At 40.5% G+C, this 63,057-nt stretch overlaps 3 protein-coding genes across 3 annotated transcripts; 2 read left to right on the forward strand and 1 right to left on the reverse strand.

Annotated features, from left to right (window-relative positions):
• Window positions 1-5,582: 5,582 nt before the first annotated feature.
• Window positions 5,583-6,156, reverse strand: LOC122756224 (mitochondrial import inner membrane translocase subunit TIM14). The gene has a single exon (XM_044005405.1). The coding sequence runs from the start codon at window positions 6,028-6,030 to the stop codon at window positions 5,680-5,682; it is 351 nt and encodes a 116-aa protein (XP_043861340.1). The 5' UTR covers window positions 6,031-6,156; the 3' UTR covers window positions 5,583-5,679.
• Window positions 6,157-26,404: 20,248 nt separating this feature from the next.
• On the forward strand, window positions 26,405-38,537 carry LOC122725487 (intelectin-1-like). Its single transcript, XM_043962608.1, is given in 9 exon segments — window positions 26,405-26,462; window positions 26,894-26,970; window positions 28,206-28,481; window positions 30,227-30,329; window positions 30,430-30,439; window positions 34,036-34,081; window positions 34,188-34,308; window positions 34,872-34,975; window positions 38,385-38,537. Coding segments are annotated over 9 exon segments (948 nt in total).
• A 10,531-nt stretch (window positions 38,538-49,068) lies between these two features.
• Window positions 49,069-59,200, forward strand: LOC122725492 (intelectin-1-like). The gene is given in 8 exon segments (XM_043962618.1): window positions 49,069-49,122; window positions 49,124-49,187; window positions 49,611-49,706; window positions 51,194-51,441; window positions 52,648-52,806; window positions 52,914-53,034; window positions 53,400-53,503; window positions 59,048-59,200. Coding segments are annotated over 8 exon segments (999 nt in total).
• The last annotated feature ends 3,857 nt before the right edge of the window (window positions 59,201-63,057 follow it).

The following is a 63,057-nucleotide window of genomic DNA, read 5'->3' on the forward strand; positions in this document are numbered from 1 at the left end:
TTAAAATACAGTGTAAATGTGAAATGTTTATTATGATTAGACTCATTCTTTTTGTCTTTTTTCCCTTTTATTTAGTAGTTTATTTTTCTCCAATTACATGTATCTTCCCAACAAGCCTTGCCTAAAACTACAATTGTGACTCCTATAGGTCATTACTTACATTTCTTTCTTTAAAAAACAAACATACAAACTCCTTGAGACCCATATCTACAAAAATATTTATGTCATTTCATTTCATGGTAGAAAAACTAAAGAAAGGAGAGCAGCTAAACAAATTATGGTATGTGAATACAATGGTACTATCATTGGGCAGTAAGAAAAAGTGAAATGGAAATTTTTTTTTTTTGGTGAGGCAATTGGGGTTAAGTGACTTGCCCAAGGTCACACAGCTAGTAAATGTTAAGTGTCTGAGGCTGGATTTGAACTCAGGTTCTTCTGAATCCAGGGCTGGTACTCTATCCACTGTGCCACCTAGCTGCCCCTGAAATGGAAAGTTTTAAAGTTAACTGGGAAGATCTCTATGAACTGATGTAGAGTGAAGTGAGAAGAAACAAGAGAACATAAGAATAATTACAACATTATAAGAGAAAATGACTCAGAGAGACTCTAATTAATGTAACAACCAACCACAAGTCCAGAGGGTAGAACATAAAGCATACTACCCACCTCATGACAGAAAGGTCATGGATTCATTGTACAGAATGAGATTTTTTAGACATGGCTAATGACAGAAATTGATTTGCTTGACCATACATATTTATTATAGGGGTTTTCTGTTTTTCATTTTTCTTTTCTTTTTGGTTTGGTGGAAGAGAAATATTTTAAATTGAAAAATTTTCTTGAACATGAACATTTCTTTAATTGTTAAATGGGCTTTTTTATGTCTTTTTCCTTTCTCCTCCTGAGAAACATTTCTTTTTCCAAAGAAATAAAGAAAGAGAAAAAATAAGGAAGCTTAGCAAAACTCATAAAAAATATCAATTGAGTCTGACAGTCATCTTTTTAAAAAATTTACAGTATCATAGCATCATATAGAATATATATGTATACATAAATACATATAGAAAAGAAAGAAAAAGTAATTTTCAAAAGGTTATTAAAACTCCCCAATTAACAAATGGTCAAAGGATATGAACAGATAGTTTTTAGGGAAAGAAATAAGAGCCATCTATAGTCATATGAAAAAAATACTCTAAATCACTACTGATTAGAGAAATGCAAATTAAAACAACTCTGAGTTACCACCTCAAACTTATCAGAGTGGCATATATAACAAAAAAGGAAAATGTTGGTTGTTGGAGGAGATGTGGGGAAATTGGGAGTGGATTTACTCTTGGTGGAGTTGTGTTGATTCAACCATTCTGAAGAGCAATTTGGAACTATTTCCAAAGGGCTATAAGACTGTGCATATCCTCTAATCCAGCAATACCACTGCTAGATTTATATCCCAAAGATATCCCCCAAAAGAGGAAAAGACCTATTTGTACAAATTTATTTGTAGCAGTTCTTTTTGTGGTGGCTAAGAATTGGGGAAAAAGGAATGCCCATCAATTGGGGAATAGCTAAACAAATTATGGTATGTGATTGTGATGGAATATTATTGTGCTATAAGAAATGACAAGCAGGATGATTTCAGAAACACCTGGAGATCCTCACGCATACACAGTGTCTGCCTACATTTAAGGGGTCTTCCCCCTCTCCTCACAACCTGCTGCTTTGATAGAATAGTGAGACCTGAATGAGAGAGTAAGACAGAGGTCGCCCCTGTGTCTATTAAGGAATTCATAGACTTATCTCTTACATCCAGTGTGACCCTGGGCTTGGCCATAAAGATGTCAGTAACAGGGGGCTGGCCAGTCCCCGCCCCCCTGAATTCTAAGTCCACAGGGGACCAGACTGCAGGGAGCTGGGTTTTTGCTTGGCCAACCTCCTGGGGGCTCTACTAAGGACAAGGAGTTAGGAGAGGTGGCCTTACCTTTGAGGAGCATCTCCCACTCCAGTGTCCCAGTTTACTGCAGCTGCCAGGATATTGGCCGCCCAGAGATCTACTGATGGTAGATTTTATGGCTGATGCTATGAGGGGGGCTTGTTCTTTTTTTTTTTAATTAATTAATTAATTTTTAATTTTTATTTCTTTTTTAAAAAGTTTTATTGTTTTCCAGTTACATATAAGGATAGTTTTCAACATTTGTTTTCACAGGATTTTTAGTTCCAAATTTTTTTCTCCCACCCTCCCTTCCTTCCCTCCTCCCCAAGATGGAAAGCAGTTTGATATAGGTTGTATATGTACAATCACATTAAACATATTTCTACATTAGTCATCTTGTGAAAGATGAATCAGAGCACAAGGGAAAAACCTCAAAAAAGAAGGAAAAAAAACAGTCTAAAAGTAGAAACAGCATGGTTCAATCTGCATTCATAATTCACAGTTCTTTTTTTCTGGATGTTGAGAACATGTTCTATCATGAGTTCTTTGAAACTGTTTTGGATCATTGCACTGCTGAGAAGAGCCAAGTCTATCCCCATTGTTCTTCACACAATGTTGCTGTTACTGTGTACACTGTTCTCCTGGTTCTGCTTTTCTCAGTCAGCAACAGTTCATGTAAGTCCTTCCAGGTTTCTCTGAACTCCTCCTGTTCATCATTTCTTATAGCACAATAGTATTCCATTACATTCATATACCACAACTTGTTTAGCCATTCCCCTATTGATGGACATTCCCTTGATTTCCAATTCTTTGCCACCACAAAGAGAGCTGCTATAAAGAGGGAGGTTTGTTCTATGGAGTGTCACAATCCTTCTTTTCTCTCTCTTTGGCTACTGCAAGGTCCTGTGTTAGAAAGATAGCCAACCATTGGATTACTTCTATATCCTTGAGAATATAATCAGCGGGTCCTCTATGAGCTGTACAGGTAGGAGGAGTGAGCCCAGAGGAAGAGCTGCACCTTGGTATGTAGGAAAAACCAGGTGGATGGACAAGGCCAAATGTCCATACTAAGGCATAGGAAAAACTTCAGCATATAAGATACTGCAAAGGGACCTTTTTTTTTGGGGGGGGGGGGATGAGGGTTAAGTGACTTGCCCAGAGTCACACAGCTAGTAAGTGTCAAGCCTCTGAGGTCAGATTTGGACTCAGATCCTTCTGAATCCAGGGCTGGTGCTTTATCCACTGCGCCACCTAGCTGCCCCAATATAAATTGTGATTTCAAGAAATCAGGGGCCCTTCCTAGTTAAGGACCAGAGCATGTAACTCCTAAAAACTTTACCACTTTTAGGACAGATAGAAGGACTCCATAGAGACAGAGGGCATGGGAGTGAGTTGATTATGTTGGGATAATCTAAAAAAAATGATGGGCAAGAAAGAAGGCTACACTCACAGAAGGAGGAAGGGACAGGAAGAATAAAGAAAATAATCTCACATAAAAGAGGTACACAAGGAAGAGCTTTTACAGTGGAGGGGAAAGGGTTGGGGGGTGCAGGCAATGTTTGAACCTTGTTCTCATCTAAATTGATTCAAAGAAGGAAACATACATATAGATACACACTCAATTTGGTAAAGAAATCTATTTAACCTAACAGGGAAGTATGAGGAAGAAAGGATAAGAGAAAGGGGGAATCATAAAAGGGAAGACAGATAAAGGAAGGCAGTGATCAGAAACAAGACAAACTTTAGAGGAGGAATAGAATTAAAAGATAGAGAGGAGGATAAACAAAAGGTAGTAGGATGGAAGGAAGTACCCAGTTAGTAATCATAACTGTGAATGTGAACAGGAGGAATTCAACCATAAAACAGAAGTGGAGAGCAGAATGGACTAGAAAAATAAAGACATCCAACAACATATTGTTTACAAGAAACACACTAGAAACTTAAAGACACACACAGAATTAAAATAAGAGGCTGGAGCAGAATATTTTATGCTTCAGCTAAAGTAAAAAAGCAGAGGTAGCAATCATGATTTCAAATAAAGCAAAAGCAAAAATGGAACTAATTAAAAGACACAATTAGAAAAACTACATCTTTTCAAAAGGCACCATAGACAATGAAGTAGTATCATTACCAAACATATATGCACTAAATAGTATAACATCTGAATTGTTAAAGAAAAATGTAAATTAATTACAGAATGAAATTGATACAAACTATACTAGTGGGAGAACCTCAACTTTCACCTCTCAGAACTACATAAATCTAACCATAAAATAAATAAGAAAAAAGTTAAGGAGATAAATAAAATTTTATAATGGATATATATGATAGATCTGTGGAGAAAATTTAATGGGAATAAAAATAAATATACAATTTCTCAGCTATACATGGCACCTTTACAAAAACTGATCATGTATTATGTATAAAACCTCACAAAGCAATGCGGAAAATCAGGAATATTAATTGTACCTTTTCCAGGCCATGGTGCAATAAAATTGCATTCAATGAAGGACTTTGGAAGCATAGATTAACAATTAATTAGAAACTAAATAATTTAATTTTTTTCTTTTTTTTTTCCAGGGCAATGGGGGTTAAGTGACTTGCCCAGGGTCATGCAGCTAGTGTCAAGTATCTGAGGCCATATTTGAACTCAGGTCCTCCTGAATCAAGGGCTGGTGCTTTATCCACTGTGCCACCTAGCTGCCCCTTAAATAATTTAATTTTAAAGAACAAGTTGATCAGAGAACAAATCATTGAAACAATCAATAAAATTATTAAAGAGAATACAGTGAGACAACATACCAAAATTTGTGGGATGTAGACAAAGCAGTACTTAGATAGAAATGTGTTTTTTTTTGTTGTTTGTTTTTTTTGTTTTTGTGGGGGTTTTTTTAGTGAGGCAATTGGGGTAAAGTGACTTGCCCAGGGTCACACAGCTAGTAAGCGTCAAGTGTCTGAGGTCGGATTTGAACTCAGATACTTCTGAATCAAGGGCCGGTGCTTTATCCACTGCACCACCTAGCTGTCCCCCCATGACTGTTCTCTTTAAAGTTAGCATTTCTTCAGGCTTTTTGTTGTCTGTACATCTGCTTCAAAGCAATGTGCTTCCTGGTGTGAAGTGATTCACATCTTCCTAATGATTAAAAAAGGCAAAATCCACATTTCTCTCAGGCATGGAACAAATAATTATTATTCAGTCATTCCAAACAGTCCTTTGTTCTTGTTTTCCAGAAATAAAAACCAAAGTCCTGAAAGAAGTCATATTCAAATTAACTGCTGAGGAACAATGCATTGTAGCCATTTTGGTACTAGTTTGTGCTCTTGCCCTTTAATTGCCTTCAAATAGGTCCTCTCACTATATTTATATAAGGAACTTTTTACCCCCTCCTGGTTCCTGCTTTTCTCAGATGAATGTTCATTTTCTGGACTTTTAGACCAATAAAATGTCCATTTCAGAAAGGGACAGTGGGCTGCCTCATTTAGGAGGGAGCACTCATCACTCAAGGTACATCAGCAGGTCTACCACTTAGCAGGAGGATTATGAATGTGTTTTCTGCATTAAGTGGGAATTGGATTAAGGGTCTTTTAAGCTCCCTTCCAACTCCAGTATTTTATGTTTCCTCATGTCTTCCCCCTAACTTTTTTTTTTAAAGAAATATTACAGCTTTTATGAAGTTATTATAAAACATCAGGACTCCTATACATAAAGTAATCAATGTATATATAAATTTAACATTATCTGAGTATTAATTTTACTTCTTAGCTTGACTTTCTAATAAATCTTTAGCTTCATTGATTTTGGCTGCTACATAAGGAGATCCTCCCTTGTCTGGGTGGTTTAAAAGCATGATTCGTCGGTGAGCATCTCTAATTTTCCCTTTATTGGCTGTAGGGCTTACTCCCAATATGAGTGCCGCTTCTCGCTTTGTCATTTTGGGTTCAAATCCGCCTCTATAATAGCCACCACTGAAGGCACATTTGGGCAGACTTCGAATAACTTGCTTCACTTGGGGCTCCATATGCTTCATTGTTTGCAAAACATATCGGCCTGCAAATCCTGCAGCAGCAATCGTCAGTCCAACTGCTACCATTGTGCTGGCCATGGCTCGACCGGCGCTGCCCTGAGTCTGCGAAGCCGCAGCTCATCCCAACCCAGAGGCCGCGCGTCCGGCCCTGCTCGGCCCCAGGCACCGGCCCCGGCCCCGCAGCCGCCTCCGGTCGGGCCAAGCGAAGAGGAAGCACGCGAGCGCCTATCAACAGCGGCTGCCGCTCCCCCTAACTTTTTTATTCTGAGGATGTAGACCCTCTATCCTCGCAGATCTATTCATCCATCCAGTGCCTTACCTTTTAGTTTCCCCTTCACACAGAATTTCCTTGTCTCAATCAGGGATAATAAGATGTCAAAATCTCAAGATTCATTCTTTTAGCATGCAGTTGAGGCACTCTATTGTCACCTATACCAGTTTGGAAGGAGAGAAGAGCTTCTTTGAGATGTCAGGTCACCTTCTATATCGCAGAAGGGCTCTGCTACAGGGGCACAGACTTTGGTCATAATCATATGCAAGAACCATAACTTCTGACTTGGCAATGTTGTTTTCTGTACATCTGCAAACTTTCCATGGTTCTGGTTTTTGGGGCAACCCAGAAACAGAATATACCTATGTGTGATCTCGAGGTGGCCAGGGACAGGGTAAGAACTATTAAAAAAAAAAACTAGTGCTTTTAGGAACAATTTCCCCTTAAAATGTATCAGATATGAAGATTGCATATTTCTATGCTCACATTTTCTTTAAAACTTGGCAGATGGGGACAGCTAGGTGGCGCAGTGGATAAAGTACCGACCCTGGATTCAGGAGGACTTGAGTTCAAATCTGGCCTCAGACACTTGACACTTACTAGCTGTGTGACCCTGGGCAAAGTTACTTAACCCTCATTGCCCCCCCCAAAAAACCAAAACCAAAACAAAACAAAAAAACTTGGCAGATGATGGAAATGAAGCTTCATGGGAAATTTTTTCTAAACACCATCTCAAAATCATTAATCTCTGATATTCACTTAGTATCAGTTTTGTGAAAAGTCTTTTAAATTTATTGTCCAAACCTATGATTTCATCTGTTTGAAATTCCTGTTATAAAAATACACTCCACTGATTCATATACTTGTCTGTAATCTATAATCTGAAAGTATCACTTGGGGATAGTAACAGGATAAACCATCTGACTATGGTATTCCATCTAGTATGTGTCAGGGGCAAGACCCAAACCTGTAACCCCAAGGTTGGCTTTTTGTCCACTCTGCTACTGTTGCCTGTGTGCAAGGTAATAGTCTATAAGAAGAGAAAAGGTTGTTCTTGTTACTGAAGAGCTTATCATCTACTTGGGGAGATAGTAACAATGCAAGGGTGCACATGATAATTTTTAGTTGACAGATTTATAATTTACAATGACCTTTGAAGTTTCCTAGTCCAATGTACTCATTCTTTTTTTTTTTTTTAGTGAGGCAATTGGGGTTAAGTGACTTGCCCAGGGTCACACAGCTAGTAAGTGTTAAGTGTCTGAGGCCGGATTTGAACTCAGGTACTCCTGAATCCAGGGCTGGTGCTCTATCCACTGCGCCACCTAGCTGCCCCTACTCATTCTTTTTTAAAAATAATTTTTATTTTTCTTCTGAACTTAGAGGCCAAATAGGATGTCTAGTGCAAATCATTCTACAGAGGAAGAAAATGAGGGTCAGAGAGGGGATACTTGACTTAACTGAATTAACATAGACAGTAAGGAGGAGAGCCAGGATTTAAACCAAGATTTTCTGGTTCCAGAATTCAGTGGCTTTCTCCTGTGTTAGCTGAAAGGATCACCAAGACCTGGGATGTTGGGAAAAACTTTCCATAAGTGGTAGCATTTGAACTATTTCTTGAGGGTAATTATTATATATGATTAAAGAGGAGAGGAGTGGGAGGGCAGCTAGATGGCACAGTAGATAGAGCACCGGCCCTGGAGTCAGGATGACCTGAGTTCAAATCCGGCCTCAGACACTTAACACTTACTAGCTGTGTGATCCTGGGCAAGTCACTTAACCCCAATTGCCTCACTAAAAAATTAAAAAAAAAAAAAAAAGAGGAGAGGAGTGGGCACTATAGCCAGCATTCTGGGGAGTCTGATTATCATTCTATAAGTTCCAGACATACAGAGGAGACCAAGGAATCCCATGAATTTCCTTCTCTTGACAAATTCTCTCACCCAATATGGTGATCCCACAGTTGTTTCATTGCCCTCTTTCTCCTTTGCAGCACTGCATTGATGGAGGAGGATTCTTCCCACAACACCCTCCCAGTCAGTGTGGAGATTTCTCTTCATTAGACTGGAGTGGCTATGGAACTCATACTGCTTATAGCAATAGTCGAGAGATAACAGAGGCTGTTGTACTCCTGTTCTACAGATGACCATTTGGAAATTAGATCTTTGTAGATTCAGGAATGTGTAACTTCTCTTTCTGCCAAGAATCAACATGAGATGATTCCTCTGAGCATGGAATCTGTAGAGAATAACGAATCCCATTAAATCATGATCTTTGTTTCCTGTGTGACCTTGTACAAGGCTCTTAACTTTTCTTAGACTTCTTTTCCTTATCTGTTTAGTGAGGGAATTGGAATTAGATATCCTCTGAAGTCCCCTCTAACTCTAGACCTATGAGTCTATGGTTGGATAATTAAAATATCTCTTAAGGGGCAGCTAGGTGGTGCAGTGGATAAAGCACCAGCCCTGGATTCAGGAGGGCCTGAGTTCAAATCCAGTCTCAGACACTTGACATTTACTAGCTGTGTAACCCTGGGCAAGTCACTTTTTTCCTCTTGTGCCATCCCCCAACAACGTTTACACATCAGATTTACACAATTTCATTATACAAACCTGAACTCACTGTTAGTCTTCAGATTATCTTCCCAACTTCAATGTCTATAGCACTTAGATTAACATCATTCTCCACACTCATGATTGGGCAGCTAGGTGGTTCAATGAATAGAGGGTTGGGACTAGATTCAGGAAAACCTAAGTTCAAATCTATCCTCAGACATTTACTAGCTGTGTGACCATGGGCAAATCATTGAACTATGTCTGCCTAGTTTCCTCATATGTAAAATAAGCTGGAGAAGGAAATGGCAAACCATTCCAGTACCTTTGCCAAGAAAACCCTAAATTGGCCCACGAAAAGTCAGGCAGCATCAAAATGACTGACCAACCACAACACTCATGACTAACATGCTCTTTAGAGGTTTTAGGATTTATGTCCCAGAACTCTCTCATAAGATGGTTTTATGATTCCTTAAACTCTTCAAATCTAAACAACTTCCTTCTGCACCCAACTGTAGCTACTTGCCACCATGACCATAGCTTAGACCTTACTATGACTAGCAAAGACATTCCCTCCAAGGTCCTGAAAATTTTTAATTTCTTTCTTTAACATATTCTCCTCTTTTTTGACAATACTAATTAAATTAAACCTACATTTTACCTTCACCTTGAACTTCTGGTTTCCTGACTGCTCTCTGTTCTCTCAAACTATCTATCTACTGTTTGGGACAAAATTACCTCAGTTTACCCAAATAACTCGAGGAGACCACCAAGTCAAGCAGAGGCAGATTTATTACATTTTCATGAGAACAGATGAACCCATGACCCCATTGCAAGGGATGAGAAACACACTGATGGGCTCATGAGTTGGGTTTTTATAGAGATTTTGAGGGGGGGGGTCCCTTCATGCACAGGGTGAGCTCACAATCTAACATGCAATCCTGTTTCACCCAGGGTGTGTGTTTAGCTTGTGATCAGGGTATGATGCATGCTCAGCTATGTCTGAGAGTTGGGGGGGGGGGAAAGGAGGGGGAAGAGGTCAAACCAAGGGAGGGGGAAAGGGTGAAACCAATCCAAACCATTCCACCAGGGTAAGGAGATGCAAGGGGGAAGAAGGGAGTGATGGTACCAGGAGCTGGTACCAGGGGGGAGTTAGGATTTAGGAATGCAAAAAGGGAGAGGTAAAATCTGGGTGTATCTGTACTAACAGGAGACATCTTTCCTATCTGGTCATAGCAACAACGTAACTAACCCATAACAAGAACTGGGGGTTTGGAATGTTGGCAAGGGGGGGGGAAGGGGTACGAGGTTCAGTAAGGCAAAATACATGATTTCTGTTGTTAGCAATGGAATAAAACATGAACAGAATAATCTGACTATAACAGGGACTGGGGGCTGGGTACTTTCCAGACCCCATCCTCAGAATCTAAACTGACTCAAGTCCACCTATCCCATACATCTACCAAACTCTGGTTCCCTTTGCCTCCTTCCCTAATCTTGACTCCATTGTCACAGGATCTGAGTATATTCAATTTAACAATGTATTTCTGACATTGCCCTATTTCATCTGTGTCCCCTTCTGAACTTTCTTCTGCGCCATTGTCTTTCTTTTCTTTTTTTCCATATCATTATCACTACACTTCTATGTTGCCCTCCCTCAACTTTTTTTTTTTTTTGGTGAGGCAATTGAGGTTAAGTGACTTGCCCAGGGTCACACAGCTAGTAAGTGTTAAGTGTCTAAGGCTGGATTTGAACTTAGGTCCTCCTGAATCCAGGGCCAGTGCTCTATCCACTGCACCACCTAGCTGCATCCCCCTCAACTTTTTAAAAGTAAAAGCCCCTCCTTTGTTACAGATAAATATAGTCAAGCAAAACAATTTCATGTGTTAGATATATCTGAAAATGCATATCTCATTCTTCATTTAGAATCTATTTCCTCCCTGTCTAGATGTAAATACTGAGAAAAACTGTCTTCTGGCACAGCCAAACCTGTCTCTCCATTGTTCTGTGGCCAAATGATGACTTCTGGTGATATTTCTGGTCACTCAAAGTTCACAGAATCATAATCCATCCTGTTCCATCTCCAATACTCATTCACCTAAGTTTATGGAAGAAAATTCACAACACACACAGAAGAAACACAGGTAGCCAGGTATTCATGGCCATACAGAGGCCTGTGGAGGTGGGAAGATGAGATAGCAACTCCTGCTGACATTACTTCTTACTCCGGACCTGGAAGTCCACAGTATTTCTTTTTTCTCACTTGAGAGTGTTATGGGCCCAGAGCACCCCAGAAGTTTTCTGGGGTATATCAAGGAACCTTCTCCTTGAGAAGCTAACCCAAAGGACAGACACACCTAAAGAGATAAGTGGAACCAGATTGGACTGAACTAGCTTCGGGACCTCAACCCTTCATTCAAGTCTCCCTCAACCCTGGGGAGATAAGATTAGGTGTGGCTGCTGCCTTTGTGTCCTGAGGAGATGGTTTGAGAGATCTGCAGCCACCCCTCACTCCTCCAACCACCACCAGTGGGGGAGGGTCTTCCTTCACTAAGGGAACTTTCCACAGTAAACTGGTGCCCAACACTGAAGGGTATAGGAAATTTCCTCTTTCCTCTTGGCACACAAAACCTGGAGGTAGACACCTCCCTTCTGGGTTTCCTTTCTCCCTCTCCCACCTGACTCAACCTCCCATTTGAGTCAGGGAGAGGTAGAGATGGTCAGCTTTTGCACAAGACAGCAGATGGGCAGCCTGGGTCTCCCTCCCTCGACAAAAGCTCAGCCAGACATCCAAACCACACTTGGACCCTCGGACTCCATGTTTCTGGGTAAGAACTTTTGTGCTTGTGTGTCTATCCTTTGCCAGAGCTCTGCTCTTCCATGAGACAGGCAGCCAGTGTTTCCCTCCCTTGAGAGAACTAAGCTTTGATCTGATTACTTAACTCTTGTAAGGCAGGCCACGCCCTGTCTTGCATTCAGCCTTTCCCCGCTTCCACTGGGAAAAAAAGCAGCCACACTTTTGACTCCTTATCTGATAAACCCTTTTTCATTTTTTTCCCCCTGGTTTCTTTTAAAATCTTTGTTTAAGTCTGTTCCATCTAGGCTCAAGGACTCATGGCAGATACTCACTGTGCCTATGTTGTCTCCACTCACCCTTGGGACCTCACAGCTCCTCACACTTGGGACCAGGCCCTCTCCACTTTTCTCCTCCCCCTCCCCCGTGCCGTGATTTCTTCAACCCCGCTCAGCACGAAGCAGTTTCAGAAGAATCATCATCCCCTTTCCTTATATATAGAGAAGTGGGGAATGTCATGGGCCCAGAGCACCCCAGAAGTTCTCTGGGGTACATCAAGGAACCTTCTCCTTGAGAAGCTAAACCAAAGGACAGACACACCTAAAGGGATAAAGGGGAACCAGATTGGATTGAACTAGCTTTGGGACCTCAACCCTTCATTCAAGTCTCCCTCAACCCTGGGGAGATAAGATTAGGTGTGGCTGCTGCCTTTGTGTCCTGAGGAGATGGTTTGAGAGATCTGCAGCCACCCCTCACTCCTCCAACCACCACCAGTGGGGGAGGGTCTTCCTTCACTAAGGGAACTTTCCACAGTAAACTGGTGCCCAACACTGAAGGGTATAGGAAATTTCCTCTTTCCTCTTGGCACACAAAACCTGGAGGTAGACACCTCCCTTCTGGGTTTCCTTTCTCCCTCTCCCACCTGACTCAACCTCCCATTTGAGTCAGGGAGAGGTAGAGATGGTCAGCTTTTGCACAAGACAGCAGATGGGCAGCCTGGGTCTCCCTCCCTCGACAAAAGCTCAGCCAGACATCCAAACCACACTTGGACCCTCGGACTCCATGTTTCTGGGTAAGAACTTTTGTGCTTGTGTGTCTATCCTTTGCCAGAGCTCTGCTCTTCCATGAGACAGGCAGCCAGTGTTTCCCTCCCTTGAGAGAACTAAGCTTTGATCTGATTACTTAACTCTTGTAAGGCAGGCCACGCCCTGTCTTGCATTCAGCCTTTCCCCGCTTCCACTGGGAAAAAAAGCAGCCACACTTTTGACTCCTTATCTGATAAACCCTTTTTCATTTTTTTCCCCCTGGTTTCTTTTAAAATCTTTGTTTAAGTCTGTTCCATCTAGGCTCAAGGACTCATGGCAGATACTCACTGTGCCTATGTTGTCTCCACTCACCCTTGGGACCTCACAGCTCCTCACACTTGGGACCAGGCCCTCTCCACTTTTCTCCTCCCCCTCCCCCGTGCCGTGATTTCTTCAACCCCGCTCAGCACGAAGCAGTTTCAGAAGAATCATCATCCCCTTTCCTTATATATAGAGAAGTGGGGAATGTCATGGGCCCAGAGCACTCCAGAAGTTCTCTGGGGTACATCAAGGAACCTTCTCCTTGAGAAGCTAAACCAAAGGACAGACACACCTAAAGGGATAAAGGGGAACCAGATTGGATTGAACTAGCTTTGGGACCTCCACCCTTCATTCTAGTCTCCCTCAACCCAGGGGAGATAAGATTAGGTGTGGCTGCTGCCACACCTGGGAACTTTTTACAGTCAGATGTTCACCCCTATCAGTCCTCTATAAAAGTACCTGCCGGTCTCCTGCCTGAGGAGATTAGTATCTCAGAGCCACACTCTGTGCCATGCCTTTCTCCGCATGAGAAGTCCAAGGATTTCTTTCATAGTTTCCCTTCCCTTCCCTTGCCCCTAAATAAACTACTATCTTATTCTATTGCTTTTGTGTGCAAGAGGGTGTAATTCTTTAGAGGAATTCCTAAGGACCCTACCCCTACCCCAAGCCCCTAACCCCTATCCTGAACCCCCTACCCTATTTTCCCCATGACATATATATAGATATACATACACACATATACACATATGTGTATGTATAAATACATGTATGTATTGTGTATATGCACACATACATGTATGTATTTGTGTGTATACACATATATGAAGTATTTGCAAACCTTAAAGTAATGTGTAAATGTTTACTATTTTTAGGTCCTTAATGTGAAATTTAAAGTTAAATTAAAAATTTAAATTAAAAACCTGTTTCCTTCCTACCTTTCCTGTTTTAAACTTTCCTCCATTCCAGCTAGCTGTGCTGGCCCTCTGCACTTCCTGGAACACTGGCCCTCCTCCTAGCCTGGAATGCTCTCTCCTTCCTCCCTTCTGCTTCTCAGAATCCCTGGTTTCCTTCAAGACTAGGGTCAAAGACACTTCCTGTGGGAGGCCTTGCAGGTATCCCCTCCCCCCATCCCATTCCTCCAGGTCCCAGAGCTTTCTCCTCTAAGATTACCTCATAGGCTTCTATTTTTGTTTTACTTGCTATCTAAGCTCCTTGAAGGTGGTGTCTGGTTTTGCACTTCTTTGTGTCCCCAGTTCTTAGCAGAGTTCTGAGAAAATAGTAAACACCTAAAAAATGCTTGTGGGCAACACTGTGCCTACTGAAGCTAACAGAGAGAGAGAAAGCCTTCAGAGCAGAGGAGCTGATCTCATTAGGGACCTCTGTGCCTTTGCTGGCCTCAAGCCTGTAAACATATGTGTGTGTGACCAGAGCTCAGGGGCTGAGGTTTTCTCAACTCAGTCCTGACTACAACTCACAGAAGATTAGCCCCAGCATGGAGGAAACTGTGGCTGGACTAATTCTAAGAGGGTTCTTCTACACTTCCCAGACCACCTGTACTTTCCCCCACCCAGCATGCCCCTTCCTCCTGTTATCTACAAAAGACAGTGTAAGCCACATGAGTGGGCCACCTGAGGGAAGCAAGTCTTAGCTGGGGACTGAGGAACCCTGGCTGTGAGCTCTACTCTCTAGAGATGCTTTGGAAAGCTTTCACTCCCCTCCTCTTCCTTATCATGCTTCAGAACCAAGGTAATAGGTTACCAGAGGGGTGGATTAGGTATGCTGAGGAGCAGAAGGGTCCTATGGGAAGTAGAGAACCACTACCAATGGAAAGCTGCCCCATTACTAGAGCAATGAGACTGCACTAGCTTCTGAGACATCCCTGCCAAGTAGACTGGGCATCATCAGGGTGGGAATGTCCCACCCAAAGCTCATTAGCTTTGCCACCAACTTACTTAATGTACCTAAATGGATTTCACTTTTCCTGGCTATGAAATACAGAGGACCATTCCTTTGCAGTGAACAGAGCAGTGGGTCTGGAATCAAGAAGACCTGAGTTCAGATCTGGCCTCAGACAATTACTATCTGTGTGATCCTGGGTAAATCATTTAGCCATTGTCTGCCTCAGTTTCCCCAAGTATAAAATGAGGAAAATAAAAGCATCTACTCAGGATCATTTTGAAGACTGTAAGAAATGGATAGTTGTCTCCTCTCAAAGTGGATAAAACAAGTCAGTCACACTCCTCCTGACCTGTTTGTAGGACAAAAGTCTCAGATCCCCTCCTCCCCCTCAGGTTAGCAAGGTCACATGGTTCAAGGAGCCCTGGTCTCAATAAGGTCCACTCCAGAGTTGTGTCCATACACATATAAAGAAGTATAAGGTCCACTCCTGAGTTATGCCCATACAAGGAAGAGGGGTGGGAATACTGCGTTCTGATTAGCCAGTTTTTGCCCGTAGATTGTAACCCCACCAGTGATGAAAAAGGGGAGGGTCCATTCGCGTTAGGGACTAGGGTATAAAACAGGGTCTGTGAGCCCCCTTTCTGGGCACCCACTAGCTACACACTAGGGTACCTCCTTCTCATGAGAAGAAAATAAAGCCTTTGTCACCTCTCTGCTGAGTTCCTGAGAATTAATGAGAAGAGGATGGATTTTTACCTCACAAAGATCAAGTGAGATAATAATTGTAATGTATTTAGCTCAGTGCCTGGCACATAGTTTATTGTTGTTCAGTGGTTTCAGTCATGTCCAACTCTTCATGACCCTATTTTGGGTTTTGTTTTATTTTGTTTTGTTTTTTTGCAAAGACAATGAAGTGGTTTGCCATATCCTTCTCCAGCTCATTTTACAGTTGAGAAACTGAGGCAAATGGAGACAAGTTATCTGTCCAGGGTCACACAGCTGGTAAATATCTGTGGAAAAATTTGACCTCCTAAATAAGAGTTTCCCAAGCTCCAAATCCAGTGCTCTATCCACTTAACAATCCAAATATATGTAAATAATTTATATAAAAATGTTAGCTATTATTGTAATCCTAGAAGCAAACAAGGAGTCATGGAAGATTTTTGAGCTCTCAAGAAGAGAGCAACACAGGCATACCTGTATTTTGTATTATTTTGGAAACTTTTATAAAGTCTCATACCTTTTACGAAAGGCCCCAAATTGCATATTGCATAATCCAAAGATCCCTCAGAATTTTGCTTACTAAATTATAGGAAGCCAACCAGAGGGCTGCTACTCTTTCCCTCTTTTTTTTTTTTTTTTTTAGTGAGGCAATTGGGGTTAAGTGACTTGCCCAGGGTCACACAGCTAAGAAGTGTCAAGTATCTGAGGCATGATTTGAGCTCAGGTCCTTCTGAATCCAGGGCCGGTGCTCTATCTACTGTGCCACCTAGCTGCCCCTACCCTTTTCTTCTAATGAGCAGAGAACCAAGCCCAGCATGACACATGTGACTTAATTACATAGAAAGCCCCCCCAGCCATTTCATTTCCCCTCCACCCTTCATTATCTCCTTATTGCCCAACATGAGGAGATGGCTATCAGCATTTGGGTTGTGAGTGACCCTGCTTGTTGGGCTGCAGCCTGCCTTTCTACAGGCCCTCAGCTCACTCAGATATTTTGACATCTGCTCATCAGCCCAGCTCCATGAGCCTGCTCCTTGATTTTGGTAGGACCTCCTGGAAGGTCAAGATAGGTCTGTTAAGGAATGCTTGCAAGTCTGTCTGTCAAACAATGGGATTCTATATTTTGTGTAGAGCCTCCTAGAGGGTCAAGAGCGAAGTTTATTCACCAATCAGATTCTGTATTTTGGCCTGTTGTTCAGGAAGCGACTATTGTAAAAGTAAGGCCCCAGAGGAAATAGGCATCTCAGATTGGGAGGAAGGTTTGAGATTCTGTTCATTAAAGGGGACCAGGTCCCTTTAATAAATGATTATTTCCTCAGAGTTCTGACTCAGTGGTTTTTCTTACAGATTGTACTTTTTTGGCCTACATTTCTGGCAAGCCAGCCAGCCAGGAGGGGATAGTGTAGGCCCCTATCTCCTTAGGTTGAACTTGCAAGGGATCCAAAAGGAAGTGCACTCCTGGATGAATTTTCATTGTTGGCTGCCCCCAGAACTGGCCCTGGGAGGTTGGACTCCTCTTGTCCTTTGTACCCAAATTCTCTAAGCCTGAGGTAAATGTCTCCAAATTGCAGATTGTAGAGCCTCCCTTGCTTTACCCCAAATTATTTCTCTTTCAGAGAAGGTTCCCAATTTGGTCAAGAGTGACAGTTTGAATTTGTAGCCATTCTCTTTGGAATTTATGACATCTGGAGCATTTTATGATGATGATGATAGAGATATACATATGGCCACAATTTAATTTTTTAAAAATAGATACCAGTGTTCCCTCTGTCTTCTTTCCCTCTGGTTTTCTTCACAAGAATTTTTCTAGTGAAAATGCTAGTTCCTCTTTTTCAGGCAGCTAGTCACCTAGCTAATTTTAAACTTCCTGTTGATAGGGTTAAAATAGACAGAATCACTCTTGCCATTAGTAGAGAAAATCACAGTTGGTTGTGGGGAGGCTTTGTGGGGTGAGAAATTTATCTTAGGGACTTTTCCAGATAGGGAATTGATAGGGATTGGAGGAGGGATTCCCTGGGAGCTCGGGCTGCCCCAGCTCACTGGCAAACTGTCAGAGGACATGACCAAACTGAGAGCAGTTTTGCCCCCTTTGAAAGCTCTCCTTCAGTTAGTAAGTAAGGCTACTCTGAGGATATAAAGCCATTGCTTAATCTCTGGCCTGACACCTCCAGAGGAAGCCACATCCCATAGGCAAGTTGCTTCAGTTTGAAAAAGACTGGTATACATTTAACCCTTGAGGTTAAACTGGAAATTACAATTTTTTTTAAATGGAGAATTTGCCAGAACAGATCCCTGAATATTTAATTTAATATCAGCTATAGGATAGGACCCCTGTGAGGATGATCTCAGGCAGCTTATAAATGTTTTTGTAGATGTCTTAAGGGGAGAAATGCTCAGGAAGGATGCAAGGAAGCTGTACCTCAGGAATTTAGTGCACTTTTCTCAGTAGAAGTTCCTTTGAGAATTCCTACTCCTGGGTGGGGACACCCACATGAGAGATGGGGGCAGACATAAGTATTCCTGTAGGGTCCCCATTGAGCAAGTTTTTGATAACCTGGGACAGCAATAGACTCCCTGTCCTTCAGGGGATGACAAAGAAGAGAGTTGTCAAATTGTGTGAAATCTGGTTTGAGAATACAAAGGATTCAGGGGAATGTTAATGGCCAAAGCATGGTACCTTTGACTGCTTTACCCTCAGAAAGTTATGAGATTTCAAACAATCTTCAAAAACTAGTTCAGAACAAATGAGTTATTGGTATTGCTGGTAGGCACTGCCAGCCAGTCCTCATCTCTCTGTCCAGCCCTGCCAGACTTTTCCTCTCCTCCCTCTTCCTCTGTCCCAGCCCTCTGTTTATGCACCCAAACATCCCCTTCCTCCACAAAAGCTCAGGAAGCAGAACAGCCTGCTGCTATCTTTCCTTTTATAGATAAAGTGCAGCAGGCAGCAGCCTGAGGTCCTGTATATGTTAAAGAACACCATCCTTTTAAGTCATTGGACCTCTCTAATTGGGGGAAAGACACACCCAGATTTGATGAAGACCCTGTTGCAGTTAGAGGTCAATTTAAAGCCATCTTTCATGGCTATCATCCCTCCTGGGAGGATGTGACTCATCTCATGGAGACCCTGTTATCCCCAGGAGAAAGAGCAGGGGTTATTGAAGTAATAGATAAAGTGTAGGTCCAGGAGCTCAAGGAACTTGGCCAGTGCAGGAACTCCTACTGGGACCCTAACCAACCTGCACAGTTTGCTCCATTATAACAGGCTAGGGATACCTTACAAAGGGACATGGAACTTTTTGCAGAGCAACTGGATAATTTTAGTAAGTTTCAAGAAGAGAGTGAAAACCCTATCCAGTTTTATGATGTTGAGTAAGAGTGGAATAGCTCTAGCTATCGTTCCTTGTCCTGCTCATACAGGAAAAAGTGACCCTGTTTCAAAAGGGAACAAAAGAGCTGCTGCTGCTGCTGCTGCTAAGCCTGCTGCTTTGGAAGACCCTGAACATGTATTTAACCTTTCTTCTTCTGATGATGTTTCCATTTCTCTACTTATGATAAGTCTGAAGTAGAGAAGTAGAAAAAGAAATTCAAGGCTAAAGAAGTCAATGGGGTCTGGGTGACTTCAGAGGGGAAGCTGATTCTCCCTTGGAGCTTCTATCATCAGGTATGCCTATCTATTCACAGAAAAGGCCATTTTGACACACAAGGAATTGTGGACTCAGTAAAAAGGGCTTGGATTGCCCCAGGAGTTACTAATGTGGCCTCTAGGATTTGTGCCTCTTGTCCTGTCTGTCTGACTTATAATCAACATGCCTTCAGGGCTAAAGCTTGTGGAGGACTTCCTTTAGCATTTACACCTTTTGAGCATCTACAAATTGATTATATCACAATGCCTAAGGCAGCGTTATAAGTTTTGTCTTGTTATAGTTGATCAACTGACTCAGTGGGTAGAAGAAGCTTTTCCATGTTCTCGAGCCACAGCTGCCTTTGTTGCCAAAACTCTCCTTAAAGAGATAGTTCCTCACGTTGGCCCACCAGCCCACACTGATTCTGACAAAGGCACACATTTTACTGATTCTGTTCTATCCCAAATCTACTCTTTCCTGGGAGTAACTCCAAAGTTCCATACACCCTACTACCCACAAAGCTCAGGCCAAGTGGAACGTATGAATAAAGAGTTTAAGAGCATGACTGGCAAATTGTGCACTGAAACTCATTTGAAGTGGCCTGATGTTCTACCCTTGGCACTGTTCTATCTACATAGCAGGTCAAGAGGAGAACTATATATATCACCTTTCGAGATGCTTTTTGGCCATCCCCCTATCCAAGCAAAACCTTTTCCCCCAGTATATACATCATTGGTGGGGGGAGATACCTCTGTTGCTTCCTATATACAGGAATTACAAGCCTGGGTATGTGAATTCCACCGAGGCAGGAGCAGCAGTACAAGCTGGCCCCTTGGACTTCTTACATGATTTGAAACCAGGAGACTGTATATATCAAAAAGTTTCATGGGACTAGTGGAACCCAGCCAGCTTGGAAAGGTCCTTTCCAGGTATTGTTGATAACTCCAACTTTCATCAAAATTGAAAAGAAGGACTCTTGGATCCATTGATCCCATGTAAAACCAGTACCAACACTTGATGAGTAATGTATTCATGGAAATTATGTAATAATGAATAATAATGTCAGTTCAAATGTTACATAAATTCTTTTTTTATGCCATTGTATCTACATTTTGAAATTAATAGTATGAGTTTATTTTCATAGAGATTTTCATTCTTTTTAGATTGTGTTTTAAGGCAGTTTGAATTTCATTGTCTTTCATTTTTCCATGTGTATTTTGTTCTATTCATCTATCTCTCTATTTTTGAACCAATGCAAGATGATCTTGATTTCATAATACAATATCAAGTCTGGAAGTATTATTCTCCCATATGCTAAATTATTTGTTTTTCCAACTGATTATTTGATCAAATTATATAAAGTATTTCCTTGGTAAATTGATTATCATGACAAGTGCAAATTAATTCTAGAAGTACTATTTTTCCTACATTAAAACAAACATTATTTGGAATTATTGCATATTGTATCTTATATTCTGAGTCAAAGCAAATTCACATTTTTTGCGGTCATCATTGTCCTCAATTAAATCCATATGAGACTTGGATTATGGGAATTTACCATTTAAGACATTAATTGCCTTCATTCTGAGTTACCAGATGCCAGTTGGCCAAGATGCCAGTCAGTCACAAGAGGAATACATATAAGAGCAGACATTGAACTGTCACAAAAGGGGAGACACACATGAAGTCCAGGTAGTGCACTGCCTTGGGAAAGGCTGAGAGAACGGCCATTGGCAAGACTTGAGCTTGGATTCTCTTGGTTTAATTCCCCCCAACCCCCCCACTCCACCAGAATAGCACCAGACGGCTGGGCTATGCCATCTCATTCTACACTTGACTTTGATTCCTCCTCCTATATGCCTGGTGTCATGGATATCTCAATCCTATGCATCTGATTAAGCCTGACTCAGTTTCCCCTCAGCATACTGCATCAGCTGTCTGTAGAGCCATGAAGTCTGTTAATGCTCATTTCTCTTATTTCTCTGTTCTTTTATGGTAACCCCCATGATTATCTCAGGTGTCATGATAAATACAATGTTGGATTTGGCCTTGACTTCTGCTGCCAGTTATATTAGATCCTTTGACTTTTCATAATGGCATGAGTATAATTAGGAAGATGATGCAAAAAGTGATGAAACAAAGATAGAAATTATTTTCTAAATTAATATCGCAATTGTCTTCTCAATTTATTTTCCACAGGGGGGAGTATAGTAATATTAAGCTTTAGAGAATGTTTCAATTTTTGTTTTTATTATATGTTTCATGTGTAACAACTGGACAAGAATTGTAAAATCTCTAAAAGTTTCTGAATTTCCTTAGACATGTTTTTGAGAAGTCTCATTGTTTGATTTGGTTATTGTCAAAGCTATTTAAAGTTGTGTTAAGATCAATTTTGTAGGAAACTTTCCAGCTGATTACCAGTATCTGAAACACCTGAGAGACTTTACAATCACACCTGAAACTCTACAGCTGAGACTTGTTAGTTGATCATCAGCATCCACACCTGAAAGACTTTCACTCCACAACCATACCCAGAGGACATCTCAAGAACCATCTGAGATAAGACTTTCAAAGACTTAACTGGACATTTTCCTGTTTTCCTTTTCCCCATTGCATACATTGCTTATGATGTCCACTCACTTGTTAAGGGTTAAAATTCTAGCTAAACTGTCTAAAATATCTAATGAGTGGTCGCCAATAAATTATAAGCTTTAGCAAGAGTTAAACTTTTAAGCATTTATTAAGGAGAATAAGAATTTGGTAAAGAGAGAGAGAAAGGCCTAAATTCCTATCTATTAAAGGGAGAGCACATTTCTAGCTCCCTTCTCCGCCAGCGTCCTCAGGAAAGAGCCTTCCGTCTGAGCGCCAGTCTCTTCCTTCCTCCTCCCACTAGCCCGCGTCACTTCCTGACTCCTGGTCTTGCCCTCAAAGACCTTCGCTTCATGGGCAGAATTCTTCTACAGTAAGTCTCCAGCAGGTGGCGTCATTCCAATCGTTACACACTAAAGGGGAGTTCCCCCTTTAGTTTTTCTCTGTAATGTCCACCTGCTAAAGGGGAGTGCCACCTTTATCCTCTGTTTATGTGTCGCTCAATTTCTTTTTTCTCTTTTCATTCCCTTTACTTTGTTAGTCATAAGTATCTGTAATGTTATTGCTTCATGTAAGGAAATGATGTTTCTTCATGAAGCAAAAGGGGAGTGTGAGAACTAGGGTGCCACCCCCTGCTGAGAAAGATGTTGTGAGAATCAGGGTGATGCCCCCTGAGGAGAAAGCATGTGACTAGCATCTGGAAGCTGCCTGGCGTCTGGAAGTTACCTCTATTCATAGACCGCCTTTAGGTCATGTCGATCAATGGACCAGACAATTAGCTTGGAGTTGTGTGTGGGGACTGCCCCTCTTCTGGTCAGGCAGGGAGCTTCTGCTGGAGGAGACTCAGGATTGCTCTCTTTGGTTCAGGAAGAAGTGCATGGTGGCAGATATCCCTATCTTATAGGCTAATACTGGAGCACATCTGAATTACTATAGTAAGATGCAGGTATAAGATTTTATTTTAATCCTTTCTATATTCCAAACAACTACCAATTAAGTATTTAGCCTTGATATCTGTTACTAGCTATGTATTTCTTTATAAGATAAGCTCCTTTAATTTCTTACAATGGCATGAGGATAATTAGGCAAATGATGCAAAGATTTGTGAAATCAGGATATGATTCTATTATTTAGTGAATTTTTTATCATGATTGTCTCAGTTCTGTGTTAAGGAAAGTAATATCATCACACTTAGATATCTCAGAAGAAGAATGGCTTGTGGTCTCTCTTGTAAAGAGACATCCACTTTTGATGGGGGTTATTCATTTGAACATGGCTAGAAGTTGAGAATGTTTTACTATATATAACTTACTTGTTATGCACTGTTTAAAAACTGATCACTCAAGGTATTTATGTATTCTATCCCAGAACCCTTTGTTACAGTTGAAGCTACTCTGGCAAATTTTAAATGAATTCATTTTTGTATTGGATTCCATTTTATTATAAAAAGGATTCTGAGATTCCTTAGTGGAATCTCGTCCTCATAATGGGGGAAATGAATAATACCACATATAAAAGTTGGGTTCTAATTTTCTGTTTGTATCTGATTTTCCTAGATATATTAACATAACAATTAGAGAACCTAAAATTGTAAATTCTCTGGTCTAAAAGATTGCAAATTTGATTTTATAATAATATAGACATAAGGTTTGAGTTAACTTTCATTATCTGACTTGGTTATTGGAAAAGCAATTGATATCTGTGTTAAGACCAATTTTGTAGATTTTTTTTTTAAACAGTGGAAGAGGATCTTTATGAGACCTGAGTCTAAGAAGACAGTAAGCCGGAAACTGCTCTGAGATCATAACCAGATCAGAGAGTTTCATAAGATTGTGTCCCAAGAATCAGACAGCTGTATGAGATGAACTTGCAAAGATTATAGGGTGGGGAAGCTCATTGCGTTCTACTCAAACTTGGGTGGAAACAGATCCCTTTGTCTTTGATAGTAAGGTCTCTCTCTCTCTCTATCTCTCTCTCTCTCTCTCTCTCTCTCTCTCTCTCTCTCTCTCTCTCTCTCTCTCAGGAGGGGTCACTCTCCCCACCCCCACTTCCACCCCCATTGAAGAGGACATTCTATGAATTGATAGCCCAAGGCTGGGGATAATCTCTCTGTTCAGAGGTCAATTCTTGGTCCCATTGACCACCTATTATTTCAAGGGCATACAAGTTCTGTCACCCACCACTATGATTGTCTTTGGTCTGAGACAGACAGATGACCACACTTTTATCAATAACATGCTGGGTTTATTAATAAAATGATCAAATTATGCAAAAACTATGTCTCTCAAATTGTTAATCACCACAATGGGATTGAAAGAAATAATTTCTAATCAAGTTAGTACTGATTAGATGGAGGATTTATTTTAGTTTGTAATAACTAATTCAGATAGCTTTTAGATTAAGAGCTATAATCATTGTAGTCATGATGTAGAAAATCACAGATAGCCTCTGATCTTGTCTATCTCAAACAGACCCTGGCCTGGCTGTGTTCCAAGCACCAACTGCAGCCTGTAATCTCTGCTTTCTGACCTTGTCTGTCTCAGACAGGCTCTGGTCTTGTGGTACCCCAGCTATGACGCCAAGCCCCCTTAACCTTCCCTTAATGGTGCCCCAGCTGCAACAACAAACCTCCCCTAGCCACCAGCTGTCACTGTGCATCCTTTGGTGAATAACTGACCTCATCTTCATTTGATAAACTTGCCACTATACCATGCCTACTCTTTTGTATATAACCAGGTGGGTTACAAGACTGGGCTGCCCATTGATGGAAGATTGAAATCCCCTTTGGGCCTGCATGTAATAAACTCTCTGTCTCTCCACCTCAAATACTTGGCTGAGTATTTTCTGTGTCAATTGTATTGTAACAGTTAGAGACTAGGTTCTTCATTTTTGCAAAAGTGAGCACCTACAGCTGAGCTGAAGTAGCATAAACATTTCCTGATTTCTCAATTCTAAGTTACCCTTTGGGTCCAGCTAAGTTACCCTCTGAGTTCAGTTCTGTGTTCAGCTAAGTTAACATTTTGACCACATTTAACATAGTAACAGGATATTTCAGTTAGCACAGTACTCCCTTGATGGACAGACTGGGTGATATGGTATCTTGATCAATTAGATAACTAGCCTGATGAGTGTCCCCCATCTGAAAGGCCCCACCATGCCCCATCATACCTACACCTGTTGGGAAAATTTCTAAGTCCTATGGAGGAACAGAAACAACAAAGTCTCCAAGCCATAGAAAATAGGTTTATTGAGAGAGGGCCTATCTCACAATAAAGCCGGTCAGTCAGGGGTTGGACCTGAAAGACCCTGAGTTACAAAATCAACAGGTTTTTATACCCCTTCCAGAGCTTGAATGCTTCTGTACAATAATAATTAAAAAGTATCTAAAATTAAAAGCATCTTCTTAGGAAATACAGAAACTGCCTACATGACAAATGTGAGCATTTTCCATTTCTCATATCATCCTTCTTGTGGAAACAGGGTCATAATTCTGCTGTGTGAGATTTAAAATTGGATATAAGAGCATTAAACTCCCCCTTTAACTTTTCCCTTATATATCTCCCAGACCACTAAGAAAAGGAAGCCTCTGAGCTTTAATCAGTGAGGGATTAGCTTTTATTGTTTGGGAATTAATTAGACAACAAACAGGTGATACCGATTAGGGAAATAGGAAAGTAGAAATACAAATGAATAATCTTAGATCTAAGCTTAGTCTATATTCTTTTATAAAACTCACCGAATCCCCAAACTGCCTGCCAGGCTGAGAACCAGAGGCGACCACCAAAGCACACCGTCACCGGTAAACTGAGAAGCCAGAGTGTGCGAGACAGAGAGCGAACTTCCGTTCTACTCCCAGTTTTAAGTTGGCATCCTGGAAGTACGACGTACTTGGCCATGCTCTCCGGGCAGCAGCAGGTGCATGGCTGTTCGTCGAGGTCTCCTCCCCAAAAGGGCGGTCCTTCAAAAACTGCTTCAGTAGCATGCACTCAACTCTCAAATGATTCAGCTAAAACTTACGTTTTTTTACGACAGCTGCATGACCACTTCTAATCAAATATATCACTAGTGAGCTGCATGACCCCCTTGAGTCAAGAATAGCACTTGTAGTTTCTAAAATATAGAAAATATTGCTGACTATTGTATCTTGTGATATTACTTAATGCTTGACATTGGAAAGTATCATCTGGCATTATTAAGTAGTAAGAAGAGAGACTTAATCTACTAATACAATTAAAATAAGATATCTAAATATAATAAATCACAATTTTTAGTTAATATGCTAATTATTATCATGATTAAATCACTTATAACTATATTAAATCTCTTATAACTAAGGGGTGGGGAAAATCTCACTCACACACTCCAAATGGTGGCAATAGTTGCAAATTATATCTGTATTGTTCCAGGATGGACCTAGCCTAACTACAAGTCAAGTGACCTGTCTCATCCAATCATCTCAAGATTCTGTAATTTTCTAGTTCCTAGTTGACTACTATAAAAGAAGCTCTGTAAGACTGCTTTTTGTCTCTGACTTCTAAGGAGTAAAAAGATGTGGTTGTTTGGCAACTACTCAGAACTTTGAGCCTCAGTCTCACTCTGTTTAATAGTCTACCATTATACTCTCTTTGCAGTAACAAATATTTGTGTTTAGAAAGAAAATGATCTGGCTTTCTATATTGCTGTTCCTGATATTGGCAACCCATGTAGGCAGTGCTGGTAAGTCAAATATCCTGCTAGCAAATTCTCCTCTTCATCCCATGGTATTTTCATGGAAACCATTAGCGAGACAAGGAAGTGGAACTGGCTCGAGGGTTATGGCAGGGGTTTCTTGACAGCACAGTCCCCATACTCTACCTCAGATTTGAGACAGCAGATTTCTGAGTCCAGAGATAAGTGGGAGTGGGAGGAAGTTAAGGTGCCAGTCCAAAAGTCTGCAGAGGGTTGGACATTGTAGGAAAGGAATTTTGGCTTTTCTTACTACCTCATATTTATTAAGGCTTCATGAGACTGGATGCCATACTAAGCAAGTTAGAAATAGATGTGAACCCTGATATCTTCAAGAAGGACAAATGAAACCAGGATCCTCTGCTCTGTAGTGGGAACTTGTACACAACGGTAACTAAAAGAATTATCTGCATAATTTTGAGACTCAGGTCTCCATCTGTACCTGCAAGAGTCCTGCACTTCTCTTGGATCCATACCTCGAAGCTGCAAGGAAATCAAAGCGTGATTTTCAGAGTCAGATGATAAGTGAAGATAGAGTCAGGATGGTCCCTGGGTGACTGGGTCCTCTCCCAGGAGAATAAAGCCACAGTGGAACTTCAGCCGACTGAAGCCAAAGAGGCCAGAAGGCAATAAATCTGCTATGTCCTCATGCTTTTTCCAATTTATTTCCTTCCACAATCTTTACCAACTTTGTTTTCTCTTTCTTGACTGCGATTGTTGTTGTACTTATTGACTTGTTTCAGTTGGGTCTGAGTCTTTGAGACCCCATTTGGGGTTTTCTTGGCAAAGATACTGGAGTGGTTTGCCATTTCCTTCTCCAGCTAATTTTACATTTGAAGAAACTGAGGCAAACAGGGTTCAGTGACTTGCCCAAGACCACATAGCTAGTAAGTGCCTGAGGCCCAATCTGACCTTAGGAAGATGAATGAGTCTTCCTAACTCCAAGTCCTGCTCTCTATATACTGTGCCACCTAACTGCCCCTCAGCTGCTCTAGAGCCATGAAATTAGAGAGAACTGAGGAGTACTATTTTTTCTCTGCCCTGGGCTCCATTCAGTAGCATCAGTCCAGGTTAGAGCTTCTCAGGTTAGGGGCCTTTGAACCAAGATAAGAGAACAGAGGCTTCAGGCTCAGTGGCCCCAAGTGCAAGAGAAGTTTGGGAGTCAGTACACCTCAGGGCTAGGATTAAAAGCCCTATGATGCTGAACTTCACATTGACAAGGGCTCCAGTGCTGGTTTAGGCCTGCAAATAAATAATATTATTCTGTCCATTCTTTGTTGACTTCTATAGGAATGGACAAGAGAAAGCATGTGTGACATAGTGGAAAGAATGCTAGACTTAGAGCTAATTAATGTCAATTCAGAGTTTGTTCTGACACTTAATCAGTTGTATGACTATAGTAAGTAACAATTTATCTGAGCCTCAGGTTCAAAATCTGTAACATGTATTATCTATCTCACTGAGTAGTGTTTAAGAAAGCTATTAGTAAACTCATGAATACTATATAAATAGAAGTTATGGAGGCGTAGGAAACAATCACAAACAACAGATTTCCAGATGGAATTCTTGTTTCCAGGCCTTGCATCAGCCTCAGCTCAGAATCACTCTCCTAGATTCAGGGAAAGATTTTCTCCAGTAAAAGAATGTCCCGAGGCCAAGTCTGGGTGAATCCTGGAAGGTGACTCCCCTGGTTTTTAGGCCTTTTCCTGTCCCTACTCATGTGCTGTCAGTGAGTGAGTCTGTGTGGCTTTGTCCTCTGCAGATGGCCTGTACTTCCTCCAGACTGAGAATGGAAACATCTACCAGACCTTTTGTGACATGCGGTCTGGGGGAGGCGGTTGGACCCTGGTGGCCAGTGTGCATGAAAATCACTTGGCAGGGAAGTGCACCCAGGGGGATCGCTGGTCCAGCCAGCAGGGTAACACACAAGACTACCCTGAAGGTGATGGGAACTGGGCTAATTATGCCACCTTTGGATCTGCAGAAGCTGCTACCAGTGGTGACTACAAGGTATATATGTGCAGGGTACCTGCTAGACCCTCTCAGTCTGAATGCCAAATGCCTCTTGTTGGAAGGAGTGTTTGAATGAGTCACTTCCAGATGGTCCTGAATTCTCACCCCCTGGAGTTTGTGGTCTTTGATATTTATGGGAGGAGTTCTATCTTCTGGGACTAAGCTAATTATTTATGTGGAAGAGGTATTAGATGTTCTTGGTTTGACCCCAGCAGGTAGAAACAGGAACAATAGGTGATACCTGAAAAGCACTTCATTGAAGCTAGATGTCAGAAAAAACATGCTTCCTAACATTTAGAATTGCTCAAAAGTCTGATGGGCTGCCTTGAATGGGGGTGGATTCTCCTTCACTGAGGGTCGTGAAGCCAGACAACCTCTTGTTAGGGATGTTATAGAAGGGAATCTTCCGTGTATGGCTTCAAATTCTGTGACAGTTTTGTAAGCTTTGTCACACATATGATCAGTGGGACCCCAAAGCTCACAGTCTAATTAAGAAGAGACTTTACTTTTGGTGGAAATTTTTTTTGGGGGGGCGGCAATGAGGATTAAGTGACTTGCCCAGGGTCACACAGCTAGTAAGCATCAAGTGTCTGAGGCCAGATTTGAACTCAGGTCCTCCTAAATCCAGGGTTGGTGCTTTATCCACTGCTCCACCTAGCTGTCTCCTTTAAGTCCAAATCTTTTCTTTTCTTTCTCTCTCTCTCTCTCTCTCTCTCTCTCTTTTTTTTTTGTGGGGCAATGGGGGTTAAGTGACTTGCCCAGGGCCACACAGCTAGTGTCAAGTGTCTGAGGCCAGATTTGAACTCATGTCCTCCTGACTCCAGGGCGGGTGCTCTATCCACTGCGCCACCTAGCTGCCCCCCTGGTCCAAATTTTAATGTGACCTCCTGGCAGGCTATTGAGAAGGTTAAATTGATTCCGTATCACTTCTATTCATCCTATTTACGTTTAATTGATTTTGTCCTGTAACTGCTAATGTCACGGTTCTGTCTCTGAACCTAGTACAGAAATTCAGCTGGTTTGTAATGAATTAAGTTTAGAATCCAGTCTTCCCGTTAATCACTGTTCTATTGTTGCCTCAAGGAATTCTGCTGACCTTGAGAGATGTTAGTGGACACCTGGGAGTCTGGTCTAGAATCTTTACACCACCAAGCTATCCTTCAAGGATGTCTGGTTTGCTTTCCAAAGAAGTCTGTCCCACTATCTTTTATCCTTGCAAGTGAACTCAAACAATGAAAACTTCTTAGACACTGGAGGAAAGGAGGGGGTTGTTATCCCCACACTCCCCAAATCTAACCAATCACATTGTCCCCCATGCATCATCTATGTAACCAATCATGTCCTCAACCCCATGGTGTCACCTACCCTGTTCTGTTCTTTATTCTAACCTTACAAAAATCAATTAAGTCTTCATCTTGGGGTCTTTGGCTAGCTAAGCAAAATCCATTGACTCATACAATTAAAGGGTAGCAGCCCTGTTAATAATAAAATATTATCTTCTTCAAAGAGAATGTGCCTAAGTCTATCTTTGTTGAATTTTTTTTTTTAAGTGAGGCAATTGGGGTTAAGTGACTTGCCCAGGGTTACATAGCTAGTAAGTGTTAAGTGTCTGAGGCCGGATTTTAACTCAGGTCCTCCTGAATCCAGGGCCAGTGCTCTATCCACTGTGCCACCTAGCTGCCCCTATCTTTGTTGAATTTTACTCATGACAATGTTGGACTAAGGTTCCTGTTGTCTTCCAGAACCCAGGTTACTATGACATCCAGGCCAAGGACCTAGCCATCTGGCATGTGCCCAACATGTCTCCCATGGAGCAATGGAGGAATAGCTCACTGCTGAGATATCGTACTAACAGTAGTGTAACGATTGGAATGACGCCACCTGCTGGATACTTACTGTAGAAGAGTTCTGCCCATGAAGGGAAGGTCTTTGAGGGCAAGACCAGGAGTCAGGAAGTGACGCGGACTAGTGGGAGGAGGAAGGAAGAGACTGGCGCTCGGTCTCACTCTCTTTCCTCTGGACTCTGGCGGAGAAGGGAGCTAGAAATGTGCTCTCCCTTTAATAGATAGGAATCTAGGCCTTTTTCTCTCTCTTTACCAAATTCTTATTCTCCTTAATAAATGCTTAAAAGTCTAACTCTTGCTAAAGCTTATAATTTATTGGCGACCACTCATTAGATATTTTAGACAGTTTAGCTAGAATTTTAGCCTTAACAGATGGCTGACCACGAAGAGGAAAGCTAAACCTCAGTCTTCTTCTGATCTTCTGGTTGGGTAAGAAATTTCCCCTCCCTCTCCCTTTAACTGCTAAGTACTGGTTTACTGGCTGTGTTTTCCTTTAAATTTTTTTCGAATGGACCTTTTAAACTCCCTAATTATCCTATTTTTGATTTTAGTCTGTTTAACCAGACAAATGGGAGATAAGATCATGTTAATGCTTTGTTTTTGTGGATTTTCTATTTTTCTTTTTATTTTTGTTAAAAGAGCCAGCAACTTACTCAAACAAGGAAATATTTCTCCCTCTCTCAACCATGCTTTTTCAGAGAAACCTGAAGAGATTCCCGCAGCTTTTCCCAGTTCTAACAGTAATTGTTGCTTTAATTTTGCATGCCTGGAGGCAATGACCCACCCTCTAGAAGCTTTTAATCCCCTAGCACCTGGAGGCAAAGTGGGGGAAGAGGAATCCAGGCCTGAGTTCAAAATCAAGTCTGATTCAAATTGTGCTGGTCCCTCCCCTCCTCTCCAGACCCCACCCTCTACTCCTCCCATGGCCAAGCCCATTGCTTCCCCTGCCTGGGAAGTCCAGAGATCTGATGCGCATGCTCAACTTTTTCTACCTGCATTTGCAGCTTTAGGCTCAGCCCTTCCCCAGCCTGGCTGTGCTTCTGAGACAACCTTAGAAAACCCTTTAAATTCCAGATATGCTCGTTTTGTTGATAATTTTGCTAACCTGCTTTTGTCTTTCATTAGTAATCTTATAAAGCATTTGTATGGTGAAAAGACTGACAGACAATATAGAGGGGTTAAAGAAGAAAAATTTAAGCTGTATAAGAATGACAATCATCAACATAGTTCAAGACTCTGCTTCTTTTGCCATGGAAGGGTATATATTGTACAGAAATGTAAAAGTAAGGGGCAAGGTATTGATATGAGTGTTGGGGATTTTAGATATCAGAATCAAAAGTGTTCTGAATTCACTCAGAGTAATAGTATCAGTTCAGAGGTTACATAGGATTTCTATGCTATTATATATACATTTTGAAATTAATGGTATGGGTTTATTTTCATAGAGATTTTCATGCTTTTGAGATTGTGACTTATACTTAGTTTCTAAAACAAGGAGAATATTTGTAAAGCTTTTTATAGTCATATGATCAAGTTTATATTTTATAATACTCTTATTAATATTAAGTTCATATTCATTTAGATTTCCCTAGTTTGAATTTCATTGTCTTTTATTGTTCCGTGTGTATTTTTTCTATTTATTCATCTCTCTAATTTTGAAACATTGCAAGATGGTTTTGATTTCATAATACAATGTTAATTCTAGGAGTATTGTGCTCCCATATTCTGAGTTGTTTGTTTTTGTTATTTTTTCTCAACTGATTATTTGATCAAACTCTTTAAAGCATTTCCCTAGCAAATTGTTTGCCATGGCAAGTGTAAATTGATTCTAGAAGTATTATTTTTGATAAGCATATTCCAAAAAAAAAAAAAAGAGGGGAACATTTGTAAAAGTTGTCTTTGAGATTGTGTTGTGCTTTAACTTGTATTTAAATATGTTCAGATTTTTCAAAAAAGTAATTGTATGCTAAGTAAAAAAAAAGGTATTATTTGAAATTGTTGCATAATTATATATTATATTCTGAGTCAAGATGTATTCACATTTTTTGCAATCATTTATTATCCTCAATTTTTAAATCCATATGAGACTTGGATTATGGGAACTTATCATTTAAGACATTAATTGCCTTTATTCTGAGTTATCAGATGCCAGTTGGCCAAGATGCCATCCAATCACAAGAGGAATACATGCAAGAGCAGACACGGAACTGTCACATGAGGGGAGACATGCATGAAGTCAAGGTATGGCCGAGGGAATGGCTTTTGACTAATGTTGAGGTTGGATTCTCTTGGTTTAATATTTTATTTTCTTTTTCCCCACAATATTGTACAGATGGCTGGAAGTATTGATCCCACCCATCTCACTTCTACACCTGGCTTCTATGCTCCCTCCTATATGCCTGATGCCATGGACATCTCAATCCCATGCATCTGATTAAGTTTGACTCAGTTTCCTCCAATATGTTCGGTGGCATGGACATATATTCCATCCATCTATTTTAAGCCTGGCATACTGTATGGGCAGTACATATTGCTCAAGTGTGGGAATGCTCATATCCCATCATTTCTCTGTTCTTTTATGGTAACCCCCATAATTATCTCAGGTGTCATGATAAATAACAGTGTTGAATTTGGCCTTGACATCTGTTACTAATTATATTAGATTTTAAAATTTCTCATAATGGCATGAGGATAATTAGGCAGATGATGCAAAAAGTGATGAAACAAAGATAAAAATTACTTTTAATAATTAATATTGCAGCAATTGTCTTCTCAATTACCCTCCATAAGGGGGACTATAGTAATATTATAATTTTAAAGAATGTTTCAATTTTTGTTTTATTATATGTTTCATGTGTAACAACTAAGATTATGAATTCCCTTAGACATGTTTTTGAGAACTTTCATTGTTTGATTTGATTATTGACAAAGCTATTTTAAAGTTGTGTTAAGCTCAATTTTGTAGGAAAGATTCCTGGCTGATTACCAGCATCCACACATCAACCCCTGAAAAGACTTCCATTCCACGACTACACCTAGAGGACATCTAAGAAAAGACTTTCAGAGACTTTAAATGAACAGTTTTGATTTGTTGTTTTTGTTGTTTTTTTCTCTTTCTGTTATAATATACACCATTTGTAACATGTACTCTCTGCAGAGGTCCTCCCTTTGCAAGACCAATGTCAAAGCGTCGGTTCATGAGGACAAAAAATCGCCCCTCTGGACAAAACTTTCCTCTCTTCCTTTTCTATATTGTTGTTCACATATTATTAGTTAGCAATAGTTATTATATTGTTTTTACTGTTCCGTCAAGGAAACATTTTGTTTCTTGAGGAACAACAGGGGGGACTGTAACGATTGGAATGACGCCACCTGCTGGATACTTACTGTAGAAGAGTTCTGCCCATGAAGGGAAGGTCTTTGAGGGCAAGACCAGGAGTCAGGAAGTGACGCGGACTAGTGGGAGGAGGAAGGAAGAGACTGGCGCTCGGTCTCACTCTCTTTCCTCTGGACTCTGGCGGAGAAGGGAGCTAGAAATGTGCTCTCCCTTTAATAGATAGGAATCTAGGCCTTTTTCTCTCTCTTTACCAAATTCTTATTCTCCTTAATAAATGCTTAAAAGTCTAACTCTTGCTAAAGCTTATAATTTATTGGCGACCACTCATTAGATATTTTAGACAGTTTAGCTAGAATTTTAGCCTTAACAGTAGCTTCTTCACTGATCTGGGAGGGAACCTTTTTGGCCTCTATCAGGTAAACTGGGTTCCTTGGGCCAGCTGGGGGGGACCATCCCTGGGGTGTGGGTTCAAGCAGACCCCCAAACACCTGTCCTCATGGTGTCACTTTCTGTCACTTGAAGAGGTATCCAGTGAAATATGGGACTGGCCAGTGTTCAGCTGACAATGGCCCAGCTGTGCCTGTCATCTATGACTTTGGCGATGCAGAAAAAACTGCCCAGTATTACTCTCCACTTGGCCAGAGTGAGTGTTTGTTATATATGAGTCCCAAACAATACTATTACCTGTTATCCTCATTTATGGACATGCTCATAAAAGAAGAACCATAGGTTTCCTACAATCCTCAGACAAGCCAGGGGACTTCACTAAGGCCTCAGCCTTGGTTGAAATCACTGGTTATGTCTTCAACTAATCTTGATCCCTTCTGGCTTTGTTTGTGGTTGTAAAGCATCTGTTCCTGCTTTCAGATGGGCTTGCTCTAAACCAGTGCTTCATAAACTGTTGGTCACAGCCCCTTATGGGGTCATGTAAACTGAATGTGGGGGTCGCAAAAATTTTGGCAACAGTAACAGGTTATGTATACCTACTTTATGTACCTAATACCTGTTGTCATGTAAACATTTCTTAGGCAAAAAGAGGTCACAAGTAGAAAAATTTAAAGACTTGCACAAGACCATTAGAACATTGATCCACGGTCTGGATTCTAAGGTACATCTTTCAGGCAGTTCCACAGCTGACCCTTCAAAGATAATTTCTGCATTTTTGCCTTTCACAATGATCAGCCTAATTCTCTTGTGTGTTACCAGAGGAATTTGTTGGCGGTTTCATCCAGTTCCGGGTATATAATAATGAAAGAGCAGTGAATGCCTTGTGTCCTGGAATGCAAGTCACTGCATGTAACACTGAACATGTGAGTTCTGGGACCCATCAGAGGGATTGGAGAGAAGCAATTCAGGAAGTTCTGAGCCTAGGGGGGCCAAATTAGAGCCTCACAGAAATTCTAGCTCTTTTCAGTCCACGAGAGAGACAGAGACAGAGAGAGACAGAAACAGAGAGTGAGAGAGCGACACAGAGAGATTGACAGAGATAGAGACTGAAAGACAGAGAGAAAAAGAAAGTTAGAGAGACAAAGTCAGAGAAAAAGGACTGAGCCCATGGTATTAATGAAAGCAACAATGATCAAAGCTTGCATTTGTATAGTTTTTTTTTTAATATTTACAAAGTGCTTTATACATATTGTCTCATTTGACCTTCACAATGATCCTGTATAGTAGGTGGTATTCCCACTTTCCTGATGAGGAAACTATGACTGAGGGAGTTGTAGTCACTTGTGCAAAATCATAGAGCTAGGAAGTGACCAAGTAGCATTCACACTCAGGACTTCCTGACTCCATGTCCATAATTGTATCTACTATGGTACCTAGCAGCCTTTCCTGGATTAGTTCTGGCAGCATTCTGGACAGCTCTACATACATGCCTTCCCTTGCCAAGCTATAGACATTTGGGACATTTAGGAAATAAATCTCCTAGTATCGGGCAGAGGCAGCTGCTGAATGACAGAGGAAGAGCTATAGGTCATGTTGGAGAGGGTAGACAGAGTCTACTTCACTCAGGAAATAAGGCTGCTAGGTAGCTCAGGTGATAGAGTGACTGACCTAGAGCCAAGACAGATGTCAGTCCAAATGCAGCCTCAGACACTAGCTGTGTAACAATTGTCAAGTCACTTAACCTCTGTTTGCCTCAGTTTCCTCCTCTGTAAAATGGGGATAATGATACCTCTAAGGATCATTATAAGGATCAAATGAGATAATATTTGTAAGATGCTTAACCGAATGCATGGCACATGGTAACAGCTATAACTGTTAGCTATTATTAGTAGTAGCTGAAATATGGAAACCTTGGAGTAGTTAGCCAGGTATTTTTTTAATCTTCCATTGGGTCAATTAGTTTAAATATAGCAACTGTAGTAATCCCCATTGTTCAGTAAATGAATTGTAAATGACTGAGTTGACCTGTCATGGAGGCCTCTCTTTTTTGCCACAGGACAGTGAGGCTTCGGGCTAGAAAGCCTTTTAGGGTCATAGGATTTAGAGGTCATCTAGTGCAACCCTCCCTTTTTACACATGATGAGAGTGAGGGGCTGAGAAATCAAGTAATACAGGTTGACAGTGGTAGAAGCAGGATTTGACCTCAGGTCTTCTCACTCCATGTCATTACTCTTTCCTGCGGTCCATCCCATTATCTACAATGTAAAGCACTTATGACAGTGCCTGGCACGAAGTGTGTGCTATAGAAATGTCTATTCCCTTCCTTCACTCTCCTTCTTTCTTCCTGTTGTTTTTTTTTTTTTTTTAGAATTCTTTAAAAAAGCATTTAATGAAAAGGCCCTGTATGAGCCAGCAGTATTACATAGCTCCAAAAAGGGCCATTTCAGTGCAAGGACATGTTACTAGATAGAGAGCCCACACTGCCCTCATCTGACCACAGTGGGGAGCATCATGTTCCATTGTATGAGCCAATCATGGTACTGGCATGGTATCCATATCCCTGCCCCTTCCTTTGCTCCCTTCCTCTCTCTCCCTTTTTCTCTCTCTCTCCCTCCACCCTCTGTCCTCCCACTTTTCTGTGCTTCTTTCTTTATCTGTCAGTCTATCATACAGATTAATTTAGGCTTTTTGTTGTATGTATATCCTGCTTCAAAGCAAAATGCTTCCTGGTATGAAGTGATTCATATCTTCCTAAAGACTAAGCAAAATCAAAATCCACATTTCTTTCAGGCATGAAACAAATAATTATTATTTAGTCATCCCACCCCCCTTTTTTTGCTCCTGCTTTTCTCACATGAATGTCCATTTTCTGTCCTTTTAGATCAATAACATGTCCATTTCAGAAAGGGACAGCACCTTACCCTACAGTGGGCTGCCTCATTTAGTAGGGAACACTCCTCACTCAAGGTATATTAGCAGGTCTACCACTTATCAGGAAGATTATGAATGTGCTTTCTGCATTAAGTGGGAACTGGGATTGAGACACTTTATGCTCCCTTATAACTCCAATATCTCAAGAGTATTAAGCACTGGTATCCACTTAGTATCAATTGTGTGCAAAGTCTTTTAAATTTAATATCAAACCTTTGAGTTCATCTACAGGGGAATTCCTGGCATGAGAACATGCTCCACTGATTCAGATAATTGTCTGTGGTTTATACTCTGAGAGGATTGCCTGGGAATACTAAGAAGATAAGCCATGTGATCATGGTAACACATCTAGTGTGTGTCAGTGGCAGGACGTGAACCTGTAATCCCAAGGCCAATCTTTTGTTCACTGTGCTGCTGTTGCCTATGTGCAAGAGACTAGGTTATAGAAAGAGAAAAGATTGTTCTTGTTTACAAAGAGATTATAATCTATGTGAGGAGATAGTAACAATGAAAGGGAGCTCATGATAATTTTTAGTTCACAGATTTAGAACTTGCAATGCCTTTTTTGTTTTTTTTTGTGAGGCAATTGGGGTTAAGTGACTTGCCCAGGGTCACACAGCTAGTAATTGTTAAGTGTCTGAGGCCAGATTTGAACTCAGGTCCTCCTGAATCCAGGGTCAGTGCTTTATCCACTGCACCACCTAGCCGCCCTTGCAATGACTTTTTTTTGTTTTTGTTTTTTGTAAGGCAATTGGGGTTAAGTGACTTGTCCAGGGTCACACAGCTAGTAAGTGTCAAGTGTCTGAGTCAGTATTTGAACTCAGGTCCTCCTGACTCCAGGGCCAGTGCTTTATCCACTGCGCCACCTAGCTGCCCCTGAAATGACTTTTGAAGTCACCTAGTCCAAAGTACTCGTTCTTCTTAAAGTTAATTTTTATTTTTATTCTGAACTTAAACACCAAGCAAAATGTCTAGTACAAGTCATTCTACAGAGGAGGAAAATGAGTCCCAGAGAGGGGAAATTGACTTGAGAAAGGTCACACAGACAATAAGGAAGAGAGCCAGAATTCAAATGAAGAATCCAAGGATTTTCTCCTGTGTCTGGGAGTAAGTGGATGTGTAACTCACACTAGCTGAAAGGATCTCCAAGGCCTGGCTTGTTGGGGAAGGCTTCCCATAGGTGGGAGCTTTTGAAGTAGGTCTTGAGAGTAATCATTATATATAATTAAGGAGGAGAGTGTGGACACTACAGGCATGGGGACAACCAGCATCCTGAGAAATCTGATTATTATTTTGTAAGTTCCATATATATTGCTGAGAATGAGGGATTCCATACATTTCCTTCTCTCACTCCATATGGTGATCCTATGGTTCTTTCATTGTCATCTTTCTCCTTTGCAGCACTGCATTGGTGGAGGAGGATTCTTTCCAGAAGGGGCTCCCAGTCAGTGTGGGGATTTCTCTTCCTTTGAATGGAGTGGCTATGGAACTCATACTGGTTATAGCAACAGTTGGGAGATAACAGAGGCTGCTGTGCTCCTGTTCTACAGATGACCATTGTGCCATTTGGAAACTAGATCTTTGCAGATTCAAGAATGGGTAACCTCCTTTCCTGCTGAGAATCAACATGAGATGGTTCCTTAGCATTTGGAGAGACTAATAAATCCCATTAAATCATTATCCTTGGTGCCAGTGTGACCTTGTACAAGTCTCTTAGGTCTTCTGGGCCTTCTTTTCCTTATCTGTTCAGTGAGAGAATTGGCTTAGATATGCTCTGAGGTCCCCTCTAGCTCTAGACCTATGACACTATGATCCTAAGACCCTGGCTGTAGAGTTGAAGCATCTATTAAGTATTTACTATATGTCAGACACTGTGCCAAAGGCTGGAGATACAGATACAGCTGCCAAACAGTCGTCAGACTCAATTGTAATGGGCTGCTTTGGGGTTACAGTACATAGAGAGGAGCTTGAAAGCAGTGGGGATGGGAGACTATCATTCTGCTGGGAAGTCATGGGGAGGTCTGGTGCCAGGCAAATGAGCAGAAAGCCTACCTATCAAGGCCCAGAGTAGGTTCAGAGGCAGAGTCTAAGGTTCTAGTTGGGGGAGATGAGGATGGTGCTCAGATTACAAGCCTGATTTGGAAAAAATAGCCTTTGATGTTTCTTCTGGCTCTAAATCTCTGTGTTCCTTACATCAATGTATCTGTTCACAGTCCATTCTTTGAGGCTAGGGACTAGTTTTCATTTCTCTCTTTGTATCCCCAGTATTTAGCCCAATATTATCAACAGAGTTGATGATTAAGCAATATTTATTGAATTCAATTGCATTTTTCCTTTTCTGCTATTTCCCAATAACATTTTTTGTTTCAAATGTATGCAGTTTCATTATATCACTGTGAACTTACCATCAGTCTTCAGATCATCCTCCCACTTTCTTTGATGCTTTAACACTTGGCTTAGTCATTTTCTACACTCATGGTTGGACAGCTAGGTGGTGGAGTGAATAAAGAGATTGACCTAGAGTCAGGAAGACCTGAATTCAAATCTATCTTCATTCAGACACTAGCTAGGTGATGTTGGTCAAGTCATTGAACCCTGTTTGCCTCAGTATCCTCATCTGTAAAATGAGCTGGAGAAGGAAATGACAAATGACTCAGATATTTTTGCCAAGAAAACCCCAAATGTGGTCAAGAAGAGACATGACTGAACAACAAATACTCATGATTAACATGCCTTTCACAGATTTTAGGATATATGTCACAAAAGTTTCTATTGTGTTTAGACCTTACTATGACTAGCAAAGGCATTTCCTCTAAAGTCCTGAACTTTTTTCATTACTTCTTGTAATATATATTCTCTTCTCTTTTGACCTTCCTACTTAAATTAAACCCACACTTCATTCTTACTTTGAACTTCTATTTTCCTGACTGATCCTTATTCTCTCAAGCTATCTATGTTCCTAATTTTTTTTTAAGTGAGGCAATTGGGGTTAAGTGACTTGCCCAGGGTCACATAGCTAGTAAGTATTAAGTGTCTGAGGCCAGATTTGAACTCAGGTTCTCCTGAATTCAGGGCCAGTGCTCTATCCACTGTGCCACCTAGCTGCCCCTGTTCCTAATTCTTTTGACTCCTCCCCTAGTCTTGACCCCACGGTTACGGGATCCTAGTGTGTATTTAATTTAAAAATGTACTTCTGATGTTGCCCTGTTTCAATTGGTGTCCTCTTCTGAACTTCTTTCTACTCTTTCTGTGCTATTTCCTTTCCTTTCCTTTCCTTCCCTTCCCTTCCCTTCCCTTCCCTTCCCTTTCCTCTCTTTTCTTTTCTTTTCTTTTCTTTTCTTTTCTTTTCTTTTCTTTTCTTTTCTTTTCTTTTCTTTTCTTTTCTTTTCTTTTCTTTTCTTTTCTTTTCTCTTCTTTTCTTTTCTTTTCTTTTCCTTTTCTTGCCATATCCTTATCATTACCCTTCTAGCTTCCTCTCCCCCAGCTCTGTTTAAGTAAAAGCCCTCCATTGTCACAAATAAATGCAGTTAAACAGAGCAATTTCATGTATTTGTTATATCTGAAAATGTGAATCTCATTCTACATTTATATTGTATATCACTCTCTGCCTAGATGAAAATACTGAGAAAATCTCGCTGGTGGCACAAGAAAAGCTTGTCTCTCCCTTGCTCTGTGGCCAAATGGTGACCTCTGGGGATACTTCTGGCTACTCAAAATTCACAAATTCGTAATCCTATCTATTCCATCTCCACTACTTAGTCATCTAGGAATGAGAAAGAATAAGAAGCATCATATCCACAGGAGAAAAAGAGATAGCCATGCATTCATTACCATATGGAGTCCAATGGAGGTGGGAAGATAGGATAGCTGCTCTTGCTGATATTACTTCTCTCCCTACCTGGAGGTTCAGTGTATTTTTTTCTTCTCATTTAAAAGAATAAACAGAGAGTGAGAGAGAGAGAGAGAGAGGAAGAGAGAAACACAGAGACAGAGACAGACAGAAAGAGGCAAAGACAAAGAAAGACAGATAAATTTTATGTGTTTATGCCTTTTGTATGACAATCACTGCCAGCTTGACAGTCAATTAAAAAAGCATTTTCATCACCATAATTTAACAGAAAGGTGGCAAAAAAAATTGCAAGTGTTCTAAATGGAGGCATCTTCCCCTCCCCCCAGACACTTGTGGAAGCAGGCTTACCAAGTCTCCATGGAGATAAGCAGAATGGTCTAAGGATGAGCCTTCATTGAGCAGTCTGTTCTCTGCCCCCCCCCCCCCCCCGCATATGTAAAGGTTTTTTTTTTTTTTTTACAAAAGTTAGAGTGTTATGTAAATATTAGCTGTTATTACTTCAAATCCTTTATGTGACATTTAAAGCTCTTGAAACCTTGTCTCTTCCTCACCTTTCCTGTCTAAAACATTCCTCCCTTGCCACCTGCTCTGTGAGCCAGATGTCTTGACCCACTGCAGTTCCAGGAACACCAACTGGCCTCCAAGCCCAGAATGCTCTTTCCTTCTTCACATCTCCCTTTTGGAATCCGTGGTTTCCTTTAAGACTTGTGTCAAACACCACCTCCTGTGGGAGACCTTTCAGGTATCTCCTTCACCCTATCCCTCCAGGTACCAGAGTTTTCTCCTCAAAGATTACCTCCTATGCACTTATTTTTTATACTTGCTATCTTCCTCCCTCAGAATGTAAGCTCCTTGAAGGTAGGGCCTATTTTTGTTTTTCTTTGTATCCCCAGGTCTTACCAGAGTCCTGAGCAAATAGTAAACATTCAAATGACATTTGTTGGCAAAACTGTCACTGCTCCACTAACAGAAAGAGGAGCCCTCAGAGTAGAGAGAATAGAGAAGATGAACTCATCTATATCTACCTATATCTAGATATCTATGGCTAGCTATCTCCCTATGTATACAGTCAGTTGGGTATAGAAATCTATCTCATCCCACAGGGAAGGAGGAGGGAAAAGGAAGAAGAGAAAGGGAAAGTGATAAAAGGAAGGGTACACAAAGGAAGGCAGTAATGAGAAGCAAAAAAGACTTTAGAGGAAGGATAAGATGAAAAGACAGAGAGAAGTATAAATAAGAGACAATAAGATAGAGGGAAGTACATAGTAAGCGTAACTATGAATGTGAATGGGAAGAATTCACCCAAAATACAGAAATGGACAGCAGAATGGATTAGAAACCAAAATCCAACAATATGTATTTTAAATTTGTTTTGTTTTTGTTTTTTTTTGTTTTGTTTTTAGTGAGGCAATTGGGGTTAAGTGACTTGCCCAGGGTCACACAGCTAGTAAGTGTTAAGTGTCTGAGGCCGGATTTGAACTCAGGTACTCCTGAGTCCAGGGCTGATGCTCTATCCACTGCGCCACCTAGCTTCCCCTTAAATTTGTTTTTTAGCCAGGCAATGAGGGTTAAGTGACTTGCCCAGGGTCACACAGCTAGTAAGTGTCAAGTTGTATCTGAGGCTGGATTTGAACTCAGGTCCTTCTGAATGCAGGGCCAGTGCTTTATCCACTATGCCACCAGATGCCCCAACAATATGTGTCTTATAAGAAACACACTGGAAACTGAAGGACACAGAGTCTAAATAAGAGACTGAAGCAGATTTTATGCTTCAGTAAAGTGCAAAAGATAGGGGTAGCAATAATCTCAAACAAAGCAAAAAGCAAAAAAAGACCTAAATTAATAAGAAATAAGAGGAAACTGTATCTTTCTAAAAGGTAATCTAGATAATGAAATAATATCAGTACCAAACATATATACACCAAATGGCATAGCATCCAAATTCTTAAAAAAAAAACAAACCAAAAAACCCAAAACCTTAAAACTTAAATGGATTACAGGAGGAAGTAGTAAAAAATACCAGTGGGGGACTTCCCCTTTCCCCTTTCAGAACTTCAAAAATCTAACCATAAAACAAATAGGAAATAATTTAAGGAGAAAAATAGAATCTTGGAAAAGTTAGATATGATAGACCTATGGAGCAAATTGAATGGGAAAAGAAAGGAGCATACCTTTTCTCAGCTAGTCATTGCACCTTCACAAAATTTAACCATGTGTTAGGGTATAAAAACTCATAAACAAATGCAGAAAAGCAGGAATACTAAATGAGCCTTTCCAAAACCATAAAAAAATAAAAATTAAATCCAATAAAGGACTGTGGAAGTGTAGATTAACAATTAGTTAGGAATAAAATAATCAAATTATAAAGAATAGGTGGGTCAAAGAACAAATCATAGAAACAATCAGTAATTTCATTAAAGAAAATGATAACAGTGAGACAACATCCCCAAATTTGTGGCATACAGGCAGAACATTACTTAGGGGAAAATGTTTATCTCTAAATGTTTATGTTAATAAGAGAGGAAGAGCAGATTGATGCATTGGGAACCTCACTAAAAGAAACTAGAACTAAAAACAAATTAACAATCCCCAATTAAATACCAAAATGGTAATCCCTCCCCCAAAAAGAAATTAACACAATTGAACATTTAAAAAAAACTCCGGTGAACTAATAAATAAAACTAGTAGCTGGTTTTATGAAAAAGAAAATAATAAAATAGATAAACTCTTGGTATTTGATTTTTTTTTTGCAGGGCAATGGGGATTAAGTGACTTGCCCAGTGTCACATAGCTAGTAAGTGTCAAGTGTCTGAGGCCAGATTTGAACTCAAGTACTCCTGAATCCAGGGCTGGTGCTTTATCCACTACACCACCTAGCTGCCCCTGGTATTTGATTTAAAGAAAAAAGGAAGCCAAGTTACCAGTATAAAAAATTAAAAGCATACTTGCACCACCAATAAAAATAAAATTAAAGGGATTATAAGAAGCTATTTACCCCAATTATATGCTCAATAAATCTGACAATTTTAGCAAAATGGATGAATATTTATGAAAATATAAATTCCCCAGATTGACAGAAGAGCAAATAGAACTTTAAGAAACTCTTTCTTAGGAAAAGAAATTGAACAAGTCATAAATGAGTTCCCTAAGAAAAAAGTGCTCTGGACCAGATGAATTTACAAGTGATTTCTAGCAAACCTTTAAGAAAGAGTTAAACTACTCGAAAAAATAAGTAAAAAAAGGAGTCCTATTAAATTCCTTTTATGAAACAATTATAGTTTTGTTACCTAAACCAGGGAAAGCACAGAGAAAGAAAACTATAAACCAACTTACCTAATTCATGAATATTGGTGGAAAATTTGAAATAAATAACTAGCAAAGAGATTATAGCCATATATCACAAAGATCACACACTATGATCAAGTAGGATTTATACTAGGAATGCAGGGCTGGTGCAATATTAGGAAAACTATCCCTATAATTGACCTCATCAATATGAAAACCCACAAAAATTATACAATTACATCAATGGATACAGAAAAAGGTTTTGACAAATACAACATTCATTACTATTAAAAACATGAGAAAGCATAGCAATAAATGGGCCTCTTTTATAATAAATATTTTGATTTAAACTTTTGGGTTCCAAATTCTATTCCTCCTTCCCTCATTACCTCCCCCCCCATCACTGAGCCAGTAAGCAATCAGATATATATTATATATGTGCAGCTATGTAAAACATTACCACATTAGTCATTTCATACAAGAAAATTAGAATAAAAGAAAAAAATAAAGTGAAAAATTGCATGCTGAATTCAGTCTGTGTTCAATCAATATAAGTTCTTTCCTTAGAGGTGGATAGTATGTTTCATCACTAGTCTTTTGCCATTGTCTCAGATCATTGTATTGCTAAGAATAGTTAAGCCATTCACAATTCTTCATTGAACAATATTGCTGTCACTGTCCACAAAATCTCCTAAGTCTTTCTAGGCCTTTCTAAAATCATTCTGTTAGTTATTTCTTATAGAACAATAATATTCCATTACAATCAAATACCACAGCTCATTAAGCCATTCCCCAGTTAAATGGACATTCTTTGTGAATGAGTCTTTGTTAAAATGATAAGTAATATCTATCTAAAACCAAGAGTAAATATTATCTGTAATGGGAATAAACTAGAAACTAGAGATCAGAGGTGAAGCAAGGATGTCCATTATCAACACTATTCATTAATATTGTATTAGAAATCCTAGGTATAAGAAAAGAAAAAAATTGAAGGAATAAAAGTAGGCAATGAGGAAACAAAGGTATTGCTCTTTTCAAATGGTATAATGGTATGCTTAGAGAATCCTAAGGCATCAAATAAAAAACCCAGTGGAATCACTTTAGCAAAGTGGCACACTATAAAATGAATTCAGATAAATCATCAAGATTTCTATATACTATGGGGCAGCTAGGTGGCGCAGTGGATAGAGAGCTGGCCCTGGAGTCAGGAGGACCTGAGTTCAAATCCGGCCTCAGACACTTGACACTAGCTGTGTGACCCTGGGCAAGTCACTTAACCCCAATTGCCTCACCAAAAAAAAAAAAAAGATTTCTATATTCTATCAAGAAAACCCAGTAGCTAGTAATAGAAAGAAAAATTCCATTTAAATTAACTACAGGCCATATAAAATACTTGGGAGTCTATTAGCTGAGATCAAACCAGGGTCTATATGAATACAATTATAAAATACTTTTCAAACAAAGAAAGACAAATTTAAACAGTTGCTCCTGGGTAGGCTGAGCCAATATAATAATAATAATAAAAAAGATAATTTTACCTAAGGTAATTTACTTATTCAGTGCCATACCAATCAAACTATCAAATAATTATTTTATAGAGCTAGAAAACATAAAATTAATGTAGAAGAACAAAAAGTCAAGAGTATCAAAGGAATAACATTTTTTAAATGTGAGGAAAGGAATCCTGGCAGTATCAGTTTTCAAAAAGCATTCCTAAATTGTAATCATTAAAACAAACTGGTACTGGCTAAGAAATAGAGTACTGGATCAGTGAAACAGATTAGATACAGCAATAAATGACCATAGTAAACTAACATTTGAAAAACTAAGAAATCCAATCCTGGGGGCAGGAACTCATTATTTGACAAAAATTGCTTGTAAAACCAGGAAGCACTTTGGCAAAAACTAGGCAGAGACCAACATCTCACACTATATAAGAAAATAATATCAAAATAGATATATGATTTAGACACAAGTGGGTGATATCATAAATAAATTAGGAAAGTGTGGGAAAATGTACCTATCAGAACTATGGATAAGGATATAGTTAATGATCAAACAAGAGATAGAATGGATCATGAATGTCAAATAGATTAAACTGTGATTACCTGAAATTAAAATGTTTTGCACAAAGAATGCAGTGAATGTGAGAAGGAAAGAAGAAACTGGGTCAGGTGAATTAAAAAGGATTTTCTCTGATAACGACCGCATTTTTCAAATATATAGGGAACTGGGAAAATTTATAAAAATAAGAGCCATTCTCCAGTGAATAAATGGTCAAAAGATTTGAATAGTCAGTTTTCAGAAGAAGAAATCAGTTATCAATAGTCACATAAAAATATGCTCTAAATTTCTATTGATTAGGAAAATGTAAATCAAAACAACTCTGAGATTCCAACTCACAACTATCAGATTGACTAACATGCCAGAAAAGGAAAACAAGAAAAGCTGGAAGGGATGTGGAAAAATAGGTACACTGATGTACTGCTGATGCAGTTGTGAATTGGTCCAAACATTCTGGAGAATAATATAGAACTATGCTCAAAGTTCTATCAAACTATGCATAACCTTTGACCCAGAAAAAAAATCACTACTAGGTCTGTAACTTGAAGAGATGAAAGAAAAGGAGCAAAGGTTCAGTTATACAAAAATACTGATAGCAGTTCTTTTTGTTGGGGCAAAGAATTGGAAATTGAAGGGATGCCCATTCATTGATGAATAGCTAAACAGGTTGTGGCATATGATTGTGATGAAATAGGTATTGTGCTATAAGAAACGATATGCAAAATGGTTTCAGAAAACCCTGGGAAGTCTTATAAAAACTGATGCAATGTGAAGTGAGCAGAACCAGGAGAACATTGTACATAGTAATAGTAATATCTTAAAGTGGATCAGTTATGAAAGAATTAGGTACTGTGATGAAGGCAATGATCCAAGTTAGTGATGAAGGACTCATGATGAAAAATGCTATCTCCTGAGAGAGAATTGATAATCATTGAATGCAGATTGAAACACACTTTTTTCACTTTTATGTGTGTGTGTGTTTTCTCTTGCAGCACGGCTAATATGGAAATGTATTTTGCCTTCACATGACTTCACATGTAAAATTAATGTCATATTGCTTACCTTCTCAAGGGATGAGGGATAGGCAGGAGGGAGAAAATTTGTAATTCAAAATGTCTCAAAAACAAAAGTTAAAAGTTAAAAAAATTGTAATTGGGAAATATTTAATGAAATAAAAAAATATTTTAAAAGTGGTAGGGAGCCACACATATGGCAAAAGGTACCTCCAAACTACTGGCCTTGGAAGCCTTTTTTCCCCTTATTCAACCTTCATGAAGCTTAAGATAGGGGCATGGCAAGGATAATGGATGAACTCAGCTGATCTGGCTCTTCAAGGAATATTTCCACAAGGAAGTGGGCTTTATCTTAATGGGGCACAGTCAATATGACTGACCAATCAGCTGCTGTGCTGCTTGCTTTGTTATTTCACTGATTCTTCACCAGATTAAACTGCTACTGGACTTGGCTGTTCAGCTGTTTGCCTGAAATCTCTTCTGACCTTGCTTGCAAGATTGCTGCTCAAGTGTGTTCATCTCAGGGACAGTGCTCAGCCCCTTCCCACCTCCTGCGTCTAGAGGTATTGGCTCTGCTACGGATTCTGGTCACCAGCATAACCTCTGATGGGACTCCCAAAGCTCCTTGAGTTACCTGGATCCTGCTATCATAGAACAACTATTCAACTAAGATCAGTAAACAATAAAAAGAAAGAGACTAGGGTGACCATTTGCTCAGAGCCCCCATGGCCAGGTGGGAGATAGCCTCCCACACAACATAAGAGCAGCTCAAAGTAGTCCTGCCTTGCTTGCAGCTATAAAATAGATGGTGAGAGATTCCCTACAAGTTATAGGGTAGAAGATAAAAGCCTTTACAAATTGATGCCAAAGTAAAAAGTAAGTCACAAAGGACTATTTTTTCTTTCATCGAAGTATTTGTATACCCTGGTATTTTCATTAGATTGACACACGTTATTATCAGTTCTTGTGATAACATTGGAGAAACTTTGTTCACCTGCATCCTGAATTTTAACAGGTTTGGTTCTATGAAAATCTTTTGAAGTTTCTCTCTTCACCTACTGCCATCTCTACCAACCATATGCTACTTAACATGAAAGAAGACCCTGTAGCCAGACAGTTTTTGGCTTCCCCACAATGCTATACTATCTGCCAGAGTGTAGTTTTGGGGACAGATGGCTGCTGAAGGGTCAGGTTGGGGAGAGTTGTTTTGGGAAGACTATAGTTAATTGTTATTGACAAGTTTCCAAGAGGAGGGGCAACAGCACATATAGGGGCAGAACCCAATAAAGGGCTGTTTTCGACCCCCAAGAAAGGATAAAACCTCATTCAGAAGAGGGGAAACCAGAAAGCACTTCTCTCTCTGAAACTGTGAGTAGGAATCTAGTGAAGAAAGACATTGCTATCTGGGCTCAGGTACTGGAAAAACAGAGATGGTGAAGGTCTAGTGGAGGAGGGTCTAGACAGGGATATGTTGGAGCCACTTACACTAGCTTCCAGTAGTTAAATGTTCAGTCTGAGCATTTACACTTCGGAAATCTGCAAACAGTATAAGTCAGAGGCTGATTTGTTTTGTTAATGGTCAAGATTTAAGAAAATGATGGAAAAAAATGTGAATAATGAAGATAAAACTTAAAAGTGTCAGACACATAGAATATGGACATTATATTATATGCCAGACATACTTTTAAGTATGTGTTTTTGCACACATAGAAAGATAGACATATACATATGTGTATAATTATTTATTCCCTGAGAGCTGGTTGTTAAACATTTACTACCACACCTGTAGTATGGACCAGTATAGGAGGCCAAGGCTCTCACTTACTCAGGACTTGTTAGCCTGAGGCCAGTGACTAAGGAAGTAATGTGGGAAATGGGAGATAATAGTCTCTGGTCTCTCTTTTCAGTGACAAGTATTTGCCTTTATAAAGATAACGATCTGCCTTTCTGCATTGCTGTTTCTGATGTTGGTGACCAAAGGAGGTACTGCTGGTAAGTCAAATTTCCTCTTCGTAAACTGGTGTATTTGTGGAAAGCATTAGAGAGACAAGGAAGGGGTATTGGCTTTAGGGTGCTGGTCCCTATATCTGGTCCCCATATCCTACCTCAGACTTGAGATAGGTGATTTCTCAGTACTGGGATAAGTTTTGAAGAGGGAGGAAGTTTGGGTACTGTCCCAAAGGCATGCAGATGGTTGAGTGTGACCTATGTCCTAGAGGAGGAATTAAGGCTTTTCTCAGTACCTCATATTTATTAAGGCTACATAGGGCTGGATGCTTTACTAAGGAAGTTAGAATTGGATATGACCCCTGATCTTTTCCAGACAGACAAATGAAACCAGGACCCTCTGCTCTGTGGTGGGAACTTGCAAAAAACAGCACCTGAAAGCATTCTCTGTATGTTTTTGCAACTCAGGTCTCTCTCTGACCCTACAAAAGGCCTGTGCTTCTTCCCCTGAATCTGTCCCTTGAAGCTGCAAGGAAATCAAAGAGAGCTGCCCAGAGTCAGATGGTAAGTGAAGAAAGGGTCAGGATGGTCCCTGGGTGACTGGGGTCCTCAACAGTGCAATCTGAATCACATTTCAGCCCATCTCAGTCCAACTTTGGAAAGCAAATGTTTTCCCAGGAGAATAAAGCCACAGTGGAATTTCAGCTGACTTAAGCCAAAAAGTCCAGAAGCTTATAAAAATCTTATTTATCCTCAAGTTTTTCCTATTTTATTTCCTTCTACAGTCTTAACTCCTTTGTCTTCTCTTCATTGACTGCTCTTGTTCTGCTTATTGACTTATTTTTTCTTGGCCAAGATACTGTAGTAGTTTTCCATTTTCTTCCCTAGCTAACTTTACAGATGAGGAAACTGAGGCAAATAGGGTTCAGTGACTTGTCCAGGGTCACATAGCCAATAAGTGTCTGAGACCAGATTTGAACTGAGTAAGATGAGTCTCCTGACTCCAAGATCAGCACTCTACCCACTACACAACCTAGCTGTCCTTTGGCTGCTCTAGAGCCATGAAATGAGAGAGAACTGAGGAACACCATTTCTATTTTGTCCTGGGGTCCACTTCCTGTGCATCAATCCAGGTTAGAGCCTCTCAGGTTAGGGACCTTTGAAGCAAGCTTAGAGAACAGAGGCTTCAGGATCAGTGAGATCAGGGAGAGAAGCTTGGGAAGTCAGTATACCTCAGGGGTCTCTGCACCTCAGGGCTAGCATAAAAACCTCTGTGATCCTGAACTTCACAGGAACAAGATGTCAACTGCTAGTTCAGGCCTGCAAATCACTAATATTATTCAGTCCATTCCTTGTTGACTTCTATAGGAATGGGCAAGAGAAAGAATGTGTAACATAATGAAATGAATGCTAGCCTTAGAGCTAATTAATGTAATTTCAGAGCTTTGTTCTGACAATAATTGGCTGTGTGACTATAATTATTATTGCTATTATTTTTATTTTTATTTTTGGTGAGGCAATTGGGGTTAAGTGACTTGCCCAGGGTCACACAGCTAGTAAGGGTTAAGTGTCTGAGGCTAGATTTGAACTAAGAGTCCTACTGACTCCAGGGCCGGTGCTCTATTCACTGCACCACCTAGCTGCCCCGTGTGACTATAATAAATAACAATTTCCCTGAGTTTTGGGTTCAAAATCTGGATAACAAGAAAAACAATATCACATTGCGCAGCTGAGTAGTGTTTAAGAAAGCTATTTGTAAACTCATAAAATACTGTACCAATGGGAGTTAGAATGATGCAGAAAACAATCTCAAATAGTAGACTTTCAGTTGGAATTCTTGTTTCCACATCTTACTTCATCCTCAGCTTGGAATCACTCCCCCAGATTCAAGGAAAGTAGACTTTTTCCAGTAAAAAAATGTCTCAAGGCCAAGTCTGGGTGAATCCTGGAAGTCCTGGGAATCCTGGTTTTTAGGCCTTTTCCTGTCCCTAAGATTACTCATGTGCTGTCATGTCACTGTGAGTGAGTCTGTGTGGCTTTGTCCTCTGCAGATGGCCTGTACTTCCTCCAGACTGGGAAAGGGATCATTTACCAGACCTTTTGTGACATGAGGTCTGCAGGAGGTGGCTGGACCCTGGTGACCAGTGTGCATAAGAATCACTTGGCAGGGAGGTGCACCCAGGGGGATCGCTGGTCCAGCCAGCATGGTAATACACAAGACTATCCTCAGGGTGATGGGAACTGGGTCAATTATGCCACCTTTGGATCTGCAGATGCTGCTACTAGTGATGACTACAAGGTATGTATGCTAGATCCTCTCTGTCTGAATGCCAAATGCTTCTTGTTTTAATGAGTTACTTACAGATGGGTCCTGAATTCTCACTCCTTGGGGTTTGTGGTCTTTGATTATTTATGGCAGGAGTTATATCTGCTGGGACTAAGCTAATTATTTTTTGGAGGAGTGATTAGATGTCTTTGATTTGGCCACAGCAGCTAGAAGCAAGAAAAGCAGGTGAGAAGTAAATAGTGGTTCATTTAAGCTTGATGTCAGGAAAAATGCTTCCTAAAAATTAGAATTGTTTAAAAATGAAATGAGCTGCCTTGAGAGGTGGTGGGTTCCCCTTTAGTGAAGGTCATGAAGCCAGACAACTTCTTGTTGGGGATATTATAGAAGGGAATCTTCTGTGTATGGGTTAGACAAGAGGTTTCTTCTATCTCTCAAATTCTATGATTCTGTGTTTTGTAAGCTTTGCCACACACATGATCAGTGGGACCCCAAAGCTCACAGTCTAACAAAGAAGGGACTTTTGCTGCAGTCCAGTCTTAGTGTAACCTCCTGAGAAGACCATTGAGAAGATAGAATTGATTCTGTAACATTTTTATTGATCCTATAGCTGCCTAAAGTCACAGTTCTGTCTCTGAACTTAGTGCAGAAATTCATTTGGTCTGTAATGAATTAAGACATTCAGTCCTCCTGCTAATCACTGTTCTATTGTTACCTCAAGGAATTCTGCTGCCTTTGGGCAATGAGGATGGATACCCAAGGAGTCTGGTCTAGAATCTTTACACCACCAAGCTATCCTTCAAGGAAGTCTTGTTTACCTTCCAAAGAAGATTGTCCCACTATCATCTTTTATCCTTGCAGATCAACTCAAACAACGAACACTTCTTAGTCCAGGTGGGAAAGGAGGAGGTTTTTGTTATCCCCACACTCCCAAAATCGAACCGATCATACTATCCCCCATGCCTCAACTAAGTAACCAATCATGTTATCCTCAAACACATGATGTCACCAACTCTTTTCTGTTCTTTGATTTAACCTTATAAAAATGCATTGTCTTTTTTTGGCTTCTTTGTCGAGTTGAGGCAAATCCATTGACCCATTCAGGGCAGGTAGCTTCCCTATGAATGAAATGTTACCTTGCTCTGAGAGAATGTGCCTCAGACTGCCTTTGTTGAATTTTACTCATGACAATATTGAACTAAGGTTCCTGTTGTCCTCCAGAACCCAGGTTACTATGACATCCAGGCCAAGGACCTGGCCATCTGGCATGTGCCCAACATGTCTCCCCTGGAGCAATGGAGGAATAGGTCCCTACTGAGATATCGTACTAACAGTAGCTTCTTCAAGAGTCTGGGAGGGAACCTTTTTGGCCTCTATCAGGTAAACTGGGTTCCCTGAGCCAGGTGGATGGTGGGCATCGCTGGGATGTGGGTTCAACCAGACCCCCAAACACCTGTCCTCATGGTGTCACTTTCTGTCTCCTGAAGAGGTACCCAGTGAAATATGGGATTGGCAAGTGTTGGAATGACAATGGCCCAGCTGTGCCTGTCATCTATGACTTTGGTGATGCAGAAAAAACTGCCCAGTATTACTCTCCACTTGGCCAGAGTGAGTGATTGATATCTGAACTCTGTTATCCTCATCCCTCTGAGCTTTGCACTGTACTGGTGACAGGCCCATAAAAGGAACACCATAGTTTTCCTACATTCTTCAGTCAAGCAAGGGGACTTCCCTGAGGCCCGGGGCTTAGGTAAAGTCTCTGGTGATGTCTTCAACTTGTCTTGGTCTTTTGTCTGTGGTTGTAAAGCTTCAGTCCCTGTTCCCAGATGGGCTTGATCTAAACTATTAGAGTGCCAAGCCATGATCTGAGTTCTAAGGTACATCATTCAGTGAACTCCAAGGCTGCTCCTTCAAAGTTAATTTCTGAAGTTTTCCCTTGCACAATAATCAATGCAATATTTTTGTCTTACCAGAGGAATTTGTTGGAGGCTTTGTCCAGTTCCGGGTATATAATTATGAAGGAGCAGCCAATGCCCCGTGTCCTGGAATGAGAGTCATTGGATGTAACACTGAACATGTGAGTCCCAGGACCCATCAGAGGGTTTGGAGAGAAGCAATTCAGGAAGCTCTGAGCCTAGTGGTGCCAAATTAGAGGCTTACAACAAGTTTTCAGTTGTTGTAATCTTTTTAGCCCAATGAAGGGAGAGAGAGAGAGACAGAGACAGAGAGAAAGAGAGAGCAACAAAGAGAGATTGACAGAGAGATGGACACACAGAGATAGAGACAGAGAATAGGAAAGAAAGACAGAGACAGAAAGAGAGAGAACAACAAAGAGACATTGACAGAGAGATAGACACACAGAGATAGAGAGAGTATTGGAGTGAAAGACAGAGATAGAAAGATAGACAGACAGATAGAGACAGAGACAGAAAGACAAAAAGGCCTGAACCAATGGGACTAATGAGAGCAACAATAATAAAAGCTAACATTTTTATAGTGTTTTAAGATTTACAAAGTGCTTGATACATGTTGTCTTACTTGACCTTCACAATGACCCTAAGTGGTAGGTGGTATTCCCACTTTACTGATGAGAAAACTAAGACTCAGGGAGTTGCATTGACTTGCATAGAATCATAGAGCTAGGAAGTGACCAAGCAGAATTCACACTCAGAAATTCCTGACTCCATGCTAATATGGTACCTCACAGCCTCCCTTGGATTATTGCTGGCTCCCTTCTTTCAACATGCCTTCCCCTTCCAGGCTGAAGATGCTGAGGACATTTAGGGAATAAATCTCCTAGTGTTGAGCAGAGGAAGTGGCTGAATGTCAGAGGAAGAGCTATAGGTCATGTTGGAGAAAGTAGACAGAGTCTACTTACTCAGGAAGTAAGTCTTCTGGGTGGCGTGGTGGATAGAGTGCTTCACCTAGAGTCATGCCAGACCTGAGTTCAAACATAGCCTCAGAAACTAGCTGAGTACCACTGGACAAGTCACTTAACCTCTGTCTGCCCCAGTTTCCTCCTCTGTAAAATGGGGATAATGATAGTTCCTACCTCTAGGTGTTGTTAAAAGAATCAAATGAGATAATTGTAAGGTTCCTGACCCAATGCCTGTCACATAAAACGTACTTTATGTTAGATAGTATGAATAGTAGCTGAAGTATGTAAACCCTGGGCTAGTTAGCCAGCTATTAGTTGATCTTCTATAGTTCGGGTCAATTGGTTTAAATGTAGAGATTGTAGCAAACCACATGGTTCAGTAAATGTGGAGGAGTGAATTAACCTGTCATGGAGGCTTGTTCTTTTTTTGCCACACTGCAGTGAGGCTTGGGGCTAGAAAGGGATTTAGGATTATAGCACTTAGAGGTCATCTAGTGCAAACCTCTCATTTTACACATGATGAGAGTGAGGGGCTGAGAAGTTAAGTGATACAGGTCACCAGTGGCAGAGGCATAATTTGACCTTGGGTCTTCTCACTTCATGTCATTACTCTTTCCAGGGGGCCATCCCATTATCTCCAATGTAAAGCACTTATGACAGTGCCTGGCACACAGTAGGTACTATAGAAATGTCTATCCCTTCCCTTCCCTTCCCTATCCTTTATTTCCTGTTGTTGTTTTTTAGAATTCTTAGAGAGCATCTAGTCCAGTGGAAAGGCCATTTACAAGCCAGCAGTATTACATAGCTCCAAAAAAAGACCATTTCAGTGCAAGGACATAGTACTAGATGGAAAGCCCACACTCCCCTTGTCTGACCACAGTGGGAGCATTATGTTCCATTCCATGAGCCTCATTTTAAGAATACAGGCAAATCTAAACCTGTCCAGAGCAGGTTAATTAGGATGCTGTGGGATCAGGAAATTCCAGGATCCTAGAATGAAGGGCCTTTAGAGACATCTATAAATAAGGAGACTCATATAAGGAACAATGGAAGGGAATGTTCATAGATAAGGCTGGGAGGTAATTGATAGTCATCTTGAAATATTTGAAGTTCTGTCTTATGGAAGAGGACCTGGGTTAATTTGTGTTGCCCCTGGAGGCTGAATTAGGTACAGTGGATAGAAATCATAGGGAGGTATTTTAGCTTAAAGGAAGTCAAGACTTTCTAGTGTAGCCCAATCATGGTGCTGTCATGGTACACATATCCCTGCCCATTCCCTTTCTCTCTTCTCTCTCTCTCTCTCTCTCTCTCTCTCTCTCTCTCTCTCTCTCTCTCTCATATTTCTCCCCACTTCTCCTCTTTTCTCTCCCCCCTCCTATCTTCTGTCCTCTATCTCTCTCTCATTCTATACTCTCTCCTGACTTCTTTCCTCTCTCTCTTCCTCTTCTCTGTCTCTGTCTGTCTTTCTGTCTCTCTGTCTCTCTGGACCCACCACCCTGTCTCTTCCCCTTTCTCTATGTCTCTTTCTGTATCTTCCATCTTTCAGCTATGTCATTCATAACAACCTACTCCCATGGGTGCAAGTCTGGAGGGGGTTCCCCAGAAAAGGAGCCCCTCAGGTGTAACACATTGGTAAAACTCACTCTTTGAGTTCTAGAGGTAAAACTGATATAAGGGGAATACACTATTCTATTCTCCAGTATAACTCTCCTGCCTCCACCAGAGCGCTTTTCAAGTCACAAAGACACCTTTGATTCAAACTTTAAATATTTCCTAAATAAGAAGGCAAAAGAAAGAATAATCATCTGGTAACATTTATTCAACAGAAGGAAAAATCAAGGACTATACAAAAATTATAGTATACCCTTAAACCTGAGTCGCAGTCATCTACCAATACACACAATGTGTTGGGGAGAGGGGGCAGCCAGTAATGAGAAAGAGAGTGAATACAAACTTCAGAAATCTAGCAGTGAGAGATAAGTAGGGAAATATATCCATGTGCCTGGGAAAACTCATAGTTCTGGGCTTCAGGTTTTGATGCCCTTGGTCTCTTTAGGGAACAGCTTGCTCCCTCAGTCACCTGCTAGGTGGGACCCCTCCTCTTTTGGGCCTCTCCACTGTCCTGCTTCATGAAATCCCTTCTATATTACTGTTGGCTTGTGGGAAGACTGTGAAGCACTTTTAGTGAAATAGCGGGATTTCAGCTCTTTTTGTGACAAACAATTCCCTTAAGCCTGGGGTCTATAGAGCTATGCAAGAATGCTTTCTGAGCTAATGATACCCTCTCCAGCCAGAAAAGACAGTAGAGGATAATTTCATTGAGACACTGTGAACAGTGCTAAAGGACAAGGCAGGCAGCCCTAGATAGATCATTACAAACAGAATGGTTTCTCTTTTCCTCCAACCATCTCTCAGTATCAGAGCTTTTCTCCAATCAGTTCCCAGAAGCAAGGAATGTCTTCCCCATTCTACCCAACCCAGTCCATCCTTACCTCTGTAGTGTAGACTCTAAGTTTTTTTTTTTTCCAGCTGTCAGTTTGGTTGTATTTTTCTTTGTCTCAGTCTCTTCCCCACTTACTCTTGCTTCTGAACTCCTTTCTTCTGTGTGAATGTTCTCTTTAAAGTTATCATTTACTCAGACTTTTTGTTGTCTGTACATCTGCTTCAAAGCAATGTGCTTCCTGGTGTGAAGTGATTCACACCTTCCTAATGATTAAAAAAGGCAAAATCCACATTTCTCTCAGCATGAAATAAATAATTATCATTTAGTCATTCCAAACAGTCCTTTGTTGTCATTTTCCAGAAATAAAAATCAAAGTCCTGAAAGAAGCCATATTCAGATTAGCTGCTGAGAAACACTGCATTGTAGCTCTCTTGTATCAGTCTGTGCTCTTGCTCTTTAGTTGTCTTTCAATAGGTCCTCTCATTAGTTATATAGGAAGTACCCCTCAACCCCCACTTCTTCTCTCCTGATTTTCTCACATGAATGTTCATTTTCTGGCCTTTTAGACTAACAAAATGCCCATTTCCAAAAGGGACAGTACCTTACCTTACAGTGGGCTGCCTCATTTAAAGGGGAGTACTCATCACTCAAAACACATCATCAGATGTACCACTTATCAGGAAGATTATGAATGTGTTTTCTACATTAAGTCGGAACTAAGATTAAGGGACCTTTATGCTCCCTTACAATTCCAATATTTTATGTTTCCTTGGGGCTTCTCCCTAACCTTTTCCTTCTAAGAATGTAGACCTTCTATCCTGACAGATCTGTTCTCCATCCAGTGCTATGTCTTTTAGCTTCTTCACACAATGATTTTCTTTTTTTTTTTTATCAGCGTGATAATAGAATGTCAAAATCTCAGGAGGCAGTCTTCAATCATGTAGTTGAGACATCCAGTTGTTACCTATACCTCAGTTTGGAAGGAGGGAAGAGCTTCCTGGAGATGCCAGGTCCCTTTCCATATCTCAGAGTAGCTCTAACATTGGGGCACAGGCTTTGGCCACACTGAATCCTAGCTGAGAACCATAACTTCTGACTTGGCAATGTAGCTTTCTGGGCATCTACAAACTACCCATTGCTCTGGATTTGGGGGCATCCCAGAAGAAGAGAGCATACATGTGTGTGATCTCAAGGTGGCCAGGCACAGGGCAAAAACTATTAATGAATCTAATCTTTTTAGGAACCATTTTCCCTTCAAATGTATCAGATATAAATATTGTATACTTCTAAGCCCATGTTTTCTTTAAAACTTGGGAGATGATGGAAATGAAGCTTCATGGGAAATTTTTTCCAAATACTTCATCTCAAAATCATTAACCACTCATATCTACTTAGTATCAATTGTGTGCAAAGTCTTTTAAATTTAATGTCCAACCTTTGATTTCATCTGCATGGGAATTCCTGGCATGACAGTATCCTCCACAGATTCAGATAATTGTCTGTGGTTTACACTCTGAGAGGATTGCCTGGGAATACTAAGAAGATAAACCATGTGATCATGGTAACACATGTAGTGTGTGTCAGTGGTAGGACCTGAACCTGCAACTCAAAGGTCAGCCTTTTGCTCACTGTGCTTCTGTTGCCTGTGTGCAAGAGACTAGGTTATAGAAAGAGAAAAGATTGTTCTTCTTTACAAAGAACTTATAATCTATGTGAGGAGATAGTGACAATGTAAGGGAGCTCATGATAATTTTTAGTTCACAGATTTAGAATTTACAATGACTTTTGAAGTTACCTAGTCCAATGTACTCATTCTTTTTTCTTAAAATTAGTTTTCCTTTTTATTCTGAACTTAAAAACCAAGCAGAATGTCTAGTACAAGTCATTCTACAGAGGAGTAAAATGAGTCCCAGAGAGGAGAAATTGACTTGAAAAAGGTCACACAGACAATAAGGAAGAGAGCCAGGATTCAAACAAAGAATCCAAGGGTTTTCTCCTGTGTCTGGGAGTAGATGGATGTGTAACTCACACTAGCTGAAAGGATCTCCAAGGCCTGGCTTGTTGGGGAAGGCTTCCCATAGGTGGGAGCTTTTGAAGTAGGTCTTGAGAGTAATCATTATATATAATTAAGGAGGAGAGGGTGGACACTACAGGCATGGGGACAGCCAGCATCCTGAGAAATGATTATCAATTTGTAAGTTCCATATATATTGCTGAGAATGAGGGATTCCATACATTTCCTTCTCTCACTCCACATGGTGATTCTATAGTTCTTTCATTGTCATCTTTCTCCTTTGCAGCACTGCATTGGTGGAGGAGGATTCTTTCCAGAAGGGGCTCCCAGTCAGTGTGGGGATTTCTCTTCCTTTGAATGGAGTGGCTATGGAACTCATACTGGTTATAGCAACAGTTGGGAGATAACAGAGGCTGCTGTGCTCCTGTTGTACAGATGACCATTGTGCCATTTGGAAACTAGATCTTTGCAGATTCAGGAATGGGTAACCTCCTTTCCTGCTGAGAATCAATGTGAGATGGTTCTGCTTTTGGAGAGAATAATAAATCCCATTAAATCATGATTCTTGGTGCCTGTGTGACCTTGTACAAGTCTCTTAGCTCTTCTGGGCCTTCTTTTTTCTTATCTGTTCAGTGAGAGAATTGGCTTAGATATGCTCTGAGGTCCCCTCTAGCTCTAGACCTATGACACTATGATCCTAAGACCCTGGCTGTAGAGTTGAAGCATCTATTAAGCACTGCCTATATGCCAGACACTGTGCCAAAGGCTGGAGAAACAGATACAGCTGCCAAATAGTCCCTGGGACTCAATTGTAATGGGCTACAATACATAGAGAGGAGCTTGAAACAGTGGGGGTAGGAGACTATCATTCTGCTGGGAAGTCATGGGGAGGTCTGGTGCCAGGCAAGATGAGCAGAAGGCTTACCTGTCAAGGCCCAGAATAGGTTTAAAGTCTAATGATACCCATTAACGGTAGAATCTAAGGTTCCCATTGAGGGAGATGAGGATGGTACTCAGATTGCAAGCCTGATTTAGAAAAAATAGCCTTTGAGGTTGCTTCTGTCCCTAAATCTCTGTGTTCCTTACATTAATATAACTGTTCATAGTCCATTCTTTCAGGCCAGGGATTAGTTTTCATTTCTCTCTTTGTATCCCCAGAGTTTAGCCCAATATCTTGCACACAGTTGATGATTAAACAGTATTTTTTTTCTTCTTTTTTTTAAATGATGGTCTGTTTTTTTTTATTTAGAATTTTTCCCAAGTTACATATAAAGAAAAACAACAAATTTTTCCACATTGATTTTTTAAAATTTTGTGTTCTAAATTTTCTTCCTCCCTCCCTCCTCAACCCTTCCTAAGAAATCAAACAATTAAATATGTCATACATGTGTATTCATGCAAAACATCTTCACATTAGCCAGGTTGTGAAAGAAAATAGACAAAATAACTTTAGAAAGAGGACTAACAAATAAAATTATACTTCAATTTGTATTCAGATACCATCAGTCCTTTCTCTGTTGATGGTTTGCATTTTTCATACATCCTTCTAATAGCATCCTGCTCATCATTTCTTTCACAGTTTTTATTGCTAACTGTATTACCCTCCAACCTATTCCCTTTGCTTGATATTTGCTCTTTTTTCTATCTTCTTTAACCCTATCCCTCCTCAAAAGTGTTTTGCTTTTTACTGCCCCCTCCCTCAATTTGCTGTCCCTTTCTTTGCCTCTCCCCTTCTATCCCCTTCCCCTCTCACTTTTCCTAAGGGAAAAATATATTACTATACCCACTCGAATGTGTATGTTACTCCCTGTTTGAGCCAATGCTGATGAGAGTAAGGCTTACTCACTCCTGCTCCTTCCCCATCTTCCCCTCCACTCCATAAGCTTTTTGTTGTTTCTTTTATGGGAGCTGCTTTACCACATTCCACCTCTCCCTTTCCCTTTCTTCCAGTACATTCCTGTTCCCTCTTAACTTTATTTTAAAGGTGTCATTATGGGTCAGCTAGGTGACACAATGGACAAAGCACCAGCCCTGGACTCAAGAAACTCTGAACCCAAATCTGGCCCCATACATAAGCCACCCCACTCTGCCTGCCCCACAAAAAACCAAGGATAAACAAAAAATAAATACTTTACAGATATCATCCCTTCATATTCATTTCACACCTGTGCCCTCTGTCTAAGTATATTCCTTTCAGCTGAGAAAATTCTAATGAGTTAGAAGCATTATCTTCCCATATAGGAATGTAAACAGTTTAACCTTTTAATATCCTTCATGATTTCTTTTTCTTGTTTACTTTTTTATGCTTCTCTAGGGTCTTGTATTTGAAAGTCAAATTTTCTATTCAGTTAAGGTCTTTTCATTATGGATGCCTGAAAGTCCTCTTTTTCATTGAAGTCCCATTTTTTCCCCTGAAAGATTATACACAGTTTTGCTGGGTAGGTAATTTTTGGTTGTAGTCCTCTGAAATATCATATTCCATGCCCTCTGGTCCTTTAATGTGGAAGCTGCTGGATCTTCTGTTATCCTGACTGTAGCTCCACAGTATTTGAATTCCTTTTTTTCTCTGCAATATTTTCTCCTTGATCTGGGGTCTTTAGAATTTGGCTATAATATTCCTGGAAGTTTTCCTTTTGGGATCACTTTCTGGAGGTGATTGGTGGATTCTTTCAGTTTCTATTTTACCTTCTGCTTCTAGAATATAAGGGCAATTTTCCCTGACAGTTTCTTGGAAGATGATGTCTAAGCTCTTTCCTTGATGATGGTTTTTCAGGTAGTCCAATAATTTTCCAATTATCTCTCCTGGACCTATTTTCCAGGTCAGCTATTTTTCAAAGGAGATATTTCATATTGACCTCTATTTTAAAAAAATTATTTGGATTTGCTTTATTGTGTTTTGATTTCTCATAAAGTCATTAGCTTCTATTTGCTCTATCCTAATTCTTAAGCAATGATTTTCTTCAGAGAGTTGATGTACCTCCTTTTCTATTTAGTCAATTTTTTTTCAGGGTGTTGACTTTTGTTTTTTCATGGCCCTCTGCATCACTCTCATTTCTCTTTCCATTTTTTCCTCTGCCTCTCTATATCTTCCCTCTACCTCTCTTACTTTATCTTTAAAGTCCTTTTTGAGTGCTTCTAAGGCCTGACACCAATTCATATTTTTCTTAGAAGCTTTGGATGTAGGGGCTTTGGCTTTGCTATTATCTACTTCTGAGGGTGTATTCTCATCTACCTTGCCACCAAAGAAGCTTTTGATGCTCTGCCTACTCATCTTGACTGCCTATTTCTTGGCTTTTAATTCCTTTTTTTTTTTTTTTAGTGAGGCAATTGGTGTTAAGTGACTTGCCCAGGGTCACACAGCTAGTAAGTGTTAAGTGTCTGAGGCCAGATTTGAACTCAGGTATTCCTGATTCCAGGGCCGGTGCTCTATCCACTGTGCCACCTAGCTGCCCCCTTTTAATTCCTTTTTAACACATAGTGCTGCTTCCGGGACACAATGACTCAAGCTATAGCAGGTCCCAAGGGTTGTGATTAGGCATGTTCTCAGCCTGCTTGGCCTATAAGTAACTATGCCCTGCTTTCTCTTTAACATGGAAATAGAAGCCTGATTGAAATCTGATTCTCTATGTTTGGAAGCTTGGGGTGCCTGTGGCCTTCCCCAATTGGGCTGCTGCTGCTGGAGTCAGCTTACTGGTTAAGTATTTGAGCTCTCCGTCCCAGCTCCAGCAGGGACTTCAGCTATTTCCCTCATTTCCAGCCAAAGAACCCCTGACAGGTCCATGAGTTGAGTTTCAGAAGTAGCTGTTGAAGATTCTGAGGCTCTGGAAGTGTGGCCTGACTGGGGCTGGATCTGTGCCACACACTGAGCTCTTCTTACCCTGAATAGCAGGTGATCCCAGTTACCTAATTAAGACATTTTTGGTTGGAAAATAGTCTCACTCTGTTCTTTTGTAGGTTATGCTGCTCCAGGAGTTATCTTATGGCATTATTTTGGGAGGTATGTGAACAGGTTTGTCCGGAGCTTGGGAGAATCATAGCCTTTCCTCCATCATTTTGGCTCCGCCCCCCCCAATTAAACAATATTTATCTAATTTAATTACATTTTTCCTTTTCTGCCATTCTCCAATATAATTTCTTGCTTCAAATTTATGTAGTGTCACTATACCACCATGAACTCACTATCAGTCTTCAGATCATCCTCCCACCTTCTTTAATGCTCTAACACTTGGCTTAAAGTCATTGTCTACACTCATGGTTGGGCAGCTAGGTGGTGCAGTAGATAGAGGAATTGACCTA

Source organism: Dromiciops gliroides, chromosome 4 (assembly GCF_019393635.1).
Source record: "Dromiciops gliroides isolate mDroGli1 chromosome 4, mDroGli1.pri, whole genome shotgun sequence".
Taxonomy (NCBI): Eukaryota; Metazoa; Chordata; class Mammalia; order Microbiotheria; family Microbiotheriidae; genus Dromiciops; species Dromiciops gliroides.

Coding starts and splice junctions, on each gene's coding strand:
- LOC122756224 (XM_044005405.1), bottom strand. CDS start 6,030: ATGGCCAGCACAATGGTAGCAGTTGGACTGACGATTGCTGCTGCAGGA.